At 48.3% G+C, this 71489-nt stretch overlaps 1 protein-coding gene across 1 annotated transcript; it reads right to left on the reverse strand.

Annotated features, from left to right (window-relative positions):
• Nucleotides 1-7579: 7579 nt before the first annotated feature.
• Cops8 (COP9 signalosome subunit 8) lies at nucleotides 7580-19723 on the reverse strand. The gene is made up of 8 exons (XM_070011095.1): nucleotides 19513-19723; nucleotides 18487-18557; nucleotides 17035-17083; nucleotides 15781-15913; nucleotides 11284-11391; nucleotides 10044-10106; nucleotides 9214-9261; nucleotides 7580-8525 (listed from the first exon to the last, which is right to left on the reverse strand). Exons 1-8 carry the CDS (start codon nucleotides 19588-19590, stop codon nucleotides 8446-8448), a joined length of 630 nt encoding a protein of 209 aa, XP_069867196.1. The 5' UTR covers nucleotides 19591-19723; the 3' UTR covers nucleotides 7580-8445.
• Between the last annotated feature and the right edge of the window lie 51766 nt (nucleotides 19724-71489).

Here is a 71489-nt window from a genome sequence, read left to right on the forward strand (position 1 = left end):
CTGAAATCGCTCCCTTATTAAATTACCTTGAGCATAACTAAGGCTGTGCGGGACACATCCCCCTATTTCCACTCACATGCTGGGTGACGTGGGGAGAAAGTCCCGTGTGCCGGTCTGGCAGGAGTCTCTGGTTCCCAAGGAGCCGCCAGCAGGCTTAAGGCTGCCACGTGGACCGGCGCTTTCCTGGACCATTCCTTTCTTGACACCATTCACTGACCAGGCTAGTCAATGACATAGTCCAGTTTTCAAATTGAGTTACGTAAGGGACACAGGGTGAGCTCTTGTCCCCTTAGGCACCATGTGGCAGCAGACAGCTCTCCTCTGTCCTGAAATGCTCTTCTTGAGACCAGACAGAGGCACACGGTCAGGAGAACATTATTAAATCAAGCCTGCATCATGTGATTCACAAGTGGAATGTGCATGGCTCCTCTTTTCTGCAGAGTTGAGGCTTTTCTACAGTTCCACCCCGGAGGAAAATCAGAACCCTGCCCAGGGTGCTGGACTGGTACCCTGTCAAGTCAGCTCCGCCCAGGGGGCTGGCACTGGTACCCTGTCCTCACTGACACCCACTCGGGGCTTAAAGACATGTCCTAAGGCATCTTGGCTTTCCCTTATCTCAACAGATCCAGGAGAAGTCATCAAGGAAACGTTCACCGGTTGTCTTGGGATCTTTAAACACAAGTCACAACCTTTCCTCCTACATCTTGGAAGTTCCCTTTACTTAAAGGTACTCCAAATTCAGAGGAAGCTCACTGCTTACTGCTTCATTCAACCACAAAAATGGGAGCAGATGATCCAACATTATTAACTCGGTCAGAAGGCCACTCCCCAATGCCCTGTGATCAGAACAGTGCAGGTAGCAAGAGGTCAGAGGGAGGGGTGTGGGGGAGGGCCGTTTGCCTCCGAGGGCTTCTCCACTCATGCAAGAGCCAGTCATGTCTCGGCCTCCTGGGATGGATGCTCTAAGGTGGCGCCATCCTTCCTGTGCTCACTACAAACAATTAACAGTATAAACATTCCCCACGCCTCTCCTTCAGCGGTGAGCAGCTTGTCTTCCAGGATTCTCACTGGCCCGCCTGAGAGAATCTGCACACAGTGGTCACTCATGGCTGTCCAGAGCTTGGAAGGTGGCCCAGTTGGGCTTGCTGTAATCCATATTACACATGGGATTTCAAAGACACGCTAAAAAGAAAAACAAGTAAGCCATGTCATCATTGTTGCCACTGGTGACATACTGACCTGATACTCTTGGATTTGGGCTAAAGAACATGCTGTTAAAATTAATTTCCTTAGCTTTTCTTTCTACTCTTTCTGGAAATTTCCGATTCTATAGGAGGCTGGCCTTGTGTGTTATTGGACAGCACTACTCTGGGCAGTTAAAAGCTTCCCTTGGTGTTGAGTTGAAGCTGGCCTTCTCAAGCCCTCTGGATTTTACTGTCTCAAGTATAAAAAAATGTCTTACAACAAGGCAGTCAGTCCAGTATTTGACAAGCCCTCAGCCGTAGCCCATGTTAACAGCCTCCCGCTCACACACACACACACTCTTTTTGAGATGTGTTACAGATTATGTATGCCATCCTTGGAACACGTCAAGATGAGTGCTGCTCTCCAGCTGGATGCTTTCTTCATAAGCCTGGCTACTCTCAGTGGGTGCTTTTGGGGAGTACAACCGAATGCCAGGGCTGCACGACATCTGTTCTCTTATCGCTTTGAATATTTAAATTTGCGGAAACCAGAGGACAAGCAACGTGCTCACAAAGTGAGAAGAAAAGCGACCATCCGCCCGCAGGTCTCTGGGCAGGCCGTTCCTCTGGCTGGCCCTCACCACCCTGGCTGGCCGGAAGGACACAGGGGCATCTTCTCATCTTGACGGGAGCAGCCATCCCCACCCTCCTCAAAGTTGTTCTTGAAAACCTGTCAATTTCACAATAGCTAGTTGTTGCTCTCCAGTGAGACTCTAACTTTGTGATATGTCAAACAAGTTTCTAGTTAACTTTTCATACACCACAGATATTTTCCACTGATATATACTAATTATACTAATTAATGGGTTTCACTAACTTCCTATATATGTATTGATGCCATACTCCCTTATCCTCCCTCCTTCTCCCCAAACTCAAATACTCCCTCTGCTTTCAGATAAGGTCTCCCCCTCCTCAAGCAACACTGTCTTTCTGAGACTGACTACTGCTCAGCCTGAGGCGCTCCGGCTCTGCCCATTTGCTGGTAAACAAGGGCTCATTTTATTCAAGGATTGATTGCCAGGTAAATTGTTTGCTTTGTGGCTCCATACCACGTCTTGTTCATCCATTCTTCTGCTCAGGGGCACTGAAGCTGATTTCCTATCTTGGCTACTGTGGAAATTCTGCAGTTGGAACCTACCATTGTTCTTTTGTCTGAGAAGCCTCCACACACTTATTCCCATAGCGGCTGGACACACTTATGCCCCACCCATGTTGGATGAGGAATCGGTTCATCCCACATCCTTGCCAGCTTATTTTTATTCTAGTCATTTGAATTGGCTAACTGGAGAGGTGCTCTCAATGCCATTTGATTTGCATTCGTTGATAGCCATGGTAAGCATTTTTCATAGACTTATTGGCATTTATTTCCTCTTTTGACAAGTGTTTGATCATGTCTTTTGCCCATGTTTATACTGAATTTGTTGTTGTTGAGGAGTTGGGGGGTGGTTATGGTGGATATTAATCTCAGAATAGTTTGAAAATACGCTCTCACATTCTGTAAGTTCTCTCTTCTCTCTCCTGACAGGTTTCCTTCGCTTTCCAGCAGCTGTCTCTCTTTGGTATGGAGTTGGGGTTTGGACTTAGGGCCTCATTCTTGCTAGGTAGGTGCTCTACCACTTGAGCTGCACCCATGCCTTTTTGCTTTCCTTTTATGATAAGGTCTCGTTTTTTGTGCCAGGCCTGTCCGGGCCTCAGTCCCCCTGCTTGTCACCTGCAAAGCTGGAATGACAGACATGTGATACCCTGCCTGGCTGTAGATGCGATCTCACTTGCTGTTTGCCCAGGCTGGCTGCCAATCATCATCTGTCCACTCTTGGCCTCCTGAGTAAGCGAAGACGACAGGTGTCAGCCACCATGTTTGAATGGAAGCTTTGTAATTTGATGTCATCCCACTAATTCTTGTTCCTATTCAGGAAATAGCTACTTGTACCAAGATCTTCAAAAGCTCTCCCTGTGGTTTGTTTTAACAGTTTTAAAGTCTCAGGTCTTACATGAAGGTCTTAATCTACTGGGACTCCTATTTATGTGGGGTTTTCATAGGTCTTCTCAGTGTCTCTTTTGAGTATTCTTCATATTTTCAACACTTAATTTAGGCATAAAATATTAATGCAGAAATTCAAATGACACATTTAAGATGTTTGAGTCTACTAATTTTGTATACCATGGAACTTTTTACTTTTATGTTCATCTTGTTGAACTTCTGGGAGGAACTGCTGAAGGCTGGAAACAAGCCCACACTCCTTCTCCTTGTATTACTTCTTTCTTGTTCTTCGACAGCCCTCCATCAGGGGAGGACTTCCTGCCATGTGCTCTCCAAGGGCGTTACCTGTGAGGTGGACTCCGTGAGGTCAGTGGTCTTACTTACCTGCCTCTGTCTCTTGCTCCTTCCCCATCTGTGGCCCAGGACACACACAGGCTCCAGTGCTGGGGACCGCTGTTTCTGGTCTTCAGGGATATTCTACTTTACGTCAGCTCATCAATGTACAGTAAAGGCTTCAGTACTAATTTAAACAGCATTCTGGTTGCTCTACATTGGGAAGTAGGTATCCCTATTTTGTTAACTTGCTTAGCACAAACAGATATAAGCTCTGAATATTCACATGAACATTAAACTCCAAAGTCTATAGCGAATCCACATTTCTCCCCCTTCTGAACATCTCACAGTTTTGAAATTAACACAATGAACAATGTAGGCATTTTGTTTTCATATAGCTCAAACAGCAATTCTCAATCTGGGCCACAGACTAACGTCAGGAGTCTTGTTTCGAGTATTACCACCTGCAATGGTGTACTGCAACCAAGAACAGTCTAGAAGCATGGTTTTCTGTATCTGGTTTTCTGATAAAATTACAAGATTAGCGTTACTACCAATCTACCTAAAATACATTTATCTTCTACAAGCACAGTAAAAACAACCAGATCAAGAAAATCAATCTTGATTTAGAAGAACCCACTTCAAGGGTTGGAGAACTTCCTTTAATACAGAACCAGAAGGTATTTTAGCCTTTGCAGGCCATAGTCTCTGTCAAGCCCATCAGCTGTGCAGCTGAGACGGAAGCCATACAAAACAATGAATAAGTAGATGTGGCTGTGCTCCAATAAAACTATCTGCGAATACATTTGGTGCATGGGCCATAGTTTGATAACCCTACACAAATCTAGACTTCACCCAGAAGTCACCAATTCCTGAATAATGAGCTTTATAGCAATGCCTCTGTAGCTCCTGTGCTGGAAGTTTCGTCTTTGTCATAGAACTAGCATTCCTGGGGATGATGGGCCGGCTGTTGTGTGAAATGTCCTTTGTCTGGTGCCTCTTCACTATCAGTGCAGGGTTTCCATCTTGGACACACATGTAGCAGAAGTAATGCACTGATGTGGCCCATTATCGCTAAAGACAGCGTGTTTGAAGGCACTGACTGGCTTGTTCATTAAAATGTTCACATACTTCTTTAGAAAATTCTGCATGGAGGAAGTCTAGGTCTGAAGTATTCATAGTTCTCAAGTTATCCATTAATATCCACTGATGAGCCCTGCCCATAGCCATTATGGTAATTACTTTGTTACTACAATTGTAGGTGCAGGAGGCGGCTAGCTTTCTAAAGAGAAAGGGTTCATTTTGCGGATAACTTTAGAGGTTCAGATTTGAAGGTGTGGGGGGGGGGCGTCTTCATTTCTTCCCTCTGGTGAGGGCAGTACATGCACACCACAGCTTTGTCAAGAATGTGCAAAGGAGCTTAGGACACCTCTCAAACTGGCAGTGGATGGGCAGCTTTCTGCTTTCATATGGTCATGTGAAGATAAGCCCTATCCTAGACCTAGGCAAGTACCGGTACACTTCGGTGTGAAATCGTATATTGTGTTCTCTGTCAACAAGATCAGTCAGGACTCCAGGGCAGGAGAGTTTGAAGGATGCTCCCAAATCTACTCATTTTGAAAGCTGCTTCTAAGTAATTCATGGGTCAGATATGAGGCTAATCTCCACTACTGCACCTAACAGCCTGGTTAACTGCTGTTCACTGGGGATGGGTGGAACGGGGGCAGGCTCTGCGTGGGAAGAGAAACACGTCAAGGTAGACAGGAGCGTGGCCAAGCTTCCACCTGGCGACCCACCCAGCCTAGCCTTTAACAAGAAGCTGACTCTTACAGCTACCTGACGTGAGACAAAATCAAGCTAAGAAATCTCTGCATCTGTTACCAGCACAGGTCTACTGATCCTTTTTCACTAGGCTCTAGTCCCGAGCAGTAACTGTTTTGATGCATGAGTGGACTCTCCTGTTTCCTTCTGGACCGTCTCCTGTTCTCCACCTTCCTCTTTACTTGTCCAAGTATGTTCCAGATGTTCTTTTCAGAATTGCAATCAACTATTCCACTTTAAAAGGAACAGCATTTTGTTTCATTGACTTTCTGTATTATTTGTATGGTTTCCATTGCATTAATTTCTGTATTCATTGACAAGATTATCCTTGCTTTCCTGAGGTATAATTTGTTCTAAGTTCTCAAGGTAGAAGCTAAAATAAACTGATTTTAGATTTTTATCTGGGATCACAGAAGTCTGTCACCATATGTAGCTGAGAATATTGGGTTTTGAACTCGTCCCTGTGCTTACAAGGCTAGCACTGGATGACTGAGCTATGTATGTCTCCAGCCGTTTTTCACAAATGACTCTTGGGACAGGGTCTCACTTCCTGCCTCAGCATGCACCCGAGTCACCACCTGCATTTCTGTAATTGTTTGGATCACATGCTCAGGCCACTACAGCCAGCTTCTGGGAAGGCAAAAAACGAAATACCCAAAGCTTCAGTGCAGAATGGTTCCACTGAAACCACGGCTCCACCACGCAGGGTCCTGTAGACTCAATTATAGAACACACGTGGAACTGTGTGCCCAGGGCACAGGGAGGAGCATCTGTTCACTGCCAGGCCGCCGACTGCTTGCTCTAGGGACCGCCCCATCACCCAGAAACGCATGTGGACCCTGGTGCAGTGCCAGAACAGCCGGACATGGAATGGACCCACTGGGTGCCGTGATGATGCGGTCACATCCGCTGTCACCATGTCTCAGCAGCCACTGGCACTAGTCCCCAAGGCAGGCCGCCAAGCGCCATCGCTCTAATTCACCCTCCACTTCCCAGAGGAACTCTCCCATAGCGCTGTGTCCTCCAGCTGTCTGACGCTGCCAGCCCAGCTTTGTTGCTTTGGTGACAAGCCTGCCAATTTGGTATTCTGAAAACTCATCAGTACCAGGGCCATGGAATCAGGCTCATATTCTTGCCCTTCTTGTACAATGTTATTTTACTTTAGTTATAAGCTGGGGTTTATAAACACACTTGAACTTTTTTCATGCTCAGACTACTGTCTTATTCTGGGCCACTGGGAGCCCTTCAAGGTGGCCCGGGCCTTTGCCAGAGCCGTGTCTCCAGAGGCCTCCTTACCTGGCGCACACTGTGGGTCGGCTGCCCTGGACCTCCAGGTACTAGTGTCGCAGCCATGTCCGTTCTCACTGCAGTCGTTATTCTGGGCCTTTTCAGGTGGACAGAGGCAGGAAGTTACTGCTTCCAGAGAAAAAGTTTCCCAATGGAACTGAAGCTTACTCATGTCTACGGATGTCACGATCACTACCTTGGCCTTGCTGCTAGCCCTGGGAGATGAAGACCAGCTTGTACGCCTAGACAGGAGGCACACATGCATGAAGGCATTTTGCCGACGTACACTGGAGACTCAGTGTTGGGGCTCACCTGAGGTGGTCATTCCTTCCTCATGCAGCTTGGTCTTCTTCCTCTGTGAGAACCACCTCTATTTCATGTTGGCTTACCTGTCAATCCCTGCTCTTTGAACTAGTGTGTGTACACACTGTGATCTTTCTCCTCCATCACTGCACAACTGGCCCTACTTTCTCTGGGTCTCCCCACTTAGCATAAAGTCCCCTCGTGCCTTTTGCAATCGCAGTCCACACTGCAAACCACCTTCTAACCAACCAACACCCTACTAATGAGCATCTAGGTTGACTCCAATCCGCCCCGGTACAATTAGCACTTAATTCCTGGAGTTTAAAAACTGACACCACCACCACCTTTATTTGAGCTTCTGACTTTTCAACTGGAAAACAAGATTTAGCAACACTAGGATTAAACAAAATTGTAATTTAAAAGATATTTTCACATCTGTTGAAAAAACTGAGTCAATTAAACAAATGTAAATAAACAAGAATTATGAAATTGTCACTACAGCAATCATTTCTACTTATGAAATTCATACTTTGAAAGGTAATGACAATTGGAATATGTCTGCAAAAGACTGCGATCGTGAAGTTTCTACAAACTATCTTATAGGAAACAGTTGAAGAATTCAATTAAATATTTATTGAACAAATGCAGAATGAATGAACTAAGGGGTACTTGCACCTGAAGATACAATACACAACTTCAACTATTCAGAGACCTGTCACACAAAGATGAAAGGCTTGTTCGCTGTTTCTTCAAAAGGAAGAACTTAAACTGAGAGATGAGCACGCACGCCCGAGGGGCTGAAGGAGAGGGCTACAGTGCTGTGCCAGTGTGCACGCACCCCCACAATGCACTGCACCCCATTCCGCCCTCTTCTCAAAAGACAATTGAGAACGTAACACTTCTTGAGCTCTCTTGCGCCCCTTCTTTAGGGCCGGCCCGCAGCGCCAGCAATGGCTGCAGAGCACATGGGGCCTGCTCCCTCAAGAAGCACTTGCTTGTGGCTCGGCTGTTTGTGTACTCCACATGAAGGATTCTCTGGAGGTGGAAGGAAGGAGCACATGCTGTCCACTGCGGGGTGAATCTCAAGTCCTGGCAGCTCCGCCCAGGGCCAGGGCTCTGCCAACCCCAAGTGCACCCACCAGCAGTGGGCAGGGTGAAGATGGCCGGACGGCCTGTGCACGGGAGCAGGGGGCAGCTTTCATGAGTCACTCAGAAATGCACACTAACCGCGTAACCCTGCTGGGCGCCACCAAACCTATCTTGGTACAAGTGTGCCTGCTACGGCAACTACTCAGCATAATGCTCAAGGACAAAATCTATATAATATACTTTATATTATATATGCATTTTATCACATACTCAGAAAGGAATGCCGAGTGCACATTCCATCTGGTAGATTTGAAAATAAAAATTTACATTTCTGTGTTTGTCACTGTACAGGACTCTGAAGGTAGATCTTGAGCTCAGAAGCAGCAGTCAGTTTTCAAGGAAAGCCACGTAATCAGTCAGCCTGGCTAACTGCTGTTCATTGGGGATGGGTGGAACAGGGGCAGGCTCTGCGTGCGAGGAGAAACACATGTCAAGTTAGACAGGAGCGTGGCCAAGCTTCCACCTGGCGACCCACCCAGCCTAGCTAGCCTTTGACTTAACAAGAAGCTGACTCTTACAGCTACCTGACTTGAGACAAAATCAAGCCAAGAAATCTATACTTCTATGAGCATATGGTTTTGCCAAACTGGACATTAACATGTCTTTTGTCACCTCTGCTGGTCAGTGTTCTGTGCCAAGGTTCAAAATGCTTAAGGTGCAATCTCTTCTATAGGAGAGCACAGAGCTTGGAAAGGCCCCACCCATGAGACAATTACTCTAGGGAGTGAATACAAAGTGCATCCATGTGCCTGCTACAACTCTAGGGGCAGAGAACATTGTTAATGAACACAAACCTCAAGAATCCATCCTCAGGGAATTTGCATTCTAGCACTGAGTTGCCATAGTAACTGGGGGATGCCCTCTGCATCCACATTGGGGCCGGACACAAGCAAAGTAAGCAAAGTCTGTGGCTGGCGGAAGTGTGCCACTGTTCCAGGTCAAAGTTACGGGAGCCCAGGACTTCACATTTATAGCCTATTATTCTTGTTGTTAGGACTTTTAACCTCTGTGTTCTAGAGCTTAAAAACATACAGACATTATATATAAAAAAAAAAAACAACAAAACATTTTAAATGAACACAGGAAAATAGATACCTGATAAAGGAATAAACCTGTTAAAGGAAACATCCAGGGCACCTGCAACTAAACAAAGACAAGCGAGGTTACCGCAGTCGTCTTCTCCAGTCCCACTGCAGCACTGCTATCCAGCCACGGACTGGGCTCTCACCCTCAGACACTGGGGGACTGCGTTCCCCAAGCCGTGGGCCTGACCCACTCCCTTCCCCACGCCGTGGGCCCGACCCGCTCAGTCTTCCTCACCTGCAATGGCTGGGGCTTGCTCTCACCAGGGTGAGAGGGCTAAGCAGACTAACACCTGATTTGACAATGGCATTTTAAACAACAGAGAACTTGGGTGGAGGCAGGAAAACGTATGCAAGTGGGCATAAAACCTGGCTCTGCAGGCCTGGCATAAACAACGGACAGGCTATAGACCCGAGGCCTCAAAGAGGCTAAAAGGAGCAGTCTATATGCCTCTAGTCCAAGAAAAAGGAGCTCTGAGTCTTTAACTTCTTTCTATAAAGTCAGTGATACTGAAGGATATGCACAACTAGAAATAGCTCCATAAATACCAAGACTGAGGTTAATATTTTAAAAAACCAACATATAATAGTCTTTTAAACAAGAATTACACACTTTTAAAGTTTAAACAAATTAATTTCTCATAGCACTAGTAGCCTGGAATTGGAAATAAATGTATTAAAAAAAATTAAAGTACAAGTAGGAGACCTTCAAGAGCCTTTCTGCTCTAAGTGCCCAAGTCCCATGTCTACACTTAGCAGGTGGGTTAGTCCCCCTGCACCAGTATGGCTCAAGGTCAGGGCATGGCATGAGTAGGAGTTCTGAGGGCCCGGGGCTCCACCTACCTGGCTTCCTGGGCAGCACCATTCTGGTGGTAGAGTCAGCTTGCCATCCTTGTTCCAATATTCCTGAAAGTATGTGTTTCACACATTAATGAAGAAACTGGAGAAGTTCTACAAGGTGACTAGACTTCACTTGAATAGTAGACCTGATCAGCTTAATTCAATGCTCACATATCTGCAAAGGTGTACTGCCAAGTCAAGCAAACCTATCTTAAAAGATATTTCACTCTATCTGCTCTAATCATGAATCGACAGACTATAAAGTATTAGTCTAGTCAATATTACTGTAAGCAAAGATGGGAAAATACATGCGATACCTTTGTCATCATCCTCTCAGTAACCCAGTAAAGATGCTGGTGCTTAGGGTACCAACTTACGCCATCATCACAGCTTTATGAAGTGGGGCTTTACAGCCATCATTTACCAGTGTGGGAAAATGAGGTGCGGGCATTAGTGATTTCCCCAAGGCTAGCGTGCAGCTGTAAGGCAGATGGGGTGGGATGAGGACCCGTGCCCAGGCCACCTGCTAAGAGCCAGGAATGTGGGCTCTGGACTGCAGGATCTATGGGACAATAAACTATACATCAGTCATGAGTACATGTTTGCCTGAGAACGAAACAGTGTGATTGAAGAATTCTGGGACTGGGGGTAGCTCAGTGGTAAAGGACATGCTTAGCACGTACAAAGGCCTGGGTTCAATTCCCAGCACTAAATAACACCCTCACAGTGCCTTGCTCACTCCGCCTAAGTCCAGAACTGCACTAGGCCTGGCACTGAAGAGTAAGAAGTAGAACTTTATGTAGCTCCCATCCAGTTGTTAAATCCAACTGTCCACCGTATGCAGAGTATACAGTGTTCGACTGGCAGGAGTACACAGCACTCTAGCAGCAGGAGTGGGTGCAGGAACGAGGGAATGGGGAAGAAATAGTAGGAAAGAACCGGGCTTGAGAGGGATATGGGAAACTGCCTTTCAAAGTGGGGCGAATTAAGGATTTCTAAACAGAAGCCAAGAGAACAATGAAGACGCATCTTCTTAACCAATGCACAGGTGGGGCTCAGTGCCTGCTCTAGTCATGTGCTAGACTATAGGTGCTTCTTGTCCAAACCTTGCAGGAAGTGGTATGAGAAACATGTTTCACATCACCTTCCCAAGAAGCAAATCTCCCCTCAACTGCACCAGGAAGGGACTGGACCGCAATGTGTGCAGTTTCTTTGCCCTTTGTGAGTGACAAGCTGCCCATACCTTTCACAGCCTCCTCGACAGGAAGTCCAACAAAGGCAGCAAAGTCATCCGCAATGATGGAGGTATAGGCCTGCGAGACCAGGGCGAAGGCGCGTCTCCTTGTGGCTTCTGTGGTGGAGGTGGAGGGTTGGGAGAGGACAGAGCAGTGTTTAAAACCACAGAGCTGCAGGCCAGGACTGCTGCTGTCCTGTGTTTATGAGTAAGACCAGATTGGCTCAAAGACAGACTGACGTGTCCAGCCTGTCATAGGGGCTCAACCATGAGCCTCCTAAAATAGTGAAAATGGTTAAGTGAAAATTTACTTAAATATACTTATGTACTTAGGATACTCCTTTTAAAGATTTTATTCTCGGTATTTTGGCATTTCACTTACAAACAGTGGGTGAATGATTAGAAAGCCCATGTGTTTCTGTTAGAGATCCTTCCAGGATCTAACACAGGATTTCCCCCAGCCCCCGCCCGCCACCCCAGAGCTGCAGAACAAACTTCCTAAGTAGAGCATTCACCCATCCTTATACCCAGGCCTGCATCAAACCCTGGACTCTTCTCACAATCCTAAACTCCACCCCGGAACGATTCTAAGGTAGGGGTGCCAGGCAGTAGGCACAAAAATGCCTCCCTAGAAATGGCTGATGTCCACACTAAATTCAAGGCTGAGAGAGCTGAGATAGTTCCTTCCAGAAGAACCCAGCTAGCTCATCTTCTGCTCTACCACCCCCTTTTGGAACATGAGGGGTTCCTCTATAGGCTGCCAAAATGCTTATTTTACTCCCTCCTTAGTAGGTAAACGCACACATTTAAACCCGACATGTTGAAAGTCCCCTGGAATTTCCTGCTGACATGGTCAAAGTTCTCCTGCATCTACTTCAGGAGCCCCTTGCTCTTAGGCAGTGTTAAGACATTCTTGTTCTTGGGCTTTTTCCTCCCCCATGGCCTGAAACCCCTTCTCTGTCAGTGTCCCTCTGTCCATTTATAAACTTCCTGCAGTGTAAGTTTCTAACTTATCAAGCTTCCTTCATCACCGATGGCACATAGCTCCATCCATACATTGCCATGACCTTCCTGGTCTATCTACGCAGATCCCTCTAAGTCTCCACCAAGCTGTGAGCTGAACACATGCTGCTGGTGTGTGTGCATTGGGTACCACCCAGCCTCAGGCTGTGTTTTCTCCCAGTTGAACTCAGCCACGCTCCTTCCTTTCCTGTGGAGCCACTCAAGCTCTCATTGAGCATTACTTGCTCTTTCCCATGTCTTTCTACTCTGTCCCTTCCTTCTCTCTGCCAACCTCCAGACTTTTTTTTTTTTTTTGGGCCCGGTCGTGGGGCCTGAACTCTGGGCTTGGGCACTGTCCTTCAGCTCTTCAGCTCAAGGCTAGTGCTCTACCACTTGAGCCACAGCACCACTTCCGGCTTTTTTATTTTTGCTTATGTGGTGCTGGGAATCGAACCCAGGGCCTCAGGCATGCAAGGCAAGTGCTCTACCACTGAGCCACCTTCCCAGCCCCAACCTCCAGACTTTTAAATGCAGACTTAGAAATGCAGAAAGTTCTTTAAGAAGGTGATCAATACATAGGGGAGGAAAATAAACAAAGCTGCAATGGCAAAGAACATTTGTCTAACAAAAATGTAAGGATAGCCAGGTGCCAGTGGCTCACACCTACAATCCTAGCTAATCAGGAGGCTGAGACCTGACAATCATGTTCGAAGCCAGCCCGGCAGAAAAGTCTGTGAGACTCTTAGCTCCAATAAACTACACAGAAAAAGCTGGAAGTGGCTCTGTTGCTCAAGTATAGAGCAATAGCCTTGAGCACAAAGAAGCTCAGGGACAGTACCTAGGCCCAGAATTTAAGCCCCAGGACCAATTAAAAAAAATATATGGTAAGCCTACCATATTTTTAAAGTAACTCTTTAAATTACGCTGGTCAGATTTCAGGAATAGAGAAAAAGCAACAGAACATGAGTGGAAGAGAAAACAGGGAGGAGGAGAAGCAGAAAGAGGCATAGCTGGAAAATGAAGAGTATAGAGGAGGTAGAAGTTGATCAACAAAGGAGCAAGGATGAAGGCTGGTGCTCCCAGAGCATGCTTACCATAGCCTGATGAACTCTGACGCCTGCGTTCTGACCCTCCACTTTGCAGCTTGTGCCTGAAAGGTCCTGTCTGAACTCATGGCAGAGGGTGTTCAACACACACTTAAGTGTCTGTCACCTACCAGGCGCTGCTCATCAGGGAGCAGTCAGTGCCCTACTTCCCTAGCCTGCCTCCAGCCCTCCTAGCTGTGCTGGCAGTAGGAGAGGTGGGCCACTGGTGCCTCTTGCACCGAGGCTCCCCTGGCATGGCAGATGGGGTTCCATCAGGAGGTTAGAGGCCAGAGCAACAGTCAGGAAATGTACTTTCTGCTCCGTCTTGCTCCAGCCAACCTGTATCCACAGGGATAGTCCCTTTTCCACAGCTGCAGAGACATTGGTCCCCCTGTACAGCTTTACCAGCCTTGCAGGTCTGGGAGGTAAGTCTGTTCGAGAGCCTCTCTTCAGTCGTGCTACCTCACTTTTCTAGTAAAACTAACTCAGAACAGAATGGGAAGGCATTGCTGGGGGCGAGGGGGGAGGGGCACGCTGGAAACTTAGTGTTCAATATAGTGACCATGAGAAGGTGGGATCTTAAGAAGGAGGGCCTAAGGGAAGGTGCTCAGCTCCTGGGGCACTGCCCCCAGAAGAGACCAATGCCACTCTTCCAGGTCCCCACTTAGTTTCAAGAACAAGTTTTTGGAAAAAGCAAGCGTGGCCCTGTCTGGCTTCTTGTCTAACCACGTGCTCTCTTCACCACTGTGATGCCATCCACCAACCACTAGGGGCACTCATGAGAGGTCAAAGAGATGGAGCTATCCCATCTCAGGCTCTCAGCCTCCAGAAGCTGTGGGCCAAATAAACCTCTTTCATATAAAGCACTCAGCCCCTGGACGGACTAAGGTAATGGCTGTTCCTTCTTTTTATTTTTTGCTAGAACTAGGGTTTAAGCTCAGGACCCTGTGCTCTCGCTCAGCTCGCTTGTTAGGCTGGCACTCTACCTTCTCCCCCGACTCCTACCTCCTAGTTAATGGGGCTTAAACTCAGGATCTTGTGTTCATGCTTGGCTTTTTTGCTCAAACCTGGTGCTCTGCCACTTGAGCCAAAGCTCTCCTTGTGGCTTTCTACTAAAGAGTATTTTGGAGATAAGGGTCTCAGATTTTTCTGCCTAGATTGGCTGTGAGTTGCAATCCTCAGATCTCAGCTTCTTGAGTTGCTAGGATTATAGCAGCCACAAGCGCCCAGATACACTGGACCTCTTGAGCCCTACTTTTTTCTGGTTATTCTGGAGACGAAAGCTCTCGGACCTTTCTGCCTGAGATGAACCTGAATTGTGATTTTCTGGATCTCAGCTTCTCAGCCACTGGTACTAAGCTTGACAGTGATTGCTCTGAACTAGAAAACAGCTTTATAATACACCAAAAAGCAAAAGACTAAACTCTGGAGTCATTCAACTCTGTCCTGAGACCACTCTTACCAGGCAGCATGCTACGGAGGAAAATATGGCAGCATTCATCAATCTGGGGACTTTCATAGGGCTTAGTCCACAGGGTTATTTTGCTCAGGCCAGTCTGAAATGAAATCCTGATCTCAGCCTCCTCAGACAGATATCATGACAGATATGAGCCACTGTGCCCAGTTCTGATTGAAAACTCTGTCATAACTTGTTTCCTATGGCAAACCTTCTGGTTTCAGCCTCCCCAACAGCCAGGATTCCAAGCATGAGCTACCACACTTGGCCCATTTATTTTTATTTTTATTTATTTTTTGGGGGGTCTGGTCGTGGGGCCTGAACTCTGGGCCTGGGTGCTGTCCCTCAGCTCTTCAGCTCAAGGCTAGTGCTCTACCACTTGAGCCACAGCGCCACTTCCAGCTTTTTTGTTTTGCTTATGTGGTGCTGAGGAATCGAACCCAGGGCCTCATGCATGCAAGGCAAGCACTCTACCACTAAGCCACCTTCCCAGCCCAGGCCCATTTATTTTTATTTTGCTAGTCCTTGGACTTGAACTCAGGGACTATACACTGTCCCTGAGCTTTTTTTGCTCAAGATAGCACTCTACCATTTGGGCTATAGCGCTACTTCCAATTTATTGGAGATTAAGAGTCAGGGACTCTCCTGCCACAGCTGGCTTTGAATTGAGATCCCCAGATCTCAGTCTTCTGAGTAGTTAGGAATTACAGGCCTGAGCCACTGGTGGCCAGCTCCCAATGTAATTTTTTTTTCTTGGGTCCAGTCATGGGGCCTGAACTCTGGGCCTGGGTGCTGTCTCTCAGCTCTTCAGCTCAACTCTACCACTTGAGCCACAGCGCCACTTCCAGCTTTTTTCTTTTTGCTTATGTGATGCTGAGGAATCATGCATGCAAGGCAAGCGCTCTACCATTGAGCCACCTTCCCAGCCCCCCCAATGTAATTTTTAACACAAAGAAACACTACCTCTAAGTGCTTCCATGATTGGCTGGACAGTCTCAGACCACTGGTGGGCGTTGATGGTTGTATAGATCCCAGGGAAATCTCTTTGCCAGATTCTCTGTCCTACTGACCAAATTCCCCCCAGTTCTGAATTTGCCTACAAGAAACAGTATATTTGAAAGCATTGCTAACTCGTGTAATTTATCAGTGACTACACCTTAAAACAAAATACCAGAAATAACATGAACCTTGTTAGTGGCATAATTAAAGAAATAAAACCAACATTTCTTTTAAGAGTTGCAATTGTTCTTCTATTAGCAAAAAGGTTTTCAGATACTTTGCACACTGGTAACAGAAAATACTTATAATCAGATACACATTTTTATTACAACAGTAAATTAAAGCATATCTCAGAATTAAGCCTGGGGCTCATTATCTTAAGTATTATTGTTTCTAAAGATGTTAGCATTTATTTTTCATACATAGACAATTATCATATTGTATATACATTTACATATATGCATATGTATATTTATACATACTTTGCCCAAAATACTCAACGGGTTAATACCAGGCTGTCAATCAAGGAAGTCACACTCTACTGCCTAAAATAGTTTCCACTAATACTGAAACTATGTATACATTCAATAATTCTTTAGAGTGAGTTAACAACTCACTCTCACTCTTACTTAACAGGATGTCAGGGAAAGAAATTAACTTCATTCTATTTTGCAAGACACTTCTATTTCATCTACTCTTCCATCGAAAATCTAGTTAGCAAAACTAATCTTAATCTTATAAAAAACTTAATCTTATAAAAAACTTAAGTTGCAAAGTAAGCACCACTATCAAAAACTGCACGAGGCAGGTACAGTCACCAGTACCCACTGCCTCCAACCCTCCCGCACTGTTTCCTTTTCCTGCTAATAATGGCAACAGCTTATAAGAATCTGATCAATAAGTTGAATATATACTTCTATACCATTCCATAGAAATTTTAAACTTCTGATTGGAAAAACTGACATCTTAATGTTAATACAAGTTTAACAACAGTTTTTGTGACATAGGAAAGAAAGCAGGGGAAGTGGCGCTGTAGCTCAAGTGGTAGAGCGCTGGCCTTGAGCTGAAGAGCTGAGGGACAGCGCTCAAGCCCAGAGTTCAAGCGCCACAACCAAAAAAAAAAAAAAGGAAAGAAAGCAGGAATTTGTAAGAAGTTGCTGTTTACGTGAATGCTACTGCTGTATTGAAAAAAACAAGTTGCACTGAAAGAATACTTACAGATTTTATAGCAGGTGGAATCCTTTTCCAAAGGTACCTTGCATTATTCCTAATTTACACAAAGAAGAGCAATTTAAAATCTCAGTAAATAAACAGTTACTAGTTCCAATACAACATATAGATATGTATTTCAAAATACCCAAGTATTATTTTGTCATTTTTACTTAATTTTAAAATAAGACCCAGCTCTTAAATTACGGCCAAACTAAGTAACATACAGAATTGCAGATACAAAGATAAACAATGTTATACACTTAAAAGGCTCTGCTACATCCTGACAGTAAGTAGGGAACACAGTTTTTCTCCTTAGAATTCCTTCTCCTAATGGGAGAAAAGTCTTTCTCTGAAGCCTCAAGGAGGAGTTTTTAAAGGTACTGGAACAAACATAAGATAGCGGATTAAAAAAATAAAGAGGGGCTGGGAAGTTGGCTCAGTGGTAGAGCGCTTGCCTTGCATGCCTGAGGCCCTGGGTTCGATTCCTCAGCACCACATAAGCAAAAAGAAAAAAGCCGGAAGTGGCGCTGTGGCTCAAGTGGTAGAGCGCTAGCCTTGAGCTGAAGAGCTGAGGGACAGCACCCAGGCCCAGAGTTCAGGCTCCATGACCAGACCCCAAAAAATAAATAAATAAATAAAATAAAAAAAATAAAGAACCTGAGTTAGTTTCTGAAACACTATCACAAAGGGTTTGCAGGAATTTAAGCCAAAATAGAACCAGAAACCATCAGTGTGTACTAGGACTAAAAAGATTCCTGTTCTTTAGGATAGATGCTTTCTGATTTTCCTTAAGGAAACAAAGTTAAAAAGAAAAAAAAAAAAAGCTTTCAAGAAACCTCACAGACATCACAGATACTGGTAAGCAATTCTCCTTCAGCTTCCTCAGTTTTCCCTTTCAAGCTTCTTTTGGTCCTGTGTACTATATTTAAAATTAAGTAAACACCGAGGTGCTCGTGGCTCATGCCTGCAATCCTAGCTACTCAGGGAGCTGAGAACTGAGGATGAAAGTTCAAAGCCAGCCCAGGCATAAAAGTCCATGAGACTCATCTCTAGTTATCCCATAAAAAGCCTGAATGGAGATGTGGCTCAAGTGATGGAACATTGGCCTTGAGTGAAAAAAATGAAGTGGCAAAGAGAGGCCCTGAGTTCAAGCCCTGTACAAAACATAAACAAACAAAGGTCGTAACTTTTTAAAAGCAAAAACAAGGTCAATGATTACTGACATTGTGCTTTCTTGTTTAAAAAGAAAGAAAACAACCCACGAAGTTTTTAGAAGGTGTATGTAAAGTAAATGTATTTAAAAGAACCTCATTATAATTCACTATGATCCAATAGAAATCCTGGAGCATATTACAATAAAAGATATAGTTCATTGTGTCTGTTCTGTGGTCTATTTTGATGTAGAATTCAGCCCAACAGAGGAAGCTGCTGCTCTTAGTTTAAATAATAGGTACTTACATGTCATTATGGAGCAAATATAAAGCTAGAAGCTGACCATATACTGGGGGGGTAGCAATTCCTCCAGGGGCCTAGAAGGCCAAAAGTAAGAGAGGAAAAAAAACTCATTTAATCTAATACTTTCAATAAACAAAGAACATGACATTAATTCCTAATGAGAAAGCCCATCTTATACTACTACAGACTCAGAAGGAGCAGGAGAGAAATTCTAAGTACTAAACTCCTGAGCAGTGAGTTTGGCTATGTCATCAGCTGTGACATTATATCCCGTTGGGTCTCAATCTTATTTTCTATACAAAAATATTCAAATAAAATCCTTCTACCAGTTCTCACATTTTGATTTAGGTCATCTTACTCTTGTAGGAAATAAAGACTTTGCACAGATTCCTAAGGCACGATCTTGGCCACTATATCAGACGTGCGGATATCTGTGAGGAACAGTAAAGTCACCGCTGAGTTACAAAGTAACTTCTTGTCTCATTCATCAGATCTACTGATGTCCATTAGCCGGCGGCTGCTTCCACGGGTGTCCCCATTCGCTTTTCATACCATCATTATAAATGTTTAAGTACCTAAGAAACACCTTAACAGTTGCACAACGCAACTTCGATTTGGCATAGAGAGAGAACAGCAGGCTTAGTTGAGTACAACTTCACGAGACTAACGAAGGCTCCTTCTGTTTTGTTTCTAGTCTGTGTGCTATCTGCACTATCAGTAATAGTAACAGTAATAACAGAACCCAGGACCCCCATTCTCGCCCGACGACGTCCGGAGAAGCAGGTCGGCGAGTTAAAGCAAAGATGCGCGAGGACAAATGAAATGCTCAGGGCCGGCCAGGGGTCCGGGTGCTCGTCCCCGGGTCTCACGAATCGGTCGGGGGGAGGGGGTCCAGGCCTCCGGTCGCCCCCGCCCGACTCCGCACGTCCCGCTCTGCCAGCGCCGGGCGCCGGCGAGCCCGGCCGCGTTACCCTGGAAACCGGCGCCTCCCCGAGACCCGAGCGCCCCAAGGCTCCTTCCGGCAGCTACCTCGAGCTCCTGGTTCTCGCACTGATCCAGCAGCTTTTTGAAACTGAAGGCACTTTCCGCCATCACCGCCACTGGCATCTTCCCGGCCAGACTCGCCGCCGCGCTTCCCCGATGGCCGGACCCCCAGCTGTCCCTTCGGGGCGTCGCGCATGCGATGACGTAGAAAGCCGCCGCCGTCGCCGCCGAGCGCCCGCGCGCAGGCGCGATGTTGTTTCCGTCGCGTCGTTTGGCGGCGTCGGGTTGGAAGGGGGAGCCGGCGCTCTGGCCGGGCGTCTCGGTGCTCTGGAGGACCCGTCCGGCCGCGCCGGAAGCCGCTTCCGCTTCCGCCGCGCGCGGCAAAGGCGAGGGAGAGACGTGGACCTGGGTCGTGTCCGGCGCTCCGCGCCACGCCCTGCGCGTAGCAGGTGCTCAGGAAGCGGAAGCGCCCCTCGCCCGCGGTCCGGAGGTCTCCCTGCGGGGAGCAGTGCACGTGCCGACCGAGGCGCCGCAAGCCGCCCTCTTCGACCTTGACCCTCCACCCCGGCGCCGGGGCGCCATCTTGACAGCACCCCGGAGGGGGGCCGTCCCCGCCGGCGCGGCCCGCGCCTCCCACGCCGCCCCCCTCCTGCTTCCTGCCTCCCTCCTCCTCCCTCCTCCTTCCCGCTTCCTCCCTCCTGCTTCCTTCCCCCTGCTTCCTCCCTCCCTCCTTCTGCTTCCTGCTTCCTCCCTCCCTCCTCCTCCCTCCTTCCCGCTTCCTCCCTCCTGCTTCCTTCCCCCTGCTTCCTCCCTCCCTCCTTCCTCCTCCCTCCTGCTTCCTGCTTCCTCCCTCCCTCCTCCTCCCTCCTTCCCGCTTCCTCCCTCCTGCTTCCTTCCCCCTGCTTCCTCCCTCCCTCCTTCCTCCTCCCTCCTCCTTCCTGCTTCCTCCCTCCCTCCTCCTTCCCGCTTCCTCCCTCCTGCTTCCTTCCCCCTGCTTCCTCCCTCCCTCCTTCCTCCTCCCTCCTGCTTCCTGCTTCCTCCCTCCCTCCTCCTCCCTCCTTCCCGCTTCCTCCCTCCTGCTTCCTTCCCCCTGCTTCCTCCCTCCCTCCCTCCTCCTCCCTCCTCCTTCCCGCTTCCTCCCTCCTGCTTCCTTCCCCCTGCTTCCTCCCTCCCTCCCTCCTCCTCCCTCCTCCTTCCCGCTTCCTCCCTCCTGCTTCCTTCCCCCTGCTTCCTCCCTCCCTCCTTCCTCCTCCCTCCTCCTTCCTGCTTCCTCCCTCCCTCCTCCTCCCTCCTCCTTCCCGCTTCCTCCCTCCTGCTTCCCGCTTCCTCCCTCCTGCTTCCTTCCCCCTGCTTCCTCCCTCCTTCCTCCTTCCTCCTCCTTCCTTCACCCGTGGTTTCCCACCCTTGTCCGACCCCAGAAATCCAAAGGCCTCACTGCCGCTCGCACCTCCCTAGAATTCCCGGATCCTGACTTGCCCTAGGTCTTCACAGACCCGGGCAGGGCTCCGGGGAAGAGGCTCTAATAATCTATGGTTCCCGGAGCAAATTAAACATTCAGGGCTCTGTTTTGAGAAAAAACAAAACAAAACTGGATAAGCTCTGCTAGAGGTAATAAAACAAAGATTTTTTTCCTTCCCAGCATCTCTCCTAACTTCTTGCTGCTCTGAATTGCTAATTAATATCCAAAGGAAAGAAAATTTAAAAGCTTTATATTTTATGGCTGAAGTTGGACATGTATATATCGTGCAATATCAGTTTCACATGCAAATATAGGAGCATTCAACTCGTAATCACAGAAATTCTGCAGCTCCTACTTCATTCCTTGCTTGTGCACGGATTTTGTCTTTATGAGAACCATGGAAATACCGTGCCAAATGAACTCAGCTGTGTTTATTGTAGTGCTTTGTAAGCAAACCTTTTTGGGAATACTCCCCTGGTTAAATTTACTTAGGACAAGTAAGACAGGACTCAAAGAATTGTGATCTGTCTTTTACGTTTATGGAGTCGATATGGGCGTAATCTAGTAGCTAATACAAAGATGCAATCAATATGAGTAAGAGAGGACATGACAAGGTTCCTTCATGTTTCTTGAGACTCCACTGCCTTCTTTCGGAGTTCAAAGCAAGTATGGGTTCTAAGAGGAAGAGCAGCCTTAAAGGCAGGGAGAGGAGACTGTCAACACCTAGTTTATGCTCATCCACATCACTCCCTTATCTTGTGGCCACTTTGGGTTCTGCTGGTCTCAGACTGTGGAATCCACAGGTAGTTCCTTTTTATGGGATATTGTGAACATGGTAGAATGACTGAATACACATGCTGATAATGCACAGCCCCAACCCATGTACACACTCCCCTGTCTGCCTGGAGCTCTTATTAAAGACGAGTCCTAGATACTGTAGTTGAATGTAGCCACTGCTGGTTATTTTTGCATCATCCACAAGTCTGTCTGGAAATAACCATGTTTAATAATGTTCTGGATGGAATATTAAAACAAAAAAACATCCCTCCGGGAATTGTCAGCTGTCGATTTCATCTCAAGTATCCCTCAGAGGCCCACATGTTGAAATCTAAGTCCTCAGTTGGTGGAATCTTTAGCAGGCAGGCCTCAGGGGTGGTTTATAGTTTTTGGTTCCCTTGAAGAGGAGTGGAACTCTGGCCCCCTTCTCCACTTTTCCACATTTTGGCCATGAAGTGAGTGGCAGGACCAAAAGCCATGGAGCTAGTTGCTTCCAGATTGAACTCCCCAAAGCTGTGAGACACATCAACCTTCTTGGGTTATGAGCTGATTATCCCAGGTGTTTGTTATAGTGATGGAAAGCCAAGTAACAACATTAAATAGGAGTGACACACGTGGTGAGTGTAACTGGAGATATGTGTGAGGAATAAAACAGCAAAGTTTTACCCATTGTTACAAAGAGGAGGAGTGGGTGAAGCATGAATCTAAGATCATTTACATAAACTTGAGGAGCAGGATTTTGAAGTCTAGTAGGTAATAATGATGTGTTTGAGGCAGTGAAATATTCAGTGGAAGCTTTTCCCAGCAGTTGGATTATTTTAGGAGAAAAATAACAGTTTAAAGGTTTTCAGCTGCTGAAATTCCAGCCCTTAAATACACAGTTCTTGGATGGGAAAAAAGCTCAGAGAGTTTGGGTATATAATTTCGAAAGAAGAGTTTGGGATACCATTTTGTGAAACAACTTGTCTTTTCGCTATGCTTTGAATACGTCCTCTGCAAACTATTCAAAACTATTTTTGGGGTGTGTGCTAGTATTAGGACTTGCACTCAGGGCCTTACGCTCTCAGTTGAGCTTTTCCTTTCAAGGCTGGTGCTCTTGCCACTGATCCATACAGTTCTAATTATTGTATTTGCTGGTTAATTAGAGATTAGAGTCTCTCAAACTTGCCTGCCTGGGCTGGGTTTGAACTGTGATTTTCAAATCTCTGCCTCTTGGGTAGCTACTATTACAGGCATGAGCCATAGATGCCCAGTGTCAAATATTGACTAAAAGAAAGATGAGAGAGAGAGAGAGAGGGGGAGGGGCGGGGGGAAGAGGAGTTTTGCATGACTCCAGAAAGGCTGGCTGCTGAGGACAGATAATTTGTTAGGAATGTTTGGAGGAAGAAGGAAGATCTGTGAAAAATGACGTCAGGTCAGAGCCAAGGGTCTTGGATAAAGTGTGGAAGAAGCCTGGCTGTAGGAGGAAGTCTGGGGAACTAACAGCAGCAGGGAAAGCTTCTAGGACAGAGCATGGTGAAAGGCCCCTGTTACACGCAGTACTCATCTCCTTAGGCTGATGGTCCACATGAGTAGAAGGTTTTCCTCTGTAGCTATAAATCTGTGTGTGTCAGAGTGTGTTGCACTCTGATTACTGAGCAGAGGATGTTCTTAAAACCGGACTGTAGACCTCATGAATGCTCACTAAGTATGTAAGTTGTTCTGGGAGTAGCTTTCCTTTCCTCCCCTCTCCCTTCCTTGTCCTCCTGGCTTTATGGCCCCCCTCTTTCTTCTGACTGGCTGGCTAGCTCGGGGCTCTGGGACATGGTAATTCTTGCAATAAGAATGTCCTAGGACTGAGGGTGTCAGATGCCACTCCACCCCCACCTCCCAAGAGGAATTTGGCTCACTACCCTTGCCCAACCTCATTTCATGCCAGCCCTGATTTGCTCTCATGTCTGGTGTGTTCAGAGGTTCTAAGACAGGGCAGCCGTGCTGAATGTCCCCTTCCCCCCCCCAGCTCCCTGCCTGCTTTTCACATCCTCCCCCCCTCGCCATGTAGCCACCAGCTCTGCCTGTGGCACCTGGCAAATGTTCTGCATGCTTCTTCATTGTGCTGATGATGTCTTTTCACTTGTATAGACTTGCAGAAGCACCCAGAACTTCCATCTCTTCATAATACATGGAAGATGTTACTGATTGGTAGTCCCAATTGGGTGTGAGTCTAGGTCCTTCCTTTAGCAAAGAATTAAGCCACACACACACACACACACACACACACACATGCACACACACACACACACACACACACACACACACACGTAATGATTAGCACAGGTTTACTGAAGCCAAAGTAAAGTAAAAAACAAAAAGCCGTAAGGTAGGAATTTGTTCCCCAGTGAGGGATGGGCTGAGCAGGAGAGCTATAGCCCCAGGAAGTGGCTTCTGGGGAGACTGGAGCGTCCCTCCCACCAGAAGGGCGCTTCGCTGAGGAGAGTGGCAGGGTGTAGTTACATAAGTGTTTCAAGTATGCATGCCCATCCTTGCAGTGTATTCTCTTAAGATGATAGTAATGCACGCAGTGCATAAACGCAGGCCTTCATGAGCGGCTTCTCGTGGAAGTTCACTGAAGACAGCTAAGGGCAGCACTGCATCCATGTCTACAGGGAATTTATTTTGCTGAGCAAGCATACGTGCTATCAGGTCAGGACTGCCATTGTCTGGCCCACGCAGTATCTGTAAGTACTTTTAGATGGTCGTGAAGCTGGGAGTTAGGAGGTGTCTTGTGGAGTTCCTCAGGCAGGGGTAAGTGGTGGGGTGGTCCGTCAGTGGCTGTGGAAACCATAGGCCCCGCTCTGTTGGTCTGCTTTGGAGGCACTGCTGTTTTGTCTAGTTCTCTTCAGTTTCCTCCTCTCCATTAGGTTACTTCCATGTATCCAGTTTAGAAACAGGTTTTCATATTCAGAAAGTTCTCTTGGAACCAGACAGAAATAGTCATTGACTGGGTCGTGCCAGTGCTCCAGATGCAAACCGTGGCAGACATTACCAGTCAATCTCAGCCTCCAGATCCTTCCTCCACGCAGTCCTCCTGCCGCTGCTGCGTGTGTGTCCCGCTGAATGAAACCTGATCCCACCCTGTTTGCTGTGGACTTCTCCGAGCTGCTGTGTCCCAGAGGCTCTTCCACGTCCTAATCTTTCTTAAGCATGTAGAGATGACAAAATCAGCCAAATGATTTTGCTGCTGTGCCAGTCCTCTTTCTGTTCCCTTTTCTTTCCTGATTCGGCTGGCTCTGAGCTCCCCGAGGCCAGGAACCCTGGATGCCTGAGCCCTTCTGTGCCAAGTGGCCCTCAAGCCCAATTTGGGGCTAAGATTAGCAGCAAATACTTGGGATGATCTGCGGAGTCTACTTGATTTCTTAGCTCTGAGTACTTCAGTGTCACTGGGGTCACCTCAGGGGAAAGTGGGCTTCCTCCTGCGGGCTTCGCCCATTGCACCCAGCTCACAAATAATAAACCATCAGGGACTTGTTCAGAGTGATGACTCAGGCTTTCCTAGAAATGAACTAGGGTTTGGAGTGGCTAAGTAGAAAGTCAGTCTTCAGTAAGCAAAGAAATTTAAGAATTTTGGACCCCAAATAGAATTCTTCCTGTGGTTTGGTGGTGCCAGGCTGTTTCCCATAGACTACACAGAGGAGCCCTTGAGAAGCCCCTCCCTCCCTCCCTGAGGTTACCTCTGCATCCTGCAGGGTGGTTGGGGGTATTGCATTGGATTAGTCTTCTCAATGTTTGGGCAGATGGATGATATGACTGCAAGTAGATGGTTGGATTGTTCCATAATCTCATTCATACAAGGCTTTGAGAAATATTCTTTGACCTAGGATAGTGGGAAGTACGCACATTCCTGCAATCCCGGCGGGATGCAGTCCTTCGGGAGTCATTTCTGTTTGCTCCCCTCCAAAGTGGAACCAAGCTGAGTCTGGAGACCCGTGCAATTCCAGGCCCCACCACAAGGGGATGCTGTGTCACCATGCAGGAGATTTTTCCTTCTGAAGGAAGGATCTGGAAGCCACAGGCCTTGGGGAAGCCTTGTATTTCCATCTGTTTCTCTTTCAGCTTAAGGCAGTTAATTCCTTCTTCTGAAAGATCCAGGACACTACTTTCCAGGAGTCTCTTTCCACGGGCTCTGTTTGTCTCTCAGATTTCCTGGGGCTCCCTAGGACAGCAGCTTCTTTTGGGTATATCCGGACCTTAGCTGGCCCAAGTGGAGGTATATTGCAGGGGAGGCTCAGGGAAAAGGTCACAGTCAGCCTGGGGCACTGGGCGCAGAGGGGAGGGGTGGTTCTGGAGACAAGGGCAAGGTGCAAACAAGCTTCTTTGTGGGCATCCCTGGGTCTCCATGGGAAGGGGGTTCTGCAGGGAGGAAAGCTCAATTCCCCCTCTTCCCCCCAGGACCACAGTCCAAGACAGGGACTCTTCTGTGGCTTCTGGGCAGAAGAGACAGGTGTTTTGTCCGTCATACTTTTCCACAGCTTTCGCAACACTTCTTACCTGTGGTGTGGAGTCCCTGGCAAGGTGATGGTCTTAGGAGGGGCCAGCATAAGCCAGCTTGAGGCTGTGAAGTGCCCAGTGCTGCGTGTCCACAAGGTTTATGTGATAGGCTCGAGGGAGATTTAAAATCTGGATTTCGCTCAATTCCAACAGCCGTTTATTAAAGTACCTCATTGGGCCATCTCCTGGATTTCTCACATAACCAGCACCACCACTGACCAAGGCTCAGGGAATTTAGAGAGCCATCCCAAAGTCACAGAGCTGGAATCGGGGGTCTGAACTGATTCCAAGGCCCATGTTCTCGGCGGTGGCCTTGCTGAGGTCCTGGAACCCCACCAGTTCACTCTGTCCATGCCCCAAGTCCCAGAGGTCGGCATCAGATCAGCCCAGAAATGCTGTATGCTCTGGTCACAGTTGAATTTCCAACTGAAGAGACACGGCTCCCGCCCAGCGTCCTGGCCCAGCGGGTGGTACAGGATCACCCGATCACAAGGCAAGCACAGGCTGACATACACACCCAGCCACACGACCTTGTGGAGCCAGTGCTGGAGGTTCCAAACCAGAGAGTGTTTTCCATTCATGTTGACTCCGCCTTCAAGCCTCCTGGTCCCCACTCACCCTTCCTTTTCCTCAGAGGCGGGGTCTGCTGGCACCCAGGCTGTACCTCCTGTCTGTTTTAGCCCACCTGAGAGTGTGTGAGCCCGCACGCCCTGGGGACTGGCACAGGGCGGCTTTCAGCAGCTACAGTTCACGAGCGTCTCAAGCTGGGATATGGATACCAGAAACACCACCATATTCTGCTTAATCTGCTCTGTGTGTTTTTAAGTAGCTCCTAACGCACATTAAAGTATATGCTGCCTGATGAGATAGATCAGTGGAACAGAAAAGCAAGTTCAGAAGTAACCCAGTTCCCCATGGTGACTCAGTGCAGAATGCAGGTGACATGTCAAGGCCTTGAAGTTTTGGGTTTTAAACGTGGGGCTTTGCACTTGCTAGGCAGGTGCAATACTATTTGAACCATGCCTCCAGCCCAGCAATTGGCATTTTAATGGACAATATGAAGGCAATTGAGTAACTGCATCTTACGCCATGTACAACAAGAAGCACCACATAATTAGAGAGGTAAGGGTAAACCAGAAACCATGAGAGTATTAGAAGGCAACATGCTTGATGTCTCTTTGGGGAGGAGCTTTTCCATTATGACTCAAAAATCCAGATGCCACCACAGAAAAGTAAGACTGGGCACCTCAAAGTGGAAAGAAAATGGTGCATTAAAAAATTGAACTGATAGAAATAGTTGTAATATATTTGAAAGGCTCAATTTCACTAATATATTGTCTTATTAAAGATAGTGGCAGGACAGGTAAAATGGCCATGTTGGTAGTAGTCTGGCTTTTAATTTCCCTGGTTGGAACCAAGAGCAACAAGACAGCGAATCAGAAATCCATGGGTGGCAGTCACCCTGAGAACTTCAAAATGAGTAGATGGCACATGCCAGCAATGGTCAAAAGATTTGTGTGTATGTGTGTGTGTATGTGTGTGCACATACATGCACGTGTGCATCTGTGTAAATAAAGCAGAAGGAAGCAGCTGAGCACTGGACGGGCCCCAGGCAGGGAAGAGCCACAGAGGTCGAATCATGAAGCCGGGGACCATGGGACACAGTGGCTGAGCTCCTGGGCTCTGGCAGCCTCAGAGGTGAGGCTGCAGAGATCCCGGTCAAGCTGGGGGCCTGGGCTACTCAGACCCAGCTGAGGCTCACTGTAGTCTGCCAGAGTTTTTCTCCAAGTTGGGGCCCATGCCCAGTGGAAAGCACTGGAAGAAGGGAGCTGGGAGACTGCAGGGGGAAGGATCATGCAAGTGGGCAGGGACCTGGCCACATCACCTCGGAAGCCAAGTGCCAAAACGTAGAGACCGTTCACAAAAATCCCAAGCAGGGGAGCTGTATAGAGAAGGGAGAGAGGATGGGAGCCAAAAAGGGTCAAGAAAGCTACATCCCATTGGAGGGCCAACAGAAAAATGGTTGGAGGATATCCCGTGCAAGTTTGAAATGAAAACTTGAGAAGAGCTGGGGAGAAAATGAGCAAAGACTTGAACAGACGCTCCCCCTCTCCCTCCCCTGCAAAACTGACACAGAAGAATAAATGTTCAACTTCATCTACAATGAAAAAGAAAAGACTGGATGCTGCCTTTTCCGTATTCCGTTAGCCCAGATGATGTTGTTGTGGCTCTGGAGAATAGGTTCGCCCTTACACTGGAACCCGGTGAAAGGTGACACCCACCATTACGTCTACTGCACAGAGTTGAATAGTACTCCCCCAAGTTCATGCTGTCCTGGAACCTTTGGCCTTGACAAATAGAGTCTTTGAAGATGTAATCAAGTAAAGATGAGACCCTATGAGAACAGGGTGGGTTTTAAGTTCAGTAGGACGGATGCCTTTACGAGAAAGAGGCAGGACCACCGAGTCACAGGGAGCAGGTCATACACAGAGAGACGGAGGCTGAGGATGCGTCCACAAACCAAGGCGTGCTGGTGCGACCCCCTGAGGCTGGATTGGAACTTTCCAGTGACTGAGCCAGCTAACAAGCTGATTCTGAAACCCCGGCCTTTCAGAGCCGTGGGAGGATACATTGCTATTGCTTTTAACCACAGAGTTTATATTGCTTTGCTACAAATTTATCTTCTGGTTCAAAACCTTCTCTAAGTTATGATGTCCGCTTTTGCTCATTGGGACACCCTGCCTGATTGAAAACCATCTGAAACAGGAGGCTCTGTGGGGTGCCATCAAGCTCTGGAGAGACAGAAGGAAATCCTTGCTCGTGGTGGGAGCTGGACTGCAGAGGAGGAGGGGGATCCCTCATGCGCCCCCCTCCAGGCTATAATCATGTGCCTGACAGTCCAGCATCAGCCAGGCCTCTGTCTCACAGGCCAGGAAACCCCACAGAACTGTGCTGTGATGGAGAGGCCCAGGGCCAGGTCCTCTCTCGGGCACTGGTGGTGAGTGGGTCACCTGAGGTCAGTGGAGTCTGGTTTCTCCTCGGCCACTTGTGGACTCAGGGTTATCTCTCTCAGACCTGCCCTCCTCCAGCTACAGCAGCACCAGCCTCCCATCTCAGCCAAAATGCCTTTCCCCAAGTCTTCACCCTGATGAGGTCATGAGCCCACCCACTGTAAATCCATTGACCAATCAACAATCAGAGTGATGCCAGTGAGAGGCTGATTGGCTACGATTTGTCATATGATCTGCCCTGCCCAGAGACTTTGGACTGTTCGGAAGGGTAGGTGTAGTTTCCAACTGAAGTCTGGATAGTTTCCAGAGGTGTCAAAATCAGTGGCCGATGACCACCATGGGCTGAGTGGTCACCGCCTCTCCATCAATGATGTTGGGGCACTGCGGAGGTGTGGAGTGGGTGCAATGTCAGGCAGAGCCCTCAGCACAGTGCCCACCAGAGCGACACTCCGGCAATGCCAACCATTGGGTAAGCACCAGTATCGGCTCCAACAGCTCCAAGATGTAGTTAGTTCTCCATTTTCCAAACGAAGGTACCCAGGGTCAGAGAAGCCCGTGACCTGCCTGAGATCACACAGCTAGTGAGAGGTAGAGTCAAGATTTGAACCAGTGGAGTTTGGCCCCAGAGTCTGAATGTTACGCCAGGAGGCGCCTGTGTTATGTGCTCGGGCAAAGGAACGTGGCAGATGGAGGGATGGAGTTACACCTAAGCTTTGCTCGCAGGAGTCCAGTTCAGGTTCTCCTTTCAGTCTGCCTTAGCGCTCTGAAGAGGTAATTCTGAGACCTGGTAATTAGTAATACCTTCCGATCCTCGCAGCGGCTCTGGAGACTGAGCAGATTCTCAAGGTTTGTAACTTACAGCCAGGGAGAACTTACCTGCTGAGAAAATGCGATTTAATGAATAATGGGAATCTGGATTAATTCCCAAATAAAATTGTTATCGTAAGAATTTATGAACAGAGGAATAAAAGACACTTAGAAGAATCTCCAGCGGCAGATATCAGACCTGAGAAATGGAAGTTTGCGGTGCCTTAAATATTATTTATCACATCTTTTTCTCTTTTGTCCTCCAGCGGCTGGGGCCTGGCGCTGTGATCGTACTATTCCAACTGGACACGCGGACGCTCTCCCGAGGAAGTTAGCCAGATGAGGAGACACTGGGGTGCTGATGAGGCGGGAAGAGGCTCTTGACCTATGAACCCACAACACAGCTCAACGTCAGCGCCTACCTCTGAAAGCTTAATATCAGAACTTTCCCAAAGAGTCAGTCTAGAAGTTCCTACGGAATCGAATTGTGTGTTCTCCTCTGTGGGTAGCCCAGAATGGGGGGTGTTCAACATGGGCAGATTGAGGACAGGAGCCGCTCCTGTCTGCCTGCTCCCATCTGTACAACCCGCCCTGTCTTGGGCTGCTGCTAGAACAAAATACGTGAGGCTGGGTGCTTTCTAAGGCAAAGAGGCTTCTCTGAATTAACAGGCTTAAAGCCCACCCAGTCTACTTCAGGAGGCCACATCTGCATCCTAATGGAGACAGGCTAGTGCTGGTGACAGGTGAGTGATGGGCGTGGCCTTAGAGGAAAGGAATTGGGGGGAGGGAGCGGAACTCACTTCATGACAGTCTGGGTCAGGATAATGGGCCCAGTCCCGAGCCCTTATCACTCCCACAATCCAGCCACTGGTCCTTTCCTAGCACGGTCGCATGGACCCTCGGGCCAAATTATGCCCCTCGCTCTCTGCGTGTTTCAGTACTGCTGCACTGGGCGTCCGCGAGCGGTGAGGGAGGGCGGCGGACACGGAGCTGTTAGCCGGGCCAGCTCCGACCGCACTGCCCGCCTTCACACAGCAGCCCGCGCGTCTGCCTGGTGTAGACTCGAGGTGGGGTCGTCGGTGGGAACAGCAACAAAAGACAAGGCAGAGGCCAAGGCACGGCTGTGTCTGTGCCCACGTGAGCCCCGGCCGTGGCGGGAGGGTGGGCACCGCGGAGCAGGGTAGGTTGCAGGTGTGGTTGCATCAGGCACGTGGCCCGGGAGGAACACGGGGGTGAGGGCTCGGTGAGGGCTGCGGGGCCAGCACCGGGGGTCCTTGGTGTTTTCCCACCTAGCACCCCCCTCCAGAAGTCACCGAGGGGAAACTGCCCGCTCTCCCAGGCTTGTGAGCGCCAGACGTCAGCAAGGAGAGCTTGGATGTGAACCCGGAGCCACGCCGGTGTCGCTGGGCCTGCGCGTCCACAGAGGCGTGCAAGCCAGCAGACACCACAAGGTGGCGCTCCCACAAAAGAATTCCAGCGCCTGTTAGCTCCACCACTGAGCGCGGCCTTCTCACCACCCAGGACCGACACAAACAATGCAGACAAAGACCTCGGGGGCTCCTTGGGGCATCCTTCCCTCCTCCTCCTTTTCTGGCATTTCTGGTTAGAGTGGCACCACCTCGTCCTCCAGCACAACAGATTGTGAGCTTGAGAGTGGAAAGTTAGCATTTTTAAAGCAAGCTGCAAAGGTGAACACACACACACACACACACACACACACACACAGCTGAAAGAGGGTCACAGTGGGAGCCAAGTAGGCCCCCAAGGGGGTGACGCGGCGTCCTTTCCTAAAGCTGGGTTTCTCGGGAGATCACCCCTTCTGACCTGAGCTGCCTTTGCTGTGCAGACCATCCACACCGCCCCTCCCTTCTCTCCACCCTCTCCCGTCCTGGGAGCACTGGGCGCGCTCAGGGCCCCAAGGAGAGCAGCTCCAGGTCAGCTACCGGGAGCCACCTGGGGTTCATGTGGCACAGAGTGGCCCCAAGGGCACAGTGGGCGCCCAGGCCGCATTGGGGGTCCCGTCAGTGACAGGAGTCCCGGCTTCCGGTTACTGGACACCAGTGTTGCTGTGTCCTTGTGGACAGGAAGCCACTGCATTTCCCCTCCTCTTAGCCTCTTAATAGTGTATGTGCGTGTGCATGCGCATGTGAATGCACTTGCTTGTATATATATAACGCCCCCATTGTGAATGTGGCCTGATGTGTCCTTGCTGGGTCACTCTGCCTCTCAGGCCAGGCAGAACCACAGGGTCTGTGAGGACCGGCCTGTCCACAGCCACAGGGCCTGTGAGGACCGGCCTGTCCACGGCCACGGGGCCTGTGAGGACCGGCCTGTGCACCTCCAGTGTGTCCAGTGTGGGGTCTGGTCCCTGGGTCCCACCCGCATGGTCTTCATCCTTACGTCGCTGTGACCTCTGCGTACCTTCGGGCAGCCCAGGTAATGTGGCGTGTTGGTTGTGGTGAACATCAGAGAACACAGACCCTGAGAGCTGAGACAGAGCCGGGTGCAGCCTGGGGGGTAGAAACTAACTAGAGGGGCGTCTGCAGACAGATAGGACGTTGGGTGTTTTTCCTGGGTCCCCGGGAAGCAGGGGTCAAGCTATTATAATATTTGCAAGAATTTCATTCGAGAACATGCTCCCAAGAGAAACTGGGGAAGGACGATGGGACCAGCCCCTCTCTTCAAGATGACCATGACGTCAGGGAGGGACGGAGGAGGGAAGTTCCCTGGTCCAGAGGCACCCAAGGAAGGAGTCTTCAATTCCCGGGACACTCAGAGCTTGAGCAAGCCAGGGGCTCCGTCACTCTGTCCGCAGAAGGACCTGTCTCGCCAAGTCACTGGCTGCAGCAGCCTCAGAGATATGTAGCTGGATGTAAACATGAAACGTGCACCGTCCAGAGCTGGAGAAATCTGTGTCTGCACAGCCTTGTTGAAGGTCAGAGGCCAAAGTATGGGAAATCATCTGGAGGGAATTTGTTTAGCCATGGATTCTAATGACATCAGAGACTAGCTATACATTTAATATGAAATCTGCTGCAAGCCCGAACAATGGAAAGATGACTTTATATGCATCTGAAAATGAGCTTTATGTATCTTACACACATAATATTGAGAAGTACTCATTGGTGTGGGAAAATTTTCTAAAATGGAAATAGCATGCTAATAATAGAATTAAAAAACAATGGATTTTATAAAATTTGGCTAGTGTTTATCCCTGCATGGTAAGATTTTTAGATACTTTTTGGGGGATATTCTTTGCTTCACTTTATTTTGTACTTAATGAATTTTGTTTTGCAGTGCTAGGTTTGAACCCATGGTCCCAAACATGATAGACAAGCTACTACTGAGCTACGCCCTAGTGCCATTGTGTGTGTGTGTGTGTGTGTGTGTGTGTGTGTGTGTGTGTGTGTGTGTGTCAGTACTGGGACTTGAACTCAGGGCTTTGTACTCTCACTTTGCTTTTGCTCTCAATGCTAGTGCTCTACTACTTAAGCCATATCTCTACTTTTGATTTTTGCTGGTTGGTTAGACTCTCTCAGAGTTGTCTGCCTGGGATGGCTTCTAACGATGATCCACAGGTCTCAGCCTCTTGAATAGCTGGGATTACAGGTGTCCACCATTGTGGCTAACACTATGATTACGTTTATTACACACATCTTTGTTTTCGCCTTTAAAATATTGTAAGAACGTCACGGAGGAGGCAGGTTCTCCTGAGGATACCTGCTTCCTGCTTTAGGAAGTGGGGTCAGCACCCCAGTGTAATGAGTGAGTGAGTGCTTCTTCTGGGTTTGGGCAGGATGGGGCCCCATCTGACCCTGTCTCCCTCCTCTGAGCACCAACTCGGGCAGAGCTGTGAGCACCACAAGTCTGATCCTCCCATGGATATAACAGGAAGGTGGTGGGAGCTCACCCTCTGGCTGGGGCCTCTTGCTGGTGCTGGATTTGCCTTCCTAGTGCCCCTTGTCAGAGCTGCCCGTGGGGGCTCCAGGCAGCCCTGGGAGCAGCCTCCTGCTGGCTGTACCTCCCCTTGGCCCCGGCCGGCAGGCTAGCTGGCCCACCGGGCATGCTTCGTTCTGTGCCATGGCCTGATGCAGATGTGTTTGGCCGCCCCGCTGACATTGTTAATTAAGCAGCGTCCACAGGCCTGTAACATCCCGGCATCAGGCTCCAGGCAGGTCCAGTGGAATGCGACTCCCAGGAATAAATTCCGCTCCTATCCACGAGGTTTTATAAACAAAGAGCCCCCCTCTGTTAACTACTCTTGTGGGCTGTAGTATGACTCTCTCGCAGCGATCTGGATTTTTAGGAAGCACATCATTTCATCTGCGAGGTCTTTGGCCCCTTTCTGTTCTGACTGCAGAGGAGAACTTGGCAGCTGCATCTGGCCACGTTGGCTTCGTCTCCTGCTGCGCAGCCTCCGCTGTGCTCCGGGCGTATGGGATGCGCACCAGCCTCTCCCCCCGTGGCTGTGCTACTAATGGAATGGATGTGTGCGGTGTAATTAGGGGCCTGCCCCCCTTGATAGTCTCTCTGTGCATTACACATCCCAGCTGTCATCGTCGCTTCTGGAGGGGTGAAAGTGGACATGGGCGGTGGGCTGGGCTCCCCGTGCACCCGTGAGAACCACACTGCGTACACGGGCTGGGAGACGCCTGGCCAAAGTCAACCTTACACATTACCTAAGACTGCGGGGCAGCCAGCTCTGGGTGAAGACTGGGGAATTTCCATTTACTTCTTGTTTTAGGGCCCGGAATTAGAGTATTCATGAATACACACACTCACACAGATATACACACACACACATGAAAACACAGATGCACACACATATACATGCACACACCTATGAAAGTACACACATACATGCACAGATGTGCACGCACACATATATATACACACATGCACACATAGACAAACACACAAATATGCAATACACAGATATATACCATTTTGTACATATGCAAAATATACACATGCACACATGCACACACAGATATATGCACACATATACGCATACACACATGCAAATACATATACACTCATAAACACATACACACATATACAAACAGACACATGTGTTCCCGGTTACCCAGTCCAACATACACAGCTCAAACCAGGCCACGCTGGGGAGGGGAGGGTGCTCTCTTCTTCTCTGCCTCCTTCTCTCTGGCTTTGTGTTTGTTCATCCTTCAGTCACAGCAGGCTCCCTCCTGCCGGGGCTACTTGCCCTCACACAGCAAGAAGATGTGGGGTGGCCCTGGCTTCTGAGCACCGTCAAGGTAAAAATCTAGACGTCAAACAGATATTCTTGATCCTCAGGCTTTCCTCAGCAAACTAGGTGGGGGTCAATGCAATGTTGAAATATGGCATCTTATTTAATCCGGTATATCCAGAATTCTGCTGAATCTCATGACCAGCACAAATGAGATTTGACTAATGAGATCTTCTGGATTGCTTCTTGTACCATGTCTTTGAAATCTCAGGTATGCTTCACACATAAAATGTATTTGCTTACTCTATTCTTTTTTTTAATTTTATTTTATTTGTGAACATACTGTACAGAGGGCTTACAATTACATGGGCAAGATAATGCATACATTTCTTACCAAGCATTGAAGCCTCCTCCTTTGTTTACCCTTCACCTCCCTTCCCAGCCTCCCCCCTTCACCCCCAATCCATCCCCCCCTCCGCTCCCCCCCCACCGACATTGTAAAGCTCCTTTTTGACATGACAATTTGTACTTCTCATTGTTGCAACAGGTCCACCTGAATCCTTAAATGACTTGTTTTTCCCCATCTCCTCCATAAGTTGTACTGACATCAAATATATTGAAAGCAGGGGTTATACTGTGGGGGAGGGACATACAAAGCAACAAAGAAATAAACTTATAAATGCATTAGAAACACATGCATGAAAGAAAAAAACACATTAAAATACCTATCTAAGGATTCATTTTCCTAACATCACATTATCTGACTTTTTCCGCTTGACTCATACGTATACTAGATATTGCAAATAAGTGAAACCATGGAACCTGTGTTTCTTTGTGCCTGGCTTACTTCACTTAATATAATTTTTCCCAAGTTTTTCCATTTCCTAACAAATGGGGCAATGTCATTCTTTCTGATGGAGGCATAGAATTCCATTGTGTATATATACCACATTTTCTTGATCCATTCATCTACTGAAGGGCATCTGGGTTGGTTCCATATCTTAGCTATGGTAAATAATGCTGCAATAAACATAGTTGTGCTGGTAGCTTTAGTGTGGTCTTGTTTGTAAACATTTGGGTAAATGCCCAAAAGTGGGATTGCTGGGTCATAGGGGAGCTCTATGTGGAGTCTTTTGAGGAACCTCCATACTTCTTTCCAAAGTGGTTGAACAAGTTTACATTCCCACCAACAATGAAGTAAGGTTCCCTTCTGTCCACATCCCCTCCAGCATCTGTTGTTGTTAGAGTTCTTGATTTTTGCCATTCTAACTGGAGTGAGGTGGTATCTCAATGTTGCTTTGATTTGCATTTCTTTTATGGCTAGGGATGTTGAGCATTTCTTCATGTGTCTATTGGCCATCCTTCTTTCTTCTTCAGAGAAGTTTCTCGTTAAGTCTTTAGCCCACTTAGTTATTGGGCAGTTGTTTCTTTGAGGATTTGTTGTTGGGAGATTTAATTTTTTGAGTTCCAAGTATATTTTAGATATGAGACCCTTGTCCGTTGTATGGCTAGTAAAGATCTTCTCCCAATCTGTGGGCTTTCTATTGATCTTGCTAGCTATGTCATTTGCCATGCAGAAGCTCTGCAACTTTATGCAATCCCATTTGTCCAACCTTTCTTTGATTTGTTGTGTTTCCGGGTCTCTATTCAGAAAATTTCGGCCTGAGCCAAGGAGACCTAGGGTTTCTCCTATTCCATCCTGTAATGTTTTCAGAGTGTCTGCTTTGACTTCGAGGTCTTTGATCCATTTGGAGTTGATTCTGGTGCAGGGTGATATATAAGGATCTAGCTTTAGTTTTCTACATGTAGTTAACCAATTTTGCCAGCACCATTTACTGAAGAGGCTGTCTTTCTTCCATTCTATTGTTTTAGCTCCCTTATCGAAGATTAGATGGCGATAGGTCTGTGGGTTCATTTCTGGGTTTTCAATTCTATTCCATTGGTCCTGAGGTGCTTACTCTATTCTTAAGTTCCGTTAAACTTCCTGTTGAAAATATTCATGTGCCCTAGTGGTTCTCATAACGGAGTGTGAGGTTTGTTTGCTTTTTGTTGTGGTGTTAGGGGTGAACCCAGGGCCTTGTGCACACTAAGCAAGCCCTCCACCACTCAGCCGACATACCCAGCCCTGAGGACCAGTGTTAACGCAAACTAATTACAATGAAGTAAAAGATCTAGTCTCCCCATTGCAATACTCATGGTTCTCAGTAGCCACAGATAGGAGAGATGATCACACTGGACATGTGCATGGATGCAGAGCGCCGAGAACAGCACAGCTCCAGCACCAACACCAACACCAACACCAGCACTAACACCAGCAGCACCAATACCAACATTGGAGCCTATTTGGCCACGAGCGGTAGCGCCATCCGACCCCAGGAGGCCTGATCCCAGGCATGCTGGCACCATCCCCTCTAACCTCATAGCCCAGTGGCCCTCCGTATGTGCTCCTCCTGTCCTCCCAGCTGTGACTCCTCCCTGGAGCCTCGCTCACTGTAGGTCCCATGACCTTGGACACCAGCCGCCATTTCCCATGTTTGCTTCTGTGGACGAGTTGCCTAAACTTGGCTTTGTTTTCTCCTCATTAAAGTTCTCACAACATCCTTTGGGTTTTCATGCAAATAGCACGATGGGCAGGAAAGCTTTCTTCCGGACCAGGCCTCTGTGGAATGATGGCAGGTCTGTGAGCCGAGCCTTGCTCCTTTTCTCTACCTGGTTGGTGAGGTAAAGCCATGCAGATGAAGTCTGCAGCAGAATCTCTGTGTGGAAAGAGCTCAGTCCTGAATCCAGCTGCTACAGTTTGCTCCCCATGGCTCAGCTTTGCCAATGTGTTTGGGTCCTTGTGGGACCAACATCCTGGTTCTTGGTGGAGGGGAGAGGCCTGGGAATCAGGGTGCTTCCGCTGCTCCCCAGGAGGAAGGCATGCCGTGGGTCCTCCTGGACAGGCAGGATGGGTGATTTCCCAGTTTCCTTCACAGCTGCCAGAGTAGGGTTAGTTTAAGACGGGATCTGGTGTGGACGCAGCGGCTGTCCAGCATCCCGGAGCTAGCCATTACTTCCACACAATGCCCTCTAGGGACGGACAGCAGTGCTCATCCCTGAACTCAGCTCTGAAGTCTCCTTGTCTCCAATTCCTTCCTGGATTATTTGCCCATTCCCACCACCGGGTGGCAAGATGGCAGGAGAACTCAACGCATACGTGTACCATTTCATGCTTCCAAAACCAAGGCATATTTTTAGCTCTGATTGAATTTGGGGACCAAGCATATTATTGTCTCTGATTAGTCTCAGGCCTCAATCAGGAGCGTGGCTCATTATCAAGAATCCCTGACTGGAGTCCCAGTCCCCTCGGTGTCAGGCTGCCTTTCTTCACATCTGTGGCAGCGTTGGCCCTCGATCCTGCTGGGAAGCATTTTGAAGACTCTCATGTGTTTGCTCCTTGGCTACCTCTCTCCCTAGTTTCTTTTTTTTTTCTTCCCATAATCCTCCAGTTGTTTGGAAATTTCCCTTTCCTCGGTAGGCCAAGGGAAGTCCTGAGGCTATATTGGATCAAGAATTTCCCTGTCTGGCTCAGCCTCGGCTGTCATTTTCCCAGTCAGGTCCCAGATGCCCAGGAAAATCTGAATTTCAGAGAAACAAGTTTATCTTTCTATAAGTGCACACCAAGTATCACATTGGGCATAGTTATACCAAAAGTAACTCACGGTGCTTCTGATGTTCAGATCATATGGGGAACCTGATCTGACTCCCTTCCTCCCGGCCCTGGGCCTGCTCTGCTCCTCAGTCAGTCTCAGGGGCTCCCGGTCCTCCAGACCCCGGGAGCTTAGCTGCTCCAGGAGCCCAAGAAGAGCCAGACAACGCTTTGCCTGCCTTGGTTGCCATTTCTCCTGGGTCCCCAGTCCTTGTGACACCCAGGCCCTGGGGACAGAGCACATGTCACCATAGCTCATCTTCCCATGGTCTGCCATCCGCTGTGGACAGACAACACCTGCCCGGTACTCGAGTGAGCAGCGGCCTGTGCTGTGCTCTGCTCCCTCTGTTTGAACCCCCAGAGTAGTTTGCCTTTCTGACTAAGTGGTGACTGAGAAGTGCATTGGCAATTGACTGTCCAGTTTCTCAGACCCCTGGCTCTCCTTCCTTCAGACCAGCACAGACGCCATCTTGGCTCATTCCCCTCCCCCTTCTTCCCAGCTGCCTTGGCAGCTTGTGGCCAGGCATGAGCCATTTATCATCAGCATCAGCATCATCATTTTTTTTATTACTTAATTTGGGGAGGTACTGGGATTTGAACTCAGGGCCTTGTGTTTGTGAGACATGTACTCTACCACTCACTCTACCCTTTTGGCTTTAGTTACTTTTGGGACAGAGTCTTGTATTTTTTGCCTAGGTTGTCCTGGACCATGATCCTGTTTTGGTTTACCACATTATCTGGGACAACAGGCATCTACTTCCAAACCCAAGTTACTATTGGTTGAGATGAAGCCTCACCACTTTTAGCCTGGGCTGAACTCTAACTATAATCCTCCAGATCCCTGCCTCCCAAATAACTAGATGTGCAGGCATGAGCCCCCAGGACGAGCCTGCCATTAGTATTATTAATAGTCCAAGTTTACGTGGATTCAAGGCCACCACGCACTCACATTCTCCTGTTGGTCACCAGAAAAGCATAGTCAGAGGTGAGTGGAGGAATGGGCACTGACTCTACCTCAGGCTGGGTCTGTTCCGTGCGTGGAAAGAGGACAAACGTGGATGCGAGCTGCCGTGCGGCTGTGCTGGGATGCACCATGTGTGCCCGTTCATGTCAGGACTTTGCTTTCTGTCATAGACCTGGGCCTCACCAACCCATCTTTACCCACGTTTCCCACAAACCACCATGAGCTGTCTGTGTCACCAGAGGCCTCTGCTGCTCTATGTGCTGGACAGCAGGGCTCCACGAGGGCCCTCAAGTCTCCCTGGCGAGGGTCTGCGGGGCCTGCAGGGCCTGCTGCTTCTGCCGAACTGCTGCCACCGCCCCCAGCCCCTGTGCCCATCACCCCACGGCACCCACTGTCCCCACCACGGAGGGCAGAGCCCGTTCTGGCTGTCCTTGTCCTTGTCCTTGTCCTTAACCTGTCAGAGCACAGCCGAGCCCAGGCTGTCACTTTTAGTAAGTCAGGGCTTCTGGAAGTAGAGGGTGATGGGAAGGAGAAGGGTCGATAAAAGAGGCTTAGAGCTGCTGCCCTGTGCCACCTCCAGAGCGCCCAACCCAGAGCATCCTCTTGGTGGCTTCTGACTCAGTTCTTCATGGCTGGGCCGGATGACTCCTCCATCCATGATTTAAAACATCTCTTGGTCTCAGTGGGAATGCTCACACACAGAAATGGGGCAGTTCTGTATTTCTCCCCCAGGTTGGCCTCTTCTGGTATCTCAGATATGGAACAATCTAGTCCCCTTACAAAAAACCCCACTCTGACGGGTGTGTGGGCTAGCTCAGCCCTGAATGGTCCCAACAAGATAATTACTCAACAGCCCTGACCTCAACACTTGTTGAGGTAGTAATTTATATTAAATAATGGGCATTGTGAATCAAGGGCTTTTTTTTTATAAAGCCCTGAGAATGGACACCAAAACCTTAACAATATTATGATTCTCCATCTTATTCTCCTAAGCAAGAAAAATGTTGTGTGTGTGTGTGTGTATGTCTTCACACCTACTCACAGGTACATGCACATACAGATACGTGCGTACACTCATCTACCGTAAAGCAATCATTTTCATGGTGGGGAAGTCTAAATGAATGTTTACCGAATACACTTTGTTTATTTTGCAGATGTGATTTTAGAATTCGACACTAAATTCTACACTAAAAAATCACTAACGGTCATCAGAAGGATTCCTTCGGCGGGGGAATATCTTCTTTGTCCCCAGGAAGTCCTCTCTCTGAGCTATTTAATTAAGCAAATGTGAGCAAAGGGGGGTGAGCAGGACAAGAGCTCCAAGGCAAATTCAAATATCTCCTCTTCACAGAGGGAGCTGCTAATAACCTAAATGATAGATTGCTTACATCAGGAAATAACTTGGAGATGTAAAAAGACATAGGAACTCTTCTTGTAATCAGCCATCGGCTAATGTAATGCGAATACACTAACATTTTATCCATTTGTTTCCTATTTCATATTGTGATTTTATATCGGCTATTCCCCTCTTTTTATGGGTCCTTGTCCTAACCTTCTCTTCTCAGGGCCATCTCTGTCCTCACATGAATTTAGATTTGCTTATTTGTTCATACTCTTATGCACAAAAGTGATATCAGGATACCTTGGTATATTTTAAAACTATGCGAGTGGTTTTAGACACATATTTTCTGCCAGTTTAATTGTTTTTCATTCATCATTAGATTCCTTACTATGTGCAGACTTCATCAGTCTAGTTCATTCATTAAAGTACCATGATTCCTTCCAAGCAAATGAACTTGCTCTTTCAGGTGAGAGGAAATAGTAAGGTTTCAATTTACCCTCCTGCCTGAAACGAACCCGCAAACAGTCAAAAATATGTGAAACGATGCTTTTTAAAGTTACTATTTTTAAGTAGCTGTACAAAGGAGTGGTCATTCAACAATGCAGTTTATGAATACAAGGCCTCCTAATCAATGTTCTCAGCTAGCCCTCTCCACCTACCCCTTCCCTCACTTTTCTGAATTTTGCAGGATATACTTTGAATTTTTGACCATCCTCCCAAAATGGTGCCTTCAAAGACATGGCATGAAGTGAGGTAGAACCGTGATCTTTATGAGAGAGCAAGCAACACGGAATGAGCTTTCCACTTCTCCAGACTTGAGAGTGTTTCCAAGCTGTGGGATGGGATGGTTCGGGGGACATGCAGCCTCTAGTGGCTTCTGGATTGGAAAGATAATATTATGAGTGCAGGAAAAGCATAATGGCTAGAGCTTACAGGGAGGAAAAGGTTGCACAGACAAAACTCTGATGCCCCTTGAGTACTGAACCAAGTACTGATTATTAACTGTGTTAAAAGACAACTCTGGATTCTGGAGAAAGAGTCACCCACAGGGTTAGAAGTGAGAGTGTCTGTCTGGGGCTCACCATGGCCTGAGCATGGCCCCATTCCCACCAGCATGGTCTTTGGTATACTATTAAGATGTTTGGGGTAGGGCCATGAGATACTAGATAGTGCAATTTCTCTGTAGTGATTAAGGCAAGGTGTTTATGGATTCCATTAAAAAAAAAACAAAAACAAAAACAAAACGTGACTCATGAAGCATACCAAAGACCATGCTGTAACTTTTATTAAGTCAGGACATATGGAATTTTGAAGGATAATGGGAAAATAGAAATATCACGAGACATTCTTACAATTGTTACATCATGTAACCTTCGAAGCTCCTGTCTAAAGAGTTTCCTCTCCCTCCAACTAATTTAATTAACTAATTTAATTGCATCTGAGAATAAATCTCAAGAATATTGAGAAGTTCACAAAATCTTCCAATACTCCCATCAGGTGCTCAGAGAAGCAGAAAAACAAAACCTATAGTAGCCAAGGAAAGCAATGACAATTGTCCCAGAATGGATGCTGATTCAATAATTAGTAGACATGGGCATTGAAATACAATGATAACAACTGTCACCTGTTAAGTAGAATCTTAAAGATATAAAAATGACACCAGACAAACCTGAGGTGAAAATTGTACAAGCTGTAAGATGAAAAAAAATAGAAGAGAGTGGTGAATTGAAAAATGTAACATAAAAGATGAGTCAAGTAGAAAAATACTGAAAAAAATGACTACGACAAGAATCATCTGAGGGATAATGTCAAACACAGTGACAATGTAAAAATTTCCAAATTTGATGAAGATTATAAAACTGCAGCTCCAAGAACCCTAATCACAACAAACAGGAAGAAATATGCACCAGGGAGCAAAATGCACAAATTGTTTAAGATGAATGCTAAGGAGTCCATCTCAAAAGCAGCAATACAGCAAAGACAGGAATAACAGGCTGATGAAATACGAAAAAACTTAATATACATATGGCCGCAGATTTCTCATAAGAAACAATGTCCACCGGAAGACATTGGAGCAGTATCCTTCAGGGCTTGAAAGAAAACAAACAAATAAAAGCAGGCCAATCTTCAATTCTATACCCCAGGTGAACATTTCCCCAAACAGAGGTGCTCTAAGGAGCATTTTTCAACCGTGATAGTGATTCTTCTGTGCAAATTATGATAATTTGCTTAACCATTTTCCTGTGAATGGGGATTGAAGTGCTTTTCTTCTCCTTGCTTGCAGGACAACGCTGCAGTTAGCAGCCCACACACATTATATTTCCCATTTGAGAAAGTTTTAGGAGGTTCATCCAGGGGGAAATTGTGGAGCCATAAGGGAAGTACATCTTCAGTTCTACCTTTGCTTCCAAGATTCCCCTAAAGTGCCTGGAGAAAGCCACCTGCCAGTGTTATTGGCTAAACATTTGGTCAATTGTGTATATTTCTTGTTGGCTTCTTAAGAACATCATACAAACAACAGACATGGAAAAAGAAAGAACCAGAAAGATATAAATAAGGATAGATTGATATAGACAAGTATAGACCTAGACATAAATATATGAAATACTTTTATTTGTTAACAATCTTCCCTAATTTCTCCTTAATTTCTTTTCAGAGAGTAACTTTTTTCCTCTGGTCTTGGTCAGATGTGGTAGACGTAGAAGTCACGGATCATAGACCACTTTTCCTCTGTACTCCCATTAAAATGAAAAGGGACCAAAGTCATTTAGAGGGGAAATGAAGCAGGACAGGTAGACAAGGAGACAGGGAAATTATATTATTCTCAATAAATGTCAAAAGAGCTAGACCCAAAAGTTAAAAGCAGAAAGTAAACTGAAAAGAGCAGATAAGCTCCCTTCCTATCATGCCTCCGTTTCAATGGTCAGCTACAAGAGAAGGAGATTTCACAGGGGCCTATCTAAATCTGCCCTCCTGAAATGGCAAAAATCTGGGAAGTCTTCCTGGATGAGTAAAGACAGAAAGAAGGAAAGACATGTCTGGCTGTAGGACGCTCTAAAAGTTGCCTGTGTTTAGGTGGTCTCTCCTATCTTATCCACTTAGGACTATTGTCTAAGGATTAGGAGTCTCTAAACAGCATGGCCACTTGTATTCCTCCTAGCTCAGAAAGAACAAAAACAGAAAATAACAGGTGCCAGATTGAGGCTTTAATTTCTATATCCTGCACGAGGAGCAGGTGATATTTCTGTCTTTCTATTTCTTCCTACCTTAAACCTGTTATACTGAAGTAAATCTTCTTTAAAAAAATCATGTTGTTCTTGCTGGGATTTTTGAGTTCTTCCTGTGAAAGTTGGTTCACTTTTATCTATTTGCAAAGGCCCTGAGCATGTCCTGGGGAAAAAGAAAGTGTGTGATGGTGGGATGTTTACTTTTAGGGTTGTTAATCTGACATCAACGTAAAGAGACAGGGACAAGGCTGGGCTTCCTTCCTACCTCCATGTCCTGGCTTATGTCGCTCCTATCCTTACGTCCATTACCCCCTTCCCTGCCATTCACGTTGCATTTCTCAGACATCAAAGAATCCTCTGTGACTTCTGTTGTTGGTTCTGTCACTGGCAGGAGAAGGTGGACTCCAAGCAGTAAATCTGAAGTCATTAAATATTACAAATTCCTCTTTGGAATTTGCGGTGATTTATCTTTTGGAGGGCGAGTACTCTATTTCCTGTAACTTTGTAAAAGAAAGGGAAATTTAAAAGCAAACAGCAAATGTCAAAGTAATTAGGTCATAAGATCATAATCCAAATGTTTACAGCTGCCTGATTACAGAAGCAAAATGGAAGCAGCTAGGTGGTGCTCTGAAGCACAACCGAATAAATGTTATGTCAGGGCAAAAATAAATACATAAATCCCTATTACACCATCTGATTAGTCGCCTCACAACCACAGTGAGAGAAACAGACGGAGGCAGACAAAGTGCCGCCCGGAGGCATCTCCCATGGCCTTGCTGGGCCTTGGTCCTTGTGGTTCAGGCCAGTTGCATCTGTACGACCCAGACCCTGCACTCTGCTCAGTGCTTTGTGAACATAAAAGCAGCCCTGGTTCCTCTGTAGGGAACTCACTGTCCAGGCCATCTTTTGTAGATGATATATCCCAGAGAAAACAAGTCAAAAGAAAGTCACCTGCATGTCAGGGAACCGTGTGCAGGGAGTGATAGGGAAAACAATTTGCCTGTTAGGTCTGTGAAGATACCGTGTGAGGCTCTTTATTGGACCTCTGGGAATGCCTCTCCCCTGCCAGGAGCAAAAACTGGGGACTTCTCTTCCTCCCGGTTTGTCATCAACGCCACATGAGCAAGGAGCATTTCTAAGAGTGTTATATCTCACCTAACTTTTTTTGCCAACCTGGCCCAGGCCTTTGTCTTGCGTGAACAAATATCCCCTCTATCCCCTAGATCCTCCTCAGATTGTCCCCTAATGAGTGGACACATAACTTGACCAAACAAGTAACTTAGAGATGGTGGGTGATGTTTGTACACAGCATTGACGGTGTACTCCCTCCTGGGGCACAGAGAGCCAAGCCCAGTGCCTGGTGTCCTAAATGAGGGGTTCAGTGGATGTCTATGAACCAATATATGTTGGTGCCCACACTAGCACGGCCAAGTGGGAGACGGCGGCCTAGTGATGCGTATGATCAAACCGAGGTTTTCTAAGGTCAGGTGGTGTTCAGCAATGAGCCTGGCACTCCAGCCAGGGCGGTGTGTGGCTGTGGAGTTCCATGTGTTAAGGACCACAGGATCGCGTCTGGAGTCAGCACTGCTGTTCTTGTTGGGCCCACAGACAACCAATGGCCAAACTCAGTCCCATGGATTCTGCTGGAAATCAGAATTCCGCGATTGCCGCCCCCCACCAGCCCCTGCCGTGACAGTCCACGGGGCTTCATGTGGCTGAGGGGTAGACATTCTTTATTTTCTCAGTTTTGTGATTATTTTTAATACCGATGAGAGAACATGCAGCTGGGGCATTAAGCAAGTGCTCAAAATGGATTTTGTTGCCTAGGACGGGATCAATTATATTTCCAAATGTGTCAGCTTGAGGGCAAACACGAAGTGTTTGGTGATAAAAGAGATGTGCAGACCTAGCAGACCCCAGGAAGGCTGGAAGATATTTTGAAGGGTGTTTCCCTACATGGAAGCCGTTCATTTTTTCACATGGTGGGTCCTCTTGTTGAAACTTCCTCCCACCCACTCTGAGACCGTGTTTAAAACACCTTCTGATGACGCTAGAGGGACCCCCTTATTGAGCAGGACGAACCCCAGAGATTTTTTCCTTCTGACAACAGGAAGGCTTTTTTCCCCTGTCCTCTCAGGGAAACCCTGGACTGGACTGTCTAGAAGAAGGGGTGGCTTGGGACACAGTCCCCAAACACAAAACAACCCTCTGCTACCTTTCTTGCTCTCTTTGCAAAGGTCCCTGCTGCTCTGGAGTGGAGGATGAAGGACTCACGGTTGAAGGCTGATACAGCCGTGCCGGCCCAGGGAGCAGCTCCATTCATCAGTGATTTGAGAGCCGATGATCTTACTCTGGGCCTATTTAAAACCTTCCCTCCAAGGATCAGTGCAAATCATGACTTACTGCTCAAAAAAATGTTAATTGAATGAAAAACAAATGGTTCTTCTACGTCTTCTCACCTCCCCCAAACAGTGTGCCTTTTTTATAGCTCCTGGATTTGGAGACAGAGCTAGCCTGCATTCAAAAATACTGTAAGTGTGCCTCTCTGTACTTCCATGTGTGCGAGTGCTTTCCTTACATACTGAGTAACTGCTCAAGAATACATACTGCATGTGGCTGCTATAGTTCAAATGTCTCTTCAAAACTCTCTTGATATTGAGAACTCAATATCAAGAGATGAAGCCTTCCAAAGAGGATTGAGTCATAAGACAAGGAGTCCTTGTGGGTGGGGTCAGGTGTCTATAAAAGAGTGTGGCCGGGGCAGTGTCTCTTTAGTCCCTTCCATTTTTCCTGCTGTGTGAGGATGTAGACCACACATGAGAAATGGGTCACTGCAGACTCTGAGCCTGTCAGCTCCTTCACACAGGACTTTCCAACCTGCACAACTTTTGGAAGTACAGCTATTCTTTATGGATGACACGGTCTTGGATATTTCCTTCTAGCGTCACAGACTAGGATGGCGGCCTTTTGGGAAAAGGGTCTTCGCAGACATAATCCAGAGGAGGTCAGGTGGAATGGGGTATGTCTTCAATCCAGTCCCTCTGGTGTTCTCAGGAGGAGTGGGGAATTTAAACCCATGGACAGAAACAGAAAAAGGACTGTGCAAAGCCTGGCGCAGATGCAGGGGTGGCTCACGCACAGGCTGAGGACCAGCTGGATTCCAGAGCCTAAAACTGGATTAAGTGGAAATTTCACGTCCATCCGCAGGCTCTTCATGAATATTTTGCATGCTTGCTTTCTAGTTGGATGGACACAGGCTTACCTGGGATTATCTGGAAAGCCCACGCTGTTGGGTGTGTCAGGACTCGCGTGTGTTCATAGCGACTCACTCTCTGGCACTCTGCGGCCTCTCCTGTCGCCACCACGGGTCCCCCTGCTTTCCTTTGCATCAAGCTGAATGAGTTCACCGACTGTGAACCCCAAACTTCTGCCTCGCCACAGTGATTTGTGAAGCATTTTCTCTAACCATTCTGGATTAGTCAGAGTACAGGCCTGTGATCCCAACGGACGGAGGCCAAGTGAAGCGGATGCTTAGTTAAGCCATTGTGTTTGCAGATGGGAAACGGAAAGACAGGAGTAACCCAGACTTTCCCGCTGCCCTGGGGTAGAGACAGAGCCTCAGCTGCCAGCCCTGCTCTCTCCCTCACAGGAACACTTCTGCCCGCTCCCAGCTCCAAATACTTCATACATAACCAATTGTAACCGTCAGCTAGCAGTCAATGTAGCAGGAGATGGCCCACAAATATGTTTCCGTTAAATGGCCTGTTTTTATTTTACATTATTGCATTTTGGAATACATTTTAACATGATTGGCCTGTCAACATAATGGATTGGCAGTTAGAAACAACTAGGGGAATATGTAAAATACGCAAGGGGTAAATGATGGCACTGATAACATTGGTGATGCAAGCCATGGTCCATCAACCAAACAATGGAGGGTGCCCCGGCCAGCACGCACACAAGTGCAGCCACACACAGGATGGTTTTCTATGACAAAGCTCCAAACCAGCAATTCTGTGTGAGCAGAATAATGCATTCTGTCACGACTTACTCATCTCATTGGTCTGAGCTGGGCTCTTACCGAAGGCCCCCCTTTAAAAAATTTCCTCTGTAAATACATACTGCTAGTGAGCCAGGAGTTTATAACTAACTTTGTCTTGTACATATTTGAGTACTGTTACCATGAGAGAATGTGTCTGCCACGGACTCTGATAAATTAATCAGGATGGAATAGCAGAGCCCGTACAGCACGGCAGTCTTCATTCTTCTGCAAGTTTTGAGAAATGACACACTAGGGTCTTTCTGTGATTCTGTCCATTACAAAAAAATAATAATAATTGGTACTGGTAACTCCAGGGCCCACACCATTTTAACACCCCTTCTTTCTAGCAGTTTCCGGTAGATATTTACTTTAGTAGAGCTGATGTGAGACTCCAAACCTTCCCTTGAGATTTGCCTTTGTCACTTAGTCAATGCCCGTCGCATGGTGTTTCAGCAAGAGCAAACAACCTCACACATGGAGGAGTCGATGGAGGAGTCGATTTCCCTGCGGTGAGAGGAGAGCAGAGCACTGCAGAGGATCATGGGAAGTGACAGAAATGACTTTCCCTGCGTGATCCTGGCTCTGATCACCTGGGATGAGGGCTGGTGCTGGGTGAGCCGGCACTATTTCTTAGGGAAATCTGGTCAAGTGCTGGGTTCTCCCCAGGCATGAGTGGGCTGTGCCAGGTACAAGGCAGATCTGCAGGAAGCTCAGGCTTTGTCCTCTGTAATCCTGGGAGCTGGAGTTCTGATCCATCCTGGGGAGGTCACAGGGCCCAGGGCTGTGGGCTCAGCCAGTGGGTCCCAGGGGGCTGCAGGAAAAGGCCAGTGGGCCTAAGACTTCCTCAGTAGCCAGGAAGGGTTGAGCTGCTTCAGGACATTGTTATTTGCAGTTGTACATGGCTGGATTGCACACACGGTGGAATTTGTAGAGCAGGAAGGACAGAGAGCGAGAGTGGACAAAGGGAAAGTTCCACACAGGGGTTTCCCGTGTGCCCCTCTCTGTAATGGCCCATGTGGAAAGTCTGCTGACCAGGGGGACATCTGGAATACATGGTGTAAATGATGGATTCAACCCAGTCAGGGGATACATAGTCACTGCACTTCTCCTTTTAAGTGCTCTTAAATGACTACTTGTCTTCTCATTTCGTACATTCTAAAGATTGTTCCTTAGATCTTCCTTCCCAGATATAGCAGTGAGAACTCAATGACCAAAACATATGGAAATGAAGATTGTCCACTTCCTGGTGTGAAGCTTCTGTGGGTGGATTGACAAGGCAAGGCGTTTTGAAATCTGGTGTGCACTGACTGTGACACCTGTTCAAACACCGTGGCTCCTCAGGCTCAACTCTGCTGTCAATCACAGACCACAGCCCCCCAGCTCCTCCCCCCACCCCCGCCTGCTGAATGGCCAGAGTCCTAGGGGTTGATGTGGATCTCTGTTGGGCTTGTGGAGCCCTCCTGGGACCTCTGGTAAGTAGAGGGACTCAGCGAGGGACTTTTAAAATGGAGATAAGACTAGCCCTCCCCCTATTCCACAGGCTCCAAAGAAAACTGTAGTGGTAAGGTTTTATTCCTCAGGTCTGCTTCTTCGTTTTGTTTTTGATTCATAAGGAACGGAGGAGACCCCAGAGCTCAGAACTGAGCTGAAGGTTGTCAGGTGAGGGCCAGTGTGCCCTTGTGTGTGTGTATCAGCTCTGCGGTCAATCCCTCGCTTTCTTGCTCAGATTTCTCAAGAGGCCTTGAGAGAGAGAGCTTGGGTGACCCCTTCTGCTGGTGACCATGAGGCCCAAAGAGTCAGTTTAGCTCCCAGGAGGGCTTTTATGGGGTAAATGGAAACAGAGGTCCTGCCATTGGACCCACTCACCTCCTGAGAGTCTACCCAGCCCATTCTGAGCAAACTTGATACACATAATCAGTCCTCCCTAGCAATGAGCTCTGTCAGCCTGCCACAGTTGGAAATGTTGGAGAAAGCAAAAGTTGGTTCTTGGATTTGTTTCTGTTAGTTTCTGAGCAATACCATAGGAATAACTATTTACAGAGCATTTGTGTTGCATTAGCTAGAGATGTCCAGGTGTACAGGAGTATGTACACAGGATACGTGCACACACTGATCATGATGTAGGTACATAGGATACATGCACACACTGCGTCATTGTATATAACGGGCTAGAGGCACACAGATTCCCGTGTCTGTGAGGAGTTCTGGAGCTCATCAAATACTGTACATGATACAGTGACTGGTTTGGGTTTGAATTCATAACAGTGGAAATCTAATTCCTGGCTTTACTTCTCCTACTCACTGCCAGGCTCTAGAGAAATCACTGATGCATACAGACTCTTTATTTCCCTGTCTACAAAATGGGAGTATTCCCATCTGCCCTCTGGGGCTATGACACAAAAGGGGGGTAGCCCAGCTACTCGTGCACACTGCCCCTCATGGACAAGCAGCTGCTGAGACTCACAGCTGGGGGCCCAGCTGAAGGAAGCAGGGGGAAGATCTTTGCAGAGAGCCACAGGACTGCTGCCACAGGCACTTAGTCAACTGCAGGCTTGCTCAGGACAGAGCTCTGGGTAGGTGCTGTACCAGGGAATTCCTCAACAAATGGGTTTGTGTAGCAGAATGTATTTCAAACACAATTATTTAAAAAAAAAAATAAGGCTAAGGAATACAACGGTTGCATGTTTGCCTGCACTGCATTTGTATTTGGAGTTGTTTTTTTTTTTTTTTTTTTTTTTGCAAATCATGATTCTGTTTAGACACTACTGGATGACATATTTCCATCTCACTAGCTATTAAGCTAGTAACAGATGATTTTGATCATCAAGCCAGGCATCAGCAAGTGGTCATGCCTGTCACCCTAAACACTTAGGACACTGAGATCTGAGGATTGCAGTTCAAATCCAACCTGGGCAGAAAAGTCCATGACACTCTTATTTCCAATTCACCAGCAAAAAGCCAGAAATGGCTCAAGTGATAGAATTTCAGCTTTGAGAAAAAAAAAGCTAAGGGAAACACCATGGCCCTGGGTTCAAGCCCTGGTACTACAAACCAAACAAAACAGAGCAAACCTTTCAATCTTCAGTATAAAAAGCCCCTGAATCTGGTGAGGATAGGGGGGGGCACCTGATGAAGGCAGAGACAGAAAAGAGGAATTTCTAAGGAATCACTGCAAGAAGACAGTTGGGAGGGACACAGAGGACGTGCAAGTGGGATAAGTGTGCCCAGGCTTCTTACAAGCAGGTCCTCAGAATCTGTCACTGAGACCAACACAGTCATGTTTCCCATGGGAAGAGCATTGCAGAGCAGAGGGCAGAGCCTGAGATGGGGGACCTCAGTTTCAGGTTGAAAAGACAGTGACTGAGCTTATATCCTCACAGAAGTACGTTTTTGTGTGCAGGGTTCTAGTGGCCCCTTTGCAGGCTTGAGGTTTGGACAGGCTACTGTGGTCTTTACCATCAGACAATCATGTGTGAGAACCCTTGCTTTAAAACCTTCTGCTTGGGAGCTGGGAAGGTGGCTCAATGGTAGAGCGCTTGCCTTGCATGCATGAGGCCCTGGGTTCAATTCCTCAGCACCACATAAACAAAAAAGAAAAAAGCCAGAAGTGGTGCTGTGGCTCAAGTGGTAGAGCGCTAGCCTTGAGCTGAAGAGCTGAGGGACAGCGCCTGGGTCCAGAGTTCAGGTCCCATGACCGGACCCCCAAAAATAACAACAAAAAACCTTCTGCTTGGTGTGTGTATTAACTAATTCTGTTAGAGTTGGCTGACAGGTGACACCATTTTGATTTTGACACTTTCGCAAATCTCATTACTCAAAATGTGCATTACTAAAGAAAACAACTCACAGAAATTCTTTGGTGGTTAGGGGAAAAAACACATTTGTCACATCCTGGCCACATCAAAGCTATGAATGAGAAACGGCTTAGGGTTTGGATGGAAGTCAAACCATCAGGCTTAAATGACCTTGGCAAACCTAAAAAAAATTGCCATCAACTTTGAATAATTATGAAAGCCTCCTGACGTCAGTAGGGCTAATTAGAGACCACACGAAGAGGAGCTGCTCTGGTGGAAGGCTGGAAGGCCCCCAACAGGGCGGTCCATGGGCCTCTCAGAAGTGGGGTACTGGTAGGACCATGAGCAAACGCAGATGTGTGGCCGGCTTGGGAGCTGGATTAGGTTCTCTATAGTCTCTCTCGGTCTTTGCTTATTCTTTATTATTTTGGGATTGTGGGCTTTCCTCTCTTTATGTACACGTGAATTGTTAATTAAACAGGGCTAGAGATTTCAAGAAGATGGTCACTGTCCCTGCGGGAGAAGTCCTGACACTGGGCCTCTAGTTGGGTTTTTCTATCAGGGTCACAAAAGGCTGGAACTAAGCAACTAACAGCTCCCCAGTGTTTAAATGGTGTAGCAGAGAAGTCTTACAGTATATGCACACATGCGCCCCCACAGTTACGTGCATGCATACACATGTGCACATACCCCATACCCTCATCTAGAGTGCACACACGTTCACACCCACTCAAACACATGCACACAGGCACAAATGCACACAGAACTCACACAAGCACACACACAAATGCACACACACATAGGCACACATCTTTCAGCACACACATGTCCTTATACCCATGGATCCTGGCTAGCCAGTGCTCTTATATGAACTGGAAATGGGTTTTGGTTGTTGAATCCTTCTCTACATGTGCTCAGTCTTTTCATACTTGTATAAGTCCAAGACCCCAGGCCACTTCCACATGCGTTCCCTTTTCCTGCCTTACTGTTTGGAATTCCTACATTTATAATCTCCAATGAACAATGACTTGTTCATCTGGGCATTGTATTGTGCAGAGGCAGAGTTCAGCCCCGGAGCCAGAAGACAGATAAGGGAGCTTTGGGGTCAATCGTATCCCCTCTCCCTGAAGTTTCTTGGCTCATACCCCTGTGCCCTGTGTCGACTTAGAAGGCAGCAGTAGAGTGGGCAGCATGGTGGCATTGGGACAGAACACAGAGTGAGTAGCTTTCCTATCGGAGGGTGCCAGATTACTAGAAGAGGTGGGTTCATGCACAGAGCAAGCTGTCCATCAGAAAAGAAGCTCAGAGACCCCAAACTCCCCAGCTGTCTGGTTGGGGACTGCAATGGTACTGTCACCTCATGTGTCTCTGTAAACTTCTGATGATAAATATATGTCACCTGGAATAGAATGTGTCCCTCAAAGGCTCCAAACTGGGGAGCAGCTGTTCTAAATTTGACCCAGTGAGCACAAAATTCTCCAGGCTACTACCTGTGGGGAGGATTCTGACGATCATCCGTGAAGTTTGACTGAGAAATACATAATGGCAAAGCCTTATGTGAAGTCATAGCTTGGTGGCCCCAAAGGCCCAGCGGGGATATTTACACGGCAGGCAAGTAATGGTGTGTGAGAGGTTTATGTAAAATGCAGGCGGTACTGGGAGCCCAGGGTGGCTGGGAGACCGGGAAGGAGAGAGCCACGGTATCCAGGAAGTCTCACTTACCACTCAGACCAGGACGCCTAGCCCCAGGGAGCAGAAACCCGAGCAATGTCTGGTTCTGAGTTAATTTTCCATTAAGAAGTAGCGTTTAATCTTCTGATGTTTCCTATCTAGTATCCATCAGAAAACAATAAGGCCAATAAAAGCAAATTCTGCTCCACATGGCTTCTGTGGCCTAGCTATGAGTCAGTTAAACCACCTTACCATTGCCAGTGGCCGTCACATAGTGGGTGAGCCAGCCAGGAACCCCAAGGAAGCTGGTGCTTTTTTGACCTGTAGCAGTCCATGAGAACCACACCCTTCTTGCTTGCTTGGGGCTCTGCACCGGAGCTGTGGTTAGGATGTTGATTTATGGTGCAATGGAAGCGTTTGGGGCAGGAGCTCACAAAAGGGGCCCCAGAGCTGGGTGCTGGGCTCTGACGAACCGAATCAAGTTCTAGGCAGTGCTCCCAGGAGAGATCAAGGTAGAAGACAGGGAGCTGCACCCAGCTTCTGGCAGGAGCCTCATATGGGCCCCTCAGCCCACCCCAGACCCCACCCTTCTGCCATCCCTTAACCCTGCCATCCCTTAATCTGCCTGTGTGAGGCAGATTTTTTTAAATAAAAACAACTTATTAAGGTATAATTGACATTCAAATCCTGCTAATAATTACACAATTTGCTGAATTTGGATATCTATCTATGCCTGTTAAATCCATTATTGAAGGCAATAGACATCTCTCACTTCTGCACACTTTCTCCTTTTCTCCCTTTCTATCCCTCTCCTCTTCCCTTTCTCTTCCCCTCCCTCTCCATATCCCTCCTGCTTTTTGTCCCTTCCTCCTTTCTTTCTTTCCTTTCCCCTCCTTTCTTCTCCTCTCCTGCACTTGTGGCATGAAAGGTAACCGTGAGCTGTCTGATTAACAAGCTGGGAAGTATAGAGGAGATAGCACCTCAAACAAGGCAGCTCAGCCCTTGGCTCCAGCCTCGAAGATGGGATCGTTTTTTGCCAAAGGGCTACTGTAAAACTTCTGTCATATGAAGCATCAGAGTTGCTCTTCAGAGCTCAAGTCTTGCTGATGTTTGGGGAGCATTGGGAGACTCACATTCCAGAGATAATGTCATTAAGAGACCATGATGCTATGCAATGCTATGTCATTACAACTGGTCTTTGCAAAATAACCCTGCTCTTTAGTATGGACCAAAGCATAGGTCCTCCTTACACTAGAGCACAATGAGGCAGATGATCTCCTGACCAGAAAACCACCACTACCACTGGTTTTTCTGAGCACTTCTGGTTGCCAGCCACTGGCCAACATGGTGGCCGGCACAGGTGGCAAGGTGTCGCACCTGTGTGGAGGGATTTGCATCCTCCTGGAGGAGACGCTGTGGTCAGGAGGGAGTCAGGCCTTTGGTTCTTGTTTGGCCCACATGCTACCCTGGAGACATGCACTTTCCTGTTGGAACATGGGAAAGATGAATTGCCCACATACCTTTGTGTGCATTAGTCCCTTAGGAAATGCTAGTTGAGGGGCAGGAAGGTGGCTCAGAGGTAGACTGCTTGCCTTGCATGCTTAAGGCTCTGGGTTCGATTCCTCAGCACCACATAGGCAGAAAAAGCCAGAAGTGGTGCCGTGGCTCAAGTGGTAGAGCGCTAGCCTTGAGCTGAAGAGCTGGGGGACAGCGCCCGGGCTAGTTAAATGAACACACATTTATCTAGATTGTGCCTCCATGTCTTTCACGTACCCTGGTCACCATTAGTGGAATCTGTAGCCAGCTCAGTGATGTCTCCTCAGCTTCAGTGAAGAGCTCAAGGAGCCCACGTGCGGTGGGTTCAGTACCTCCCACCACAAGGAAGCCACCGTCTCTCTAGAAACATCCTCTCAGGCAGTCTTGGGGAAGGTGGGTACCGATTGATTTTTCCTCTACAATGGAGAGTAAAAGTGAAGGAGGCAAAGGGGGCATTGCTGATGAGAAAGTAATTAGTCTGGAAGAGGACCTCCTCCCGAGGGGAGGGATGCTTCCAAATAACTACCATCTGCCGTGGTGTAGAGGTTTGCCTGTGTTCTTCCAGGGTCATCTGCAAGGAGCTCCGTGTCTCCGGGTCAGTCCCCTATGCTGCCTTTCGGCCCCATTTCCCTCCACGCAGAGTCACGTCTCACGCCCTTACAGTGAGGATCCAGGGAGATGCAGGCCCAAGTCGCTACCTGCACCTTCCACTGGGACTACTTATATAGCTCTGATTTTCGCCACGTCCTGCCTCGGGTCTCCTGAGAGGAGAGGGACTTCCTTCCTGATACCTGCGGGCCACCTGATGGACTCAGCCTCTCTCCAGGTGCTGCGAGGGCCTCTGTTCCTCTCTACCCCCCACCAGCCTCGCTCCGAGCCCAGTGCTCGGATGGGAGAGCCGCCTGTCCCGACAAGGGCTGACCTGTCCTCAGTCTACGACTGCGTGACGTCTTCTTGCCTAGGAAAGTCTCTTCTCCCTGACACTTGGTGGGGCACAAGGGGACAGGGGAGAGTTTGGGGGCCAAAAGGACTCCCTTTCTCCAGGGATTGGGCCTCGTTTTCTTTCTCCCCTCCTTTCATGAGAAGGTTTTCCCTGGGAGTTCTGCCCTGGGTCTCTCGTGTAGCTCATCTGTCCCCCAGTTGAGTCACGGGTTCCGTGACTTCAGCTTCTGTCCAGCTGAAGGTCAGCCAGAGAGACGTTCTGGAGAGAATGATGGTGCTTGTTTGGGAGTCTCAGAGCACCCCCATGAACCAGAGTCAACAGAGTGACCCTGGTTTAGGGCAGCTTCTGTGTGTGAAATGAGGAGGATTGTGCCACACACGGAGACACGATCGGTTTGGGCTGCCACACAAGATGGTGCCAGTCCGAACTGGCAGAGAGAGGTGCTGCGCAGACATCTTGCTAGTGTTTTCTGTGCTGGGCCGCAGGGCCCTGTGTGCAAGGCTGCCGCTGCTCTGCAGAAGCCCGTGATTGCTCTTGCTGCCTGCAGAGGTGTGAATGCCTCCCTTCCAGCCCTGTCATCACCAGATGAGGTTTTGGCTAGGGATTGTCAAAAGAGACTCCGTCTGCACTGCGACGACATTCATAGACCCCCTGACCCTGTCCGCCCACACTCCTCCTACGGTTCTGGGAGCGCCGACGACCAGGGAGGTAGTCGCTGAGTGAATGCATACCCTGGGCTTCTGGAGGCTTCTTCTCCCTCCTCACACCACACTGCGTGCGTGAGCTCCCCGTCAAGGGGGTTATCTCTCTTGGGATGGTCTCCCTTCCGACCAGGCTTCCACCCCGCAGGCCTCTTCCCAAGCTCTTGCACTTCAGTACTCAGTTCTTGTCCTTCAGGGGGCTCAGCACCTCCTTTCCCCACAAACCTGCTTCCTCTGCCTCCATCCCCGCTCCTTCCCTGGGCCCGAAGGGCACAGAGACACCACCTGCCTTTGACTCCGCCATGCCCTGAAAGTACTACAAGATCACGGGCTTCCGAACCACCACCACTCCGGCCCAGGTCTCCCTGGCCTCCAGCTCTGGACCCGGGCATGGGGGAGCTCTCCCTTCCTCTCCACCATCTTGCTGTTGAGCTTCCTTTCTGATGTTGGGGTACAAGCTGGGAAATCAATCGTGTCTGACTAGTCTTAACCCACCCGGCGACCTGGCAGAGATGCACGGAGCCACCGGGGCTGGCGTGCGTCTGGTGGGGCGGCCTGGGCGCTGCGCCGGCTGCCACCACCCCACATCCCAGGAGAAGATCAGACTGCATAGTGCTAGCCTGGGAACAGATCCAAGTTCAGCGCACAGGGTCTGGTTCCTATTGAATGCATGCATATCGCGTTTGCTCCACGGTGAGGTCCAGAAACCCTCCGTGGATCCACCCAGATGTGGGGCCTTCTGGCTTGGGCAGACTCCACGGAGGCGGCTCCTCTACTCTGTGACCTCCAGATGCGGGCATCCCCGGACTCCACCTTCTGACCCTCTCATGGCTGTCCTTCTCCACCGCAGGCAGCTGCAGTCCTGCTCCTGGCTTGTGCTGCCATCCGCGTCCCCGTTGCTGGGAGACGTGTCCCCGCCCTGCCCCTGCTCCCAGTGTCTCAGACCCAGGTTTCTCCTTGAAGTGTGTCCTCTCCCTTGGACACCCGAAGCGTGTGATGAGCGCCCAGAGCTCCCCGTGTTCCCACCAAGTCCGTTCTTCCAATCTTTCTCCAGTGGCAGAGAATTCTTCCAGTTGATTAAACAAAATCTCTGCCAACAAGGTTAATGCCTCCCCGTTCTCCCACCCCACATGAAACCCATTAGCAAATCACGTTGGCTCCAGAATCAGTTCATGTTGCCCACTGGGCCACCCCCGGTGGCCGACCTCCTCCAACGCCTCCGACTCCTGACACAGGAGCTCAGTGTCTACCCCCCCCCCCGCCCGTGCCTGTCCTTACCCCCCACCTCCATGCTGTGAAGTAGCCAAAGCAATCCCATAATCCCAGAGAGAGCCCCTTGACCGCCAGCTCACGGCTCATGGTGGAAGTCCCCGCCATCACAGCCCGGCTCTCTGAGCTTGGCCTGTCTCTTACTCCTGTCTCCCTGCTTGTGTCCCAAATGCCACTCTCCCTGTGCTCTGTGCCCTGAACGTGCCAACAGACCCCTGCCTCCCATCCACGTGCACGAGGCTCCTCCTCTGGGAACTGATTCCCCCAGTATGGGTGTGGCTTCCATCCTGACTTCCTGGAAGAGTCTTTGCTCATAAGGGCACCTTCTCGGTGTATCCTTCTTGGGCCCCTGCTATTAAAATGTCAACCTATGTCCTAATAATTACATGCCTGTGTCTCTGTTTTCTGTGTCTTCCAATAGTACTTAATAACCAAAGCACTGCTGTTTATTATGTGTCTGGTATACTGTGGCTCTTCCCAGTTTCTCACTGGAATAGAAGCTTCAAGGGGAAGCCGTTCTCTCTAGCAGTAGGAACAAAGCCTGCCCCGATAGGTCCCCAGTAAACATCTGTAGAATGAATCTCCTTTGTCCCTTCATGCGTCTGCCTGCTCCACAGTCAGTGAGGTCCTTGGCCTCCCTTGACAAGTGTTCTTGGCGACGTTTCGCCACGCTCAGAGCTGTGCCAGATCAGTGCCATCAGGCAGACGGCTATATAAGCGCATTGTTTTTTCTATTTTCCCTGAAGCCCACTCTTTTCACAAAGACCTTGACCTAGAAGTGGATCATCTGTCCGCCACACAGTGGAGTTGGACGTGGCTGTGGAATTGGCCTTGCTGTCATCATATTTTCGATGTCATGAAGCAGACCTGCGATGTGCTTGCAGGCCTGTCCCTACCCTCAAGTCCTGCGTCACAGAGTGAGGGACAGGAGGAAGGAAGCATGGAGCAGAGCCGGAGCGGAGCCAGCACACGGGGTAGGAGGGCCAGGCTGGGTATGCACTCATATCAGGGGCTCCATGCAGCTGCCCTGGAACCTTCTCTGACCCATTTTTCCTCTTTCTTGAGGACCAACTCTACATTCTTCCCAGGCAAAAATCAAAGCAGCATTTTGTTAGGGTCCCCTGTTCACAAACTATTTCTGGAAAAACAAATTGCCAAAGTACAATATAAAAATAGAAGACACAAATATTTTGTGCCCAGTGGAGAAAATCCAGAGAATGAGGGTGCCAAGGAACTCCTAGAGCCAAGTCCCTAGTGGTGACATCAGAGTGTAGCAGCGGTGCCAGAGAAGGTAGGAAGAAGACAGGACAGGAGGTGGATCGAGGGCCTTGTCAAAGATGGGGCTTCAGATACAGGGTCATCCGGCCCCCAGCCTTGCTCCCCCAGGCGGCCAGCATCCAGAAGAGGCAGAAACAAGTGCCTCACATGACTGTTCCAGAATGTTCCTCCTCAATATGACTCTTGTGCAAAATGAGCCTTTTCCATTAAAAAAATGTGTCAAGAATTTTTTCACAGTCACTCAGAGAACACGTGCAGCTTCGTTTGACATTTGTCTGGAGAAGAGATGGACTGTGGGGCGGGTCTCACTGTGCTCAGTGAGTCTCTTCCTCTTCTGAGTAGCCAGGACCCCCCTGCCCCTTCCCTGATGGAGATCTGCAGAACTCGGTGACCCCAACACCTTACTAAGTCAGGGAATATGACAAAAGGAAATTCAGGATGAAATTTAGCAGGAAAAATGACTTAAAATTATCTCCCAAAGAAGTTGTTAAAAACCCATTATGTAAGCCATTTATAAATGTGTTATTTATCAACATCTTGCCATTTGAAAAAAGTTAGCACATTACCAGTGAAATTCCTCAGCTGGCAAGATGGACTAGGTGCCATGTGTGAGTGTTTCCACAAGCACCGACGGTTTAAATGATAGCGTTCTATTTTGTATGTGACAGAGACTGTTATTTTCTTGCAGCGGGAGGAGTGACATCAAAAATGGGACAATTGCTTTCTTAGAACGAGGGTGGGAAGACATTTCGGTTGTCTTTTGTAGCTCTCAATTCACGAAGCATTGCAAAACAAAATTTTACAATAATCTGTAACTTCAAATGAGTATCATTTTTTAAAAGTTAGATGAGGTGAAGTTGATTTATTGCTGATTAACATGATGTATTAATATTAACATGGCTATTAGTACATATTAATTTAAAATGACCCCAGGGAAGCCAGGCTGGAGAGGAGAGGTTCTCGAGGGCTGGACTCTGGCTGGGGAGGGCAGGGGGGCGGCAGGGCAGAAGCAGGGATGGGCAAAGGGCAGGTAGAGGAGGGGTGGAGGGAACGGCTTGTGGCTGGTACGCTGAGCACTCCCCACATGGCTGGGTGAACACAGTGCTGGGAAAGACAGCGGCAGAGCACTCAAGATGGAAAGGGAGCTACTTGTGAAGGTGAGTACAGGAGATCACGCCCAGGTAGGAAAGTTCTAGAGACCCCCTTCTCAACCCATAGCTGGGTATAATGGCCTGGGCCTGCTATTCCAAGCTATGTAGAAAGCTGAGGTTGGGAGGATTGTGGCTCCAGGCCAGCTTGGTTAGAAAAGATCAAGAGACTCTGTCTCCACAGAGGGGAGCTTGGGGCTGGGTGGGTACCTGTGATTCCAGAAACCACAGAAAGCCCCAAGGAAGAGAATCACAGCTCAGACGGGTGCCCAAATGGAAGGGAGACCTCCCCTCTTCCTAAGAATAACCAATGGGGAAAAAACAGAGCTGGAGGCACGGCTCAGCAGTTTTGCACCCATCTGGAGAGTGTGAGGCTGAGTTCAAACCCCATCCTATCAAAAATGAATAAATGAATGAACAAAGAAGTAAAATGGGGAGTGAAGAGCTCAACATAGTGGAACTGGCTGGAAGGATTTCAGGCGCAAGAGCGACCCCTGTCTGTTCGTAAGGATTTCTCTGCATGTGCTTCAGACATGAATAATTCTGAGCACCTCTAGACATCAGCGTCTGAGGAGAAAATGATGCATGAGCCAGCAGGAGATCAGTGACCATGTTCATAATCTGCAGAACAGCCTTAAAGGAGCAGAGAAAGTTCTGCACCAGGTTTGAAGTGACCACTCACTAAGTCCTCTGTGCTATGGAAAACAATTGAAGTCAGATATTGACAGTGCAATGGGAAGAGGTTCTGTAGGAAGCTCTGGGCGAGGGGACGCCACCAGAGCCAAGGGCTGAGAGCCACAGGGCAAACACAGCACTGTCTGTGAGGATGGCCGGCAAAAGTGGGCTTTGTGGTCTTTTTCTCTTCTGTTCTTCTTTTCTTTCTCCTCTCCTTTGTTTCCCTCCTTTTCTTTTCTCTTATAGAATGAGGCTGCTTCCCCGAGCTTAAAGGAAATGATTTGATTCTATCTGACTGTCATTTACAACCTGCCCTACGAAAAGAGCACTACTTCCTATTTCACAGAGTGAATAATTCCTAGTGTGTAGGACTTGTATAGATTTTAAAGCAACAGAGAGGTAAAATAAATACATGCATGCTGCCTTGTGATCAGCCAAAGAGAGCTGTATCTGTATTACAGTAAAACAACAAAGGGAGACAATTGCGAGAAAAGGGTTCCTGTGGCATGACTAATTGCTGCTCTAAGAAAACTGGGCCAACCTCTCCCACAGATGATTTTCATGTTTTAAGATGAGATTTGTGTAAAGACTCATCGAGCTGGGCTCTTGTCCCACATTCTTGCAATCCTAGCTAACTCAGGAGGCTGAGATTTTGAAGATCAGGTTCAAAGACAGCCCAGGCTGAAGTGTCCACAAGGCCCCATTTACAAAATAACTACCCAAAAGGAAGGCTGGAGCCATGACACACGTGGTAGAGCATCAAATGGGCAAGCAAGCTAAGTGAGCATGAGTTCAAGCCCTGGTATGATCAGAAAAAAATGGAGATAATGCACACAAAGCACAGAATAGCCAGTATTGTCATAGGTTATGGTAAAGGAATGTTTATTATCATTACATCTCTATTTAGACAAGAAAGTACCCAGAGGAAGTTGAGTCTATTGAGCCTCTGTGTCCTAATGAACAGCTTCTAAATGTTCAAGGGCTTCGTCTCAGGAGCATTTTGGATGATGAGCCACATAAAAGAATGAAGCGAGTGTTTTTCTTCCTTTGATGAAAGACTTCAGGGAGGCACAGGAGGCCATGGCCGTGTGCTCCGTGGGTCTCACGTGGATTCATTGTAGAGGACGATGAACAAAACCCCATGTAAACGAACAAGGCCTCCCCTCCCCAAGCTCCCTCCACTGTGGTGTTTATAATAGGGCATCCCACCAGGGCGGAATAACTCACGGCCGCTGCCTACATTAACACAAATGGTTTTGAAGTCCTCCATGTCCTCAGATGTATATTATTTACCCTCTGCATAGTGTACGGGTGTAGCGTCCGTCCCCGCCTCCAAGCCCCTGTTACTCAGGCATTGAGGAAACTTTGAAGTGAAGAAAGTTAGGGACTTGAAAAGATTGCGACTGGTTGAAAATACAAGGCCGTGGTCGGGAGCCAGAGGGGGACAAAAGCACCCGATGGCATTTAAATCACAATTAGGTTCTCTTTAAGTCTGCCTGCTGTTTAGACGCTGAATAGCAAATTGCAAAAAAAAATCCTAATCTTAGGCATGGTCTGACTGCCTAATGGGGGACCAGGGGCGCTAACAATAGCAGCCAAAGCCTCTAGAACAAGAGAGTGAGAAACACCACACCTTGGTTCGAGTCAGACAGGTTGGCCAGCGGCTGCCACTGCGATTCCTAATGCCTGGTCTGTAGTGGTGGTGGTGGGGGGGATTTGAATAATTAATGAGCTTCACAGAGCTGTTAGCACACCAAAGACACCACATCTGAAAAGACCCATGATGTGCTTACCCAGAGCCAATGGTCAACCAAAGCTCGCTCTTTCTCTTTTTCTCTCTTTCTTTCTCTCTTTCTTTCTCTCTTTCTTTCTCTCTTTCTTTCTCTCTTTCTTTCTCTCTTTCCTTCTCTCTTTCCTTCTCTCTTTCCTTCTTTCTTTCTTTCTTTCTTTCTCTTTCTTTCTTTCCTTCCTTCCTTCCTTCCTTCCTTCCTTCCTTCCTTCCTTCCTTCTTTCTTTCTTTCTTTCTTTCTTTCTTTCTTTCTTTCTTTCTTTCTTTCTTTCTTTCTTTCTTTCTTTCTTTCCTTCTTCTTCTTCTCTCCCCAGAAGTGTGGGTCTTCATGACCCATCGCCACTGAGTCCTCCACCGTGGGAATGGCTCTTCAGGCTCCATGCTCTGTGAGTGAGAACTCATACAGGCTGTATAGAAAGATGCCCTGAGTAGGGGTAGGTTTATAATGCCAACCAAATACTGCAGGTGGAAGGCTTCCCAACCCTGGAGAAGGCACCAGGCCCCTTAAGCTATCAGTGCTTCTGGAACTCTCTGCTTTGGAACCCAAGGTCCTAGGATGACCACTCAGGAACAAGACTATGAGCAGTACCTGTGGGCCTGAGGGCACAGCTCAGGGCCCCATAAGAAGGATTGTAAAGCTCTGTGGGAAATGGATTGTGGTCCATTAGCCATGCCTGCTACTAGGGGTTGACTAGGGGTTGACTAGCAATGTCTGCACTGACTAGGGAGAAAGCAGGGGAGACTTCCTACCCTCAATGCAAAATGCTGTCTTTTCCCAGGATTTAGAATTAAAGCATCACTGTAGTGATGAGCTCGCTGTAATGAGGTTGTGTCTGTCACCGAGTGTCTCAGACAGCTAACGCACTACTTACCTTGTAATTACACACACACACACACACACACACACACACACACACACACACACACACACACACACACACACATTATATATCCTTGTGCCAGATTACAAGCCCTTTGGAGGCAGGCACTGTTTCCAAACCATCTTTACTTATTGCCACTCCCTTCTTTCTCCTTCCCTCCCTGCTTCCCTCACCCCCATTCCCCTTATCTTTAATCCCAATGCACACGTTCAGGCTCTTTTGTGGGACACAGGCACTGTTTGCCAAGCACATGCTGGGGAGAGAAGGCTGAAGTTAAGCCCAGCGTAGTGGAGCTCAGGGTTGGCTTGAGGCCAGTGCTCAGAGTTCTGCTGATGCAGAACTTGCTGCTGGCTGAACTTACTGCATCCTCTTCCTTGAGCTTGTCAAGCAGTGGTGAGGGTGTGTTCTGTGGCCAGCACCAAGGGAGTCGAACCAGCCAGGGGAAGAATGGCCAGTCCTGGGGAGATGGGACTCCACGGCAGCCTCCACAGTCATCTAGGAACATCTAGGAGCAAAAGTCCCTGCGAGGGGAGGAAGAGCTGCGGAAATGCTGGAGATCCCAGGGCTGTAGTGGCTGGGCTGCTGCCAAATGGGGCTACATTTTCTCAATTCTTCAAGATGGAGAAGCTGAGCAGCTTTTAATAAGGTGCCAGTCATTGTTGCTCCCTGCAAAGAGATCTTTCCTTGCACTGACATCTGTCACAAGAAACTTGTGTCTGTTCTGGTAAAATGACTAGGAGGTTATGGATCTGCTTAGGGAATAATTGAATATTCGAGGCAACATTTCTAACTTCTGAAGTCATTTTAGTCCTGCTACTTACAGAGGAGTTATGAACCCTGGAGTGCTGGAGAAGGGTAGCAGGTACTCACACATTAGATGCAAAAGTTTTGTAATAGGCTGTCTTCATGAGAAAAGATCAAGGCTGTAGAAGCAACTTTATGACTCCTCAGTTAAGCAAAGATCCGACTGCCCTGCCAGAATCAGTCTGGGGTTACCTGTTTCCCTCCCCCTTGTAGCTTTGATTCAAGAACAACTGTATATATATATATATATATATATATATATATATATATATATATATATATATATATATATATATCTGATCTCCTGTGTTGGCAAGTGGGGGATGGTTCTGTGGAGTGTGTGTGTGTGTGTGTGTGTGTGTGTGTGTGTGTGTGTGTGTGTGTGTGTGTGAGATTTGGTTTTCTATGATGACTCCTCAAGGAAGTGGACTAGATTTTCCAGCTGGTCCTGCCTGACCTGTCATTTTTAGGCTCAAAAATAGGCCTAAAAGCTCTTATCTCAAGGTAAGTGGGAGGCTCAGATATTGGGAGGATTGTGGTTTCAAGGTAACCCAAGCAGGGAAGTTCATGAGACGCCACCTCTGTGCAGGGAAGCTGGACATGGAGGTGAGTGCCTGTAATCCCAGCAACTATGAGAAGCCTAATGTAGGCATATCACAGCTCAGACACACTCCAGGGCAGGAAATGAGGCTGTCTTCCAGAAATAACCAGAAAAAGAAACAGGGCTAGAAGTGTGGCTCAATGGAACTGTATCAGCCTGGCAGATGAGAGGCCCCGTGTTTAAACTCCAGCACTGTCTCCCCATACCTCCCTCAAAAAATTGTTTGTGAAAAGGAAGAAGAACTCAAAAGCTCTACGATCTGAAGTTGGCAAAATTGGGCAGAAATATTGCCCAGTGGAAATTCCACTAGGCTACAGCTTTTGTGAAATCCCCACCATTTGCTAGAATCTTCCTTATCTGTCAGTTCCTCTGAACATGGAACAAACCTCAGAGGAGCTGCAAGGCCATTTTCCACATGGGAGGATGGAGGGCCCCCTCTAGATCCCACACCCCTTCATCTTCCATCCCCCACAAAATCCCAGCGCTGGAGGGAGGTGGGAAAGGGCTCCTGTCCTCACGGAAAGGTGTCAGGTCCCCCGGCCCCTCTGTTTTCCCTCTCTGTGGCAACAGCACACTCCTGGGCTCTGGGTGTCTATGCTCTCTGCCTCAGTGATTTCCAGGAACCCCGCTGTCCTGGCCTGTGATCCAGGTACACCTGTAACCAGGTGCCAGACTCTGCCACAGGGAGGGAACAGAACACATGGACACATATTCCATACCCACGTCGTCCACCACAGCCCAACGTCCCCTGGCAGCCGGACGGAAGACCGAGGCCAGAAGAAACCCAGCTGCCCACTCTGCGGTGTCTACCCCCTCTCTGGGTTCTGACCATCTCCTACTCTCCAACTGTTCTCAGTGGCCTGAGGGATTTCTTGCAATGGCTTAGATGTGTTTCCTAGAGTCAAAAGCTGGAAACTCCATCACCAAGTTCATATGAGTTGTGTTTGGAAGGTGCGGACTTCAGGAGACCAATGGCTTGTGTGTCTCTGCCCCAGGAATGGATGCATGGGTTAACGCATTCGTTCACGAGTGGCTTTGTTATAGCGTGGACGCCCCCTGACATTCTCTCACCTGTGTGCCACCTCTGCCTTACCATGCCCCAGCAGATGCCAGTACCCTGCCTGGAGACTTCCCACACTCCACAAGTGTGAACCAAAGAAATCTCTACTTTTTGTAACAATGAGAGCAACAGAAAACACCCAGCTATTCCTCTAACCCCATTCTGAACCCCTGGAGAAACAGCTATGTCTTATAATTTCCTTCGTAGCAGTCAGCAGAGCCTGTAAAGAAAGATCCCCATCAACCCTGGCTGTGAAGGATCCATGGAAGTTATCCACATGCTTTAGAAAACAGAATGTCATCTGGATGTCAGGCCACCCACCACGAAGGCTCTTGATAACACAAAACAGCTGCGGAGATGTTGGCACCAGACAGCAAAACAAGCTTCGTCATGGCACAGAAGGGCTGGGCAGAGATGGGTCACCACTCACCTGGCCCAGCATGGTAAGTATTCAGTGGAGCCAGTGAGGTCTGGCCTGCTGAGGCCACGTACAGCCCAGTCCTTCATGGCGATTACTTCCACGTCCTCCAGGCTTCCTGGGCATAGGCTGATTGGACAGGGACCAAGGGAGGTGAGGAGGAAAGAAGAAGAGCCACTGGAGCACAAGAAGAGGCGAGGGTGCACAGCGGGATTCAGCCGCCTTGGTCCTCAGGGCCACGGAGCCCCAACACATCTGTCATCTGCAGACTTCCACTCTCCTCTCCTTGCAGACAACCCTGCTCTGGCTTCCTCCCTCCTTAGGTCTCAGTCTCTGGCCAAGGCGTTTGTTCTCTCCTCTCTCCATCACCCCTCCAGATCCTCTCGCCCCTGGCACACCCTTTCCAGTCACAGGAAACACCTGGATGAGCTCAGGGAGGGTTGTGATGTGTGAGACCCTGCTCCAGCTCTCGGCTCCTTCCAAAGCCGCTCCCGCTCTGTCTTCTGTCTCCATCACCTGACTGTCAGCAACTCTTGTAAAACAACACTTGTAGCTCAGGAACAAAATGTGAGAATGACAATCCATCACAGAGTCCGGCGTGGCGCTCCCGACAGCCGTTTGAATGAACCATGAACCACGAACCCTCAGTCAGGCCAAACAAGGCCGTCAGGACATTTGATCAGGTGTCTTGAGCCAGAAATTGTTTTCTGCTCCTGGTTAGTTTGGCATCAAATAAAACCTGGTCACTTTTTTTCAGAGACATCATTGGAAGAGTTTCTTGTTCTTTTTTTTTGGGAGGGGGGTGGGTGCTGGTGCTAGGGCTTGAACTCAGAACCTTGCACAGACACTTGGCTTTTTCACTCAAGACTGGCACTCTGCCATTTGAGCCACAGTTCTACTTTCTATGTTCTTGTTTAATTGGACTTAAGAGTTTCATGGACTTTGCTGTCTGTGCTGGCTTTGGGCTATGATCCTCAGACTTCAACCTCTTGAGTAGCTAGGCTATAGGCATGAGCCACCAGCACTTGGCTGAACAATCTTAAGCTGATGAGGAAGTATATCCCTAGTGAGAGAAGCAAAGCCAGTCTGTTCTGTTCAGGAGGCGTGAAGTGTAGTGGATGGTTGAGGCTTTCTTGTTTTCTTTTTAAACTTTTGTTTGCTTTGTACTTGCTAGGCAGGCACAATGGTCCTTGTTCTCTGTCCCCAGCCCATTTCTGCTTTGAGGTATTCTTATGAATAGAATATCATTTATTCCAGGCTGGCCTCAGACACCAATCCTCCTATCACACTTACCCTATATCTAGGATGACAGGTGTGCTACCATGCTCAGCTTATATTAATTGAGATGAGGTCTTGTGGACTTTGTGCCTGTGTTGGCCACAAGTCAACATCTCAGTCTCCCTAACAGCCAGGATAACAGAGAAGAGCCATCATGCCAGTTTGGCAACTGTTTTGATGGTGAATTTGTTGCCATGAGAAAACTCAGCTTCTTGGAAGAACTTCATTTAATACCAGCAAAACAGTGCTAGCAAACTCAGAGGACGACATCATTATAAAGCACTGTGGGGACTAGTTGGCAAACTTGTGCCACAAAGCCCTGGTATTCTGATATTCCCAACCATACCAGCTTCCCCACAGCTCAGAGCCTGTGGATCCAGAGCTTGGGAGTAAGGCCCAGGCTGGCCTGTGAAAATCCAAGCTTGTTTATACGACAGCTCACTGCCTGTCACATGACGCATTTTCACAGATTTTTAAATTGATGCATTCACAGAATAGTCCCCTTTGATGAGTGACAAAACAAACCAAGATGGGAAGGAAGGAAAGAATTTGCTGACACGTTCCTTGGGTGCAGGCTGGTACCAGACCGCAAGCCTGCCTGTAGGCAGCCCCGGCAGGTTTGCTCTGAACTTGCCCCCGGTCCTTGTCTAGGGGCATCCCCAGCACTGCTACTCAGGATGTCCTGATGATGGAGATGATTAATTGAGGCCCAGGGTGCCACAGTGACCCATTGTTCCTTCAGACATTCCTTTTGCCGACCTCTGACCCCTCCTCCAGGCGGAGAGTATGCGTTTTCCCCCAAGTTCTAGTAGACAAAACCAAGGACAGTAGCTCTCGGTATAGCTTCTGCATGCCTGGTGAAACAGGAGGTCTTTGTCACTGGAAATAGGAGATAGGGTGCAAATTACCGCAACCTTTATTTCCTCATGAAAAACCACAATGCTGTTTTGAAGACGACGATGGGATTGCAGTTGATTTTCCACTTTTCTAGACTCTACAGGAACGGATCATGACGTTATCCACGGAACTTGGAGAGACCCCGTCCCTCCATCCCGACAAAAAGAGCCCTCTCTGTTGCCACCTTTGTCCCCAATCCCGATCCAGGCACACACCACGTTTCCCTTTGGTTGTCAGCAAAGCTCCCTTGGCATTGAAAAGAATGACTTTGTGATGGAGATATCTCTTTTAGATAGTTATGTACTATTATTAAAGATTCAAAATATCATTAATTTCCTTCAAGCTCTATTATGTTTATCATCTATCATGGTGGCAGCACATTAATCACGTTCTCGATGCCGCAGGACTGTGGCTGAGTGAGCTCACCCCCACACCCACCATGGTAGGCCTCTTCCAGCCGCTGACCCTGGAGCAGGGATGGCCTTTTAATGGGCTCCTACGTGGCAGGGACTCTTTTTCAAATGCTGCAGATTCACACCAGAGAGATTGATGGAAACAGAGTGGGCCCCACTCTCCCACAGTCCTTGGATGGAAGAGCAGCTGCGTATGCAGCTGTCTTTATACCCTGAAGACGCACGGAGCCAGGGACCTCGCCTGATCCCCTGTCCTGGGCTCAGCTGATAGCAGGAGCGGGTGGGGCCGTCAACTCAGGCTGCGGAGACAGAGCCTGTGCACACACAGTCCTATCAGTAACGAGGGTGAGACCCTGGGCTTGCGATCGATACAATAGGCTCCAGTTCACATAGATTTCCACACTCTACCTGCTAGCTGGGGACTGAAGGGAGAGCGCCCTTACTGACTGAAAGGAACAGAAACGGTGAAGTTTCTGTGCTAAGAGACGAGATGATCAGAAGTTGGATCACTAAAGGACGGGGGTCAAGAGTGAATGGTAGAGCTGGCTTCAAACCCCCATCCTCAGATCTCAGCCCCTGAGTAGTTAGGATTACAGGTGCGAGCTACCATGCCAGGCTTCGTTTTTGGGTATGTGTTCCCTAACACATCTAGTTTTTTACTCACTTTATCTTTTTGTAGGAGTCCATTCTTCACCCTGCTAGTTCCCCCCTTCCTAATGTCCTGTTTGTCTACCTTTTCTGCTGAGGAGCTTTCCTGGGTGCATGAGTTTCATCATATCTGAAAGTCACTAAGCAAGCAAGCTTAGGGCCACATGTTTTGCCTCAAAAAAGTGGTCCACCTCTGAATTCATTTCTACACATTGTCTGTCATCTATTGATCTATCCGTTATCCATCCTGCATCCCTCCTATCATTCCTGTCACTCTGTAGAACCCTTGACTGTTCTTCACTCAAGAGCAAAGAGGAACTGCAGAGGGCATAGTGGCTGTGACACTGAGATCCCATGTTCTAGCAACCTGAGCGGAAGGATCGACATTTGCCACTGCCTGTTTGGGATGAGTCGCCCTCCAGGCAGCCGGGGGGTGGGGTGGGGGTGGGGTGGGGGTGGGGGTGGGGGCCATATCCAGGGTCTGCAGAGACAAATGGTTCCCCTGGCTTCCCTTAGGTGGTTTCTCTGTAGGAAGTTCACCTGGTGCAGCCACAGAGGTCTGGAGTGAGGAGCTCAGGGCCCCATGCTCTCTAAGCCTCTGATCACCTCTTTGCTCACACGGCCTGGTCGAGCTGAGCCCACAGCCTGCGTGAGGTCACTACGTGTGTCACATGTGGCCCCAGAGGGCAAAGCAGAGGAGCACAGGGCGGGGAGCCGCCAGCGAACCGCCCTTCCTACGCTTAGCCTGTCTCAGAAAGCCAGAGTTCCAAGGTAATTTTTACCTCCCCTTTCCCTCATGCCTTTCATTTCTGTCTTCCCTGCCGTTCACCCTGTCCTCCCCAGCGGGGGCCTAGACATGTGGCTATGGAAACACAAGAGTAGCCTGCTATTTAGAACCCACATCTCTCTTGGGACACACCCCGCCGTGACCATGATGTCATTTCATTCTCTAAGACCATGGAGTGCATCGCACGTTCTCTCTCTCTCTCTCTCTCTCTCTCTCTCTCTCTCTCTCTCTCTCTCTCTCTCTCTCTCTCTCACTCACTTTAAATGATCACAAACTTGCCATGTATCGTAAAACACACAGTAGGTCCCCGCTGAGAAGCGCTAGCGTGCTCTGCTCCTGCAGTCTCTCTGGGGGTCACTGCCTTTAGGACCTGTGTGC

The sequence above is a fragment of the Dipodomys merriami genome, unplaced genomic scaffold (genome assembly GCF_024711535.1).
Source record: "Dipodomys merriami isolate MVZ:Mamm:240054 unplaced genomic scaffold, mDipMer1.0.p SCAF_1, whole genome shotgun sequence".
Taxonomy (NCBI): domain Eukaryota; kingdom Metazoa; phylum Chordata; class Mammalia; order Rodentia; family Heteromyidae; genus Dipodomys; species Dipodomys merriami.

Excerpts from the sequence above, each read along its gene's own strand:
- Cops8 (XM_070011095.1), bottom strand. The coding sequence starts at position 19,590 with ATGCCAGTGGCGGTGATGGCGGAAAGTGCCTTCAGTTTCAAAAAGCTG. Across the intron at positions 17,084-18,486 it reads TATTTGCTCCATAATGACAT|GAATAATGCAAGGTACCTTT; the intron begins GTAAGTACCTAT and ends TGTGTAAATTAG. Across the intron at positions 8,526-9,213 it reads CAGGTTTATTCCTTTATCAG|AGCCTGCCCCTGTTCCACCC; the intron begins GTATCTATTTTC and ends CCTCGCACGCAG.